Below are 72,089 nucleotides of genomic sequence, written 5' to 3'. Positions count from 1 at the left end.
TGCCTTTGTCCTACTATAAGAAGATATGCATATTGACCAAGAACAATGTGAGAGCTGTAAATGTTCCTAGAGAGGTTAAATAGTTGGCAACTTAATACAGTAAGAATAAATTGTTGAATGAGATTGATATCGATAACATCATCCACAACTTCGCATCTATGAATGTTAGACAGAAACTTGGAGGTACATGTATATCGATTATGTGAGCTTGATACACTTTACATTTCACATATACACATATGGAGCACTATTTTTTATTTTTATAGTAAAGGGCCCCATGTTCTATTTTCGCCCCGGACCCCCGAAATGTCAGGACCGGCCCTGCGTGAACGGGAACGGTTACATGGGCAGCTCCGCGTCACCCGCGGTTCCCATCGGGCCACAACGACCACGAGTCTGGCCCGTCCATGTCCATCTTGGACCTCACATCGACCGACGACGTCCAAGCAATGGAATTCGACAAGGAAGACTAGGACATGGGAGACGAAGGCGTCCGTATCCCATGTGGGCATGCACGTTTCCCATTTCTTACTCTTCATCGTCGGGGAGCCACAACTTCAGTTCGCGGAGCTCAGGCCCGGCAAAGATGCCGGACATGGGGAAGACAGGACATGGAACAACGACGCCTCCACGGCTGGCGAAGATTTAGACTAGATTAACATTTTATGTAAAAAAAAGTCATGTACACTTTTTAAAATGAAATGTGCAAAAAATGTCATGAATTTAGTCCGGTTTGTTCAAATACCGTTTAAAATGTGTCTGGACGTTTGATGGATAGGGTTGGATGGCCAGATCCTGTATATCCCTGTCCGTGCACAGATACTATGTCTGTTTTAGGGGATAGTGTTGAAGATACCCTAATGCCTTTTTTACTTGAAAAACTCTAGAATGCTATAAGACTTTTTGGAGATACGTTTACGGAAATGATAAAAATAGAAATACCGGATATTAATCTGATAATCTGACTTGAGATGTTTTTTATCAGAAAAGATAATTTGATTTATTTTGAAAATTCCTTAAACCGTTAAATTCCCAACTTAGCAATGATGCTTAACCACGTTGGAAAGAAATGCATGGGAAGAAAAGACAACGTTCGTTTAAGAGAAGACAAACTTCACACAATATATGTATAAGCAGCAGAAAAGTGTGGTTCCCATCAGTTAAGCACACGTAATCTAGGTCTCATCCCATCTGGGGTATCAGATGATAAGCTAGACTGACGTGTAATGTGCCTGTATCAGATAGGTCTCATCCCATCTGGGGTACAAGAGCGCGCGCTCAGCCGAGGAGACGCGTGCAGTCGCGCTAGAACAGAAACGGCAAAGCGATGAAAGCAGTAAAATCAGCAATGCAAGCTGTACTAGTATACTTAATCCCTTTACGTACACGCCATGGTATATATCTTTTGTCGTGTTAATCAGCGTTCCGTTAGAAGCGAGGACGCGCGAGAAAGCAGTCGCCTGACCAGCAACGTGTATACGAGTATAAGCTAAGGAGATATACAACCAAAACAAAAGTAAAAAGTAACATTGCAAGCTATAAGGCGTGGTTATTTACGTGCACGCCATCATATATATTTTTTGTGAGTGTTCATAACCACTCTCCGTTCCTGGTAAGGCTGCGTGGTTCCAGTGAAGCTGAAACGTACGTACGCGACGCACGGCATGATGCCGGCCGGGTAAGCTGCGCAAGACCCGCTATTAAACCCCCATTGTCTTGCACACATCCGGCATCCACCTCAAAGGGCATCCACCTCCGTTCGACTGTCGTAGAGGCCATGGAAGCCGCAGCGGCGTGTTAGAACAGCAAGTTAACTGGAGTGAGAAAGAAGGGGGAGGGCAAGTACGCCGCAACGATCAAGCACCTGGTGACGAAGACACTCTTGTGGCTGGGGAGTACTCGTCCCCCGAGATCGCCGCGTGCACCTACGACCTCGCGGCTAGGGAGCTGAAGGGCACAAAGGCAAAGCTCAACTTCCCCTACCCTCCGCCGGCCAGACTGGTTAAGGAGGTGATTGCTGCACCGAGGCACCGCAGCCATGGTCACGACACACCGCTCTTTGAGGTTGTTACGTTGCCACTGGATCCCACAGCACTGCCTCCACCGCCGCCGAAGCTGGTAGTTTACTTTCCCTTCCCTTTTGAAGCGCCCGCCGGCGACACCCCATCGGTGCCAGCATATCCGTTCCTGCGCATGGCGCTTCCGGCACGAGCACGTCTCAGCCTGCAGCCGGCGCACGTGCACGCACCTGCTCCGCAGCCACAGCAGCCGATCCGACGGATGCAGATCGTGGCACAGGCGGAAAGCTGCTTACGCTCCTCAACTGAACCCCTAGGGGCTCCGTCTCGCAAACTGGTGTTCAAGAAACCCAAGTTGTTCATCGTTCCCGTCACTCCTAGTGCTCCAACAGAATGGACTGATGATAATTTCACCAAGCCGTGGTATTTCCCTGATTCTCCTACTGTTTAGCCTCGGCCGCGCACAATATGCACCGAGATCCCATAGTCGTGTGCCATCATAATCCAGAGGCAATCTGAATCTATCTATCATATAAGTTACAAATGTATTTTCATTGTTGTTCTCATGTGTCGCTGCCATGTATTGGGTTTACTGTGGTGTTGTTTATCATCATGTTGTTTCCTTTTACCAATCAAGTAATCTGTTCACTCTTGTCTTGTGTTTTGTTTTGGTGTGGGTGCACTCTTGTCTTATGTTACCATAATGTATTTTGAATGCAAATCATATAATCAGTTTACTCCATTAGTTAATCAATATCTTGTTTGGTGTGGTGTTTGAGATAATTGATTTGAGGTGAAGAGAGAAAATATTTCTCAAACACCGATGTTGTTTCAATTTTTAATGCAAAGCGAAGAAGTATGAAATATGCAAATTCCAAATTCAGGAAATCGTACTCAAGTCCATACTCATGTCATCCAAGCGCGAGGTTGTTGTAGTATATCATGAACAAAGTTTGTTGTAACCTTTATAACTGAACTATAAATGGCCACTAACATTCAATTCCCCGACGGCTTCATTTGTTGATGTCATGAAGGCAGCATGGACGTTGATCTATATCCATATTTCTCGGGGGATCACGGCCCTGAATTTCGGTACATCGATCAGTCTTAACAGTATTAGATGTATCCAAATGTATAGAAAACTACAGTAACTCATGTGTGGTGTCTAAAGTAGTGGAAGGTCTTCGGTATATTAATTTTATTTAATTATAATAATCTTTAAAAATGTGCAGTAGCAATCATTGTACGACCATATTTGAAGTACAAAGTTATTAGTTGTCTTAACATGAAATATTTTTATAATAATATTTGCGGCATTCTGTTGTAGTACTTATCTCTTGGGTTGGCAGTATAGCATATCTTATTTTCTTCCATGTACATGATCTTGTTGCATCATGAAATTACTAGTGATTTTAGGTATTTTCCGATTGGGTTATTCCAGGGATTAGGATTGCGAACGTAGTTGATCTAGTACGACCCACATCTAGATGTATTACACTTGCCTTGTGTAACGTTAGTCTAAGATAAGTTTAGAGGAGAACCCATGATGTTCTTGAAAGGTTCAGGCCTACTGGGTATGGAGAATCAACAAGATGATTTTTCTCTTATTCTGTATAGTTCTTTTTTCCAGTTGAACCTCTCTGCTTCAATGCACTTTTGTAAAAAAGAATTGAAAATCAATAAAAATACGCAGCAGAGTCCTCCCGTTTCCCTAAAAAAAAAAGCAACAAGATGATTGAATTTCGCACCAGGTTACCAGATAACATAGCTACTAGGTCAAAATCGTTGCTAACCTTCCCCGCAAAAAAAAAGCTTTGCTAACTTTACACTCAATCATAAAATTGCATCTTTCTTGTATCTCATGCTTTCTTTGTCATAAATCACATATGCCACTTTTGGCCACTTTTGGCAATAGATTTTGTTGTTGCCACCCAAACCAATTGCGTAGAACCCTAAAACTCAATTGCAGAAAGCTTCACATGTGTGCATAGCGGTGCCAAACAAAGTCGTTTAGATAGAAACCCTAGAACTGAAAACTCATTGTTATGTGAAAAGCTTAGCAGACATTAAAAACATGTGCATTGGTGAGCATTCTATCCACATCTGGTTTGTCTCTTGTTCTTTATATCAGTACCAGCCTTGCATCCAACTAATTTATGACACGTGTAATTTTTGAATGGTTCTGTTTTCATTCACACACACACACGCGCGCCCGCGCCCGCGGATTTATATTTTGATGGTTAAATACATTGTATTATACTATTGCCATCAAATGTTCGTACCGAAGCATAGTCTACTCTATTTTGGTTCTTCAAATTTAGCAGGATAATGTATTAATATCTTAAGTATTCCTTGCCTGGAGAAATCAAATTACTCAAATACTGAGGTATTACAATTTGTAAAGTAAAGGAAGACGTATGAAATATTGCAAATTGAATTTCAGGAAAGACAAAACAGTCCTAAATTATCTACCATATCGCGCAGACTCGTAAGGAAGTAAGTAAATGTTTTTTAGGGAAATAGCAGGACTCTGCTGCATATTATTAGCATTATGTTTTGTAAAAAAAAACTAAGTAAATGTCTCACTTAATTTTGTCCTACACTACTAAGCGGGAAGTTGCATTGTACACAACTTTGGCATAATTGATCCACAAACTCTATAATAGTATACACTACTACAAAACAAGCTAGCAGTGGTGGGTGACAAGTATAGCCTGCCACCGAAACATTTAGCCCACGACTAACATGGTAAGAATTTACTAGTGGAGGGTGGCATTTTTTGCCCGCCAGTGCAGATCCAATACCTGTTGTCAGCCCTCGTTTGTACCCACCACTGTTGTCTAGACGAAATAGCGGTGGCATGTACCTATCGATGCCCGCCAATAATGTGACCCCACCTATAAGCCTTTTCCTAGTAGTGATAGCATTTTAATCTGTTTGGAGCATTCACCACTATAATAGAATAAGAGCCAAGGATCAAGCACCTAAATATCATCCAAGTCCATACTCTCATACTTACAAATAGGTTGTTTTAATATACATGAACAAGGTTCAACCTTTAGATGTGAACTAAAATGACCACTAACTAGCAATCAATGATGGCTTCACTAGTTTCAGTTTGTACGGCGGTATGAAAGTTGATCTATATACATATTTCTCGGGGTGGTCGCATCCTTGAATTCTGGTACATCGGTCATTCATAACATCACCAGAGATATGAAAATGATTGAAAAAATTATAGTATCTCCTGTAAGGTAATATCTACAGTACTGTACGGTCTTGAAGATACTAATTTTATTCAACAAGAACAGTGAGAAGCATTGCAGAGTAGCAATAGTTTTATGATCATGTTTAAAGTGGCAATTTATAAAATCCCAACAAACACACCACCGATCGATTATATCAAATTGTTCTGATCATGTCAGGTAGCTCACCGGAACATGGTATTGAAGATCCAAAAGAGGGAGAATCATCTAGCTACTACTATGGACCCTAAGGTCCTAATGGAACTACTCACACATAGTCATGGAGGCAGCCAAGTTGAGGAAGAAGCCTCTGGCAGAACGCCCGAACGGGCCTCCAGATTAGATCTTCGCTAAAAAGGAACTTGTGGCGGTAAAAAATTCTTCTAAAAATAAGAGGTTTTGATATTTATAGGATTTTATGGCGGTTGAATCAATGTAAGTTGGTGCAGGTGGGCCCCGCAGGCCCTGGTGGCATGCCACCTGGCTGTGTGGGCCCCCTATGGCTCTCTCTTTCCTTCTCGAAGCTTGATGGGTCCTTTGTTGCCCAAAAAATTATGTTAAATTTCCACTGGTTTTTGAGATTCCAAGATATTGATAAAACATGCAGAAAACAAAAACTCACATTGGCCACTAGATTAATAGGTTAGTCCATAAAAATAATAGAAAATGCTATAAAATATATAAAATTGAAAATATAATAGCACGAAACAATAAAAAAATATAGATACGTTTGAGACATATCTAAGACGCAGTGAGAGAAGTAAGAGGATATATGAGTGGAGGAAGCCAAATGTAACTGGCCTAAGGAAAAGACCCAAACGCCCATTGATCCTACCTGGGGTGGCCAATGAAGAAGGACCAAAACAACCCGACATGGAGCGAACGATACTGACAGCCGGCACCGACTTGAGAGCCGATACTACAGACGCAACCGAGCACCTGGTTGGCGTAAGCAAACCAGCCACGAAGCCACCGGCGCGAGGTCTAACCGGGCAGGCAGCCGCGCGCGATCGGATGGTGCGACAGACTTGGCCTAGCTGGTCAAACCCAACCGTCCAAGTAGCATGCGTAAGCAGCGCGCAAGCTGGCGCAAACGGCGCATCACACGCCCCAACTATAGCGACCAAACTAGCCCGGTGGAGGCGAAGACGACGACATGCGCATGCGGTTATCCTCTTGCGTTTGGGCGCAACACATGCCACCACACATCGTGGCCCCGACATGAGCTGGCACAGGCGAGCACACTGCACGTCTCAGCTGTAGCGACTAAACCATCAAGCAAGGGCAAACAGGCCGACAAGAGGGTCCGGCATGACCATCCCGCACGGGCGCGGGAGCGACGCGAGACGCCGCATGACTGTGGCCCCGGGCATGCGCTCGTGCTCCACTTGTCTTGGATCGTCCAGGTGGGCCGCCCGTGTCCAAGCCGTTTGCGCCAAAGTCTACTAGATGACGGTCTTGGTCCACCCATCATGTACACGTGCCGACTGCAGCGATCACCCGCCCTCAGTCCATCCGTCATGGACATGCGCTTACTATAGTGATTGTGTGCCCTCGGTCCACCCGTCGTCGACCTTCCAGCTGGGTCGCCTGGGTGCGAGCCGTGCGATCAGATCGAACAGCTCGCCTCCTAATCTCTGAGAGCCTGCTGTCACAATCTACCCGGCAACAGACGACTAGGAGGCTTTCTTCGCCAGACTATAGCGATCCCGCGCCCTCGGGCCACCCGTCATCGAGCTTCCAGCTAGGTCGCCTGGTTGCAAGCCGCCCGGGCAGATCGGATGGCCCGGAGCCGCCCCACGAGGCTCCTGCCGCAAGCCAACTGGCAATGGACGGACAGGAGCCTCTCCTCCCCCTCGAAAAGCCCGGGAAGGCGCGCACTCTAGCATTCTTTATAGGAATAATGGGTTAATTGATTCGAAAGGATTTACCGGAATCTTTATGATTTAAAAAATTGATAACAAACATTTTTGGACTATCCTCCAATTATAGTTCATAACGTTTTTGCAGGCTCGTCATAGTTTTTTTTATGTTTGATGTATACAATGTAATAATGTGTCAATTCTCCATCATTATTTACGGGAATATTACGGAAGATGTTGTTTTTTCCTCTTTAACTTGACGAAGTAGTAAGAAAATAGTATTTATACCCATATTAGTTGTTATATTTTATCTTATTTTCAATATAATTTAATATGTATTGCCTATGAAGTGTTCTCGTTCTTTTTGACAAGTACTATTGTATGTTTTGGATTCTTGATGTGGCAAACAAACTGTATTCCTTTAGTGGTGCTGCTTAAATGAGTACAATGTGATTAAGCCTTTTAAAATTGTACTCTATTGGACAATGTTCTTTGTTCGTCTTTTAGGAAGTGTTTACCATTATGGCTCATACAAATAAAATTATGAAATGTTGATCCTAAAAAAGGCATAATAATTAAATTCTTTTCTACAATTTTGATATTTTATTTGACACAAAAATTGTATTATTTACTAGCCATAATGAGAACATCCAGGAAATCATAAAAAAGTTAACCATTTCAAAGTTTGAGCACAATAACTAAAGATGGTGCCCTCGCATATGTGAGGAACACTTTGCAAGTGTCATCTAAAAGAAAACTTGGTAATAATCTATTACCTTTGAGAAAAATTCAATTTTTTTTGGCTTCCTAAATCCTATATTCCTAAAAAGTTCATCCCCACTATAAGAAAAATATTCTTAAAAAGATAATCCTCACTACAAGCAATTCTCTCAACATGCAGCCCTCCACCTCAAGAAGTGTTCAATGTCAGCATTCACTATTTTTTAGCCATGAATCACATCAACTATCTTTAAGTCTTACAACATGCACTCACCAACCTCACCAAGACATGCATGTTTGCCACATCACAACTAGTCATGTGCTTATCGAAGTCATGCATCTTAGAAAAACTCATGTCATTAGCATGCCATCTTATTGATGTGGTACAGAATACTAACTCAAGCTGACAGTGTATATTGATCGTTATGGTGTGGATAAAAGAGTGAAAATATGAATTGAAGAATGCAATACGTGCATACAAGTATTGGCTGGTGTGTCGTCTATCTGTAAATACTAAGGGCATCGAGGTGTCTTGGAGCTGCAAGCCATCCAACGATGTATCCATTGATGTGCGGACGCATCGGCTTGTCCGAAATCCCGCCAACTGGATGCAAAGCAGGGGGAGGTTAGGAGGCTTACGAACCCCCACAACGTACAAGTTCGACACCCCGGTCCGCTCAAAATATTCTCTCCAGCAAGCGCCATCTCCGGCGCAACTGCATCTCCACTCTCAATGCTGCATTCAGGCCGGCCTAGAGGGGATGCGACCGGTCACTAGAGCCAGCATTGAATGGGAGTGTTAGCCGAGTGCGCCACCCCCGTCACGTCATGGTCTCCGCGCCTGTTCAATGCCGGAGAGACGTGACCGGATGGGGCGACGAGACGACTATCTACCGCATTGAAGTCGGCTGCTCATCTATCTGTGTGTTGACATTACACAGACGTGATAGCCGAGAAACCTACTCCGGTGTCTGCACTGAAACAACTTGATGTTTGGTTTGGTCGATGCCCTTTATTTATACGTGGCCGCGCACAACATGATCCGCACCACACCACGTCCATTTTTCGTTCCTCTCTGTGCACCACCTTTGCCACGACAAGCTCTAGAGCGAAGTGGGAGACCCTCTCGGCGGAGAAGAAGCACGAGTTGGCCAGCCTTGGGGCCGACTAGCAGCACCGTCATGCGTGACGAATAGAGGCTGGTTTGCCGGAGGTGAGAGACGACGACGTGACGATGAGCCGGCGCCCCCGCCTGCACAGGTCCATGGCGAAACCACACTTCAACATTGTCATGACGGAGGAGCAGCCGACACCACCAGTGTTGATGTTTTGTCTGGCGTCGGAGGAGCAAGGCTACAACCTCTCCAACCTCCCGCATCACTGGCTGGCTGAGGGCCAAAATCTATGGCGACTTCTGAAGCGAGGAGACCACGGCGGCCATGGCCTCGGAGGAGCCGAACTTCGTCGAACAGCAGGTAGCGCTCTAAGAGAACACGTGCAGCGCTCGTGCCGGCTGCAACGTGGTCATGGTGGAGGCGGGCATGGCGACTTAGGCGATCGCGAACGGGAATGGTTACATCGACAGCTCCGCGTCACCCGCGGTTCCCATCGGGCCACAACGACAACGGGTCCGGCCCGTTCCACGTCCATCTTGAACCCCACATTGACCGACGACATCCAAGCAACGGAATTCGACAAGGAAGAGTAGGACATGGGAGACGAAGGCGTCCGTATCCCATGTGGGCATGCATGTGCCCCATTTCTTACTCTTCATCGCCGGTGAGCCACAGCTTCACTTTGCGGAGCTCAGGCCCGGCAAAGATGCCGGACATCGGGAAGATGGGACATGGAACAAGGATGCCTCCACGGCTGGCGAAGATTTATACTAGATTAACATTTTATGTTAAAAAATGTCATGTACACTTTTTAAAATGAAATATGCAAAAAATGTCATGAATTTAGACCGGTTTAAATGATCATCCATTTCGTTCAAACACCGTTTAAAGTGTGTCCGGACGTTTGATGGATAGGGTTGAATGGCCGAGCCCTGTATCACTGTTCGTGGACAGATACTATGTCCATTTTAGGGTTGAAGATACCCTAAAGCCTTTTTTCTTGAAAAACTCTATGATTCTACAAGACTTTTTGGAGATACGTTTACGGAAATGATAAAAATAGAAATACCGAATATTAATCTGACAATTTGACTTGAGATTTTTTTATCAGAAAAAATAATTTAATTTGAAAATTACTTAAACCGTTAATTTCCTAACTTAGCAGTGATGCTTAACCACGTTGGAAAGAAATGCAATGGAAGAAAAGACAACATTCGTTTAAGAAAAGACAAACTTCACACAATATATGTATAAGCGGCAGAAAAGTGTGGTTCCCATCAGCTAAGCATTCGTAATCTAGGTCTGATCATCCCATCTGGGGCATCAGACGATAAGCTCCCGTATCCGGCGCCTTTTAGTACGAGAGCGCGCGCTCGGCCGAGGAGATGCATGCATCCGCGCGAGAACAGAAACGGCAAAGCGGTGAAAGCAGTAAAATCAGCAATGCAAGCTGTCTTAGTGTACTTGATACCTTTACGAAACCACATGCAGTGCTCGCGCCGACTGCAACGCAATTGCGGACGGAAACAGCGGCAGCTCCGCATCACCCACGGTTCCCATTGAGGACCACGAGTCCGGCCCGTCCACATCTATCGTAGACCTTACATCGACCAGTGACGTCCAAGCGGTGGAATTCGATAAAGAAAAGTAGCACATGAAAGACGGACATGCCCGTGTCCTTGCGGGCATGTCCGTGGCTCATGTCTTACTCTTCCTTGCCGGCAGTGGCGTAGCCAGTTCTCGGCCACGCCCCGGTCCAACCTTCTAAGCTACAGGCTAAGTGCTACAGGCTGATGTGCCATACATTAATTGGAAACAGCAGACCCACAATTAAAAATCAGGGAGGAAGGGATTGGCGAAGGTCGTGGACAAGTCTGTCCGTATGGAGTTTTCCATGGGTTGCAGCCCGTAGATGTAGAATTTTTGCAGTAATTATGGTTGCTACAGTGCCGAATTTATCTACAGTATACAAAGGACTTTCTAGCCGCCCCAGGCCATGGACCCTGTAGCCTGGGGCCTGGCTACGCCACTGCTCGCCGGCGACTAGCAGCTTCACTCCCCGGAGCTCAGGACCGGCAAAGATGCCGGACATGGGGAAGACCGGACATGGAACATGGACGCCTCCACGGTTGGCGAAGATTTCGACTAAGTTAACATTTTATATTAAAAATAATGTCATGTACACTTTTGTTAAATGAAATATGTTAAAAATGTGATGAAATTGGTCCGGTTTAAATGATCGACCGGTTTGTTCAAATACCATCTAATATGTGACCAGATGTTTGATGGATAGGGTTGGATGGCCAGCTCCTGTATCACTATCGTGGTTGGGTACTAGGTCCGTTTTAGGGGATAGCGTTGACGATACCCGAAAGCCTTTTTTCTAGAAAAACTCTACAATGCTACAAGACTTTTTGAAGATATGTTTATGGAAATGTTAAGAATAGAAATACCTAATATTAATCTAACAACCTGACTTGTGATGTGTTTTTAACACAAAAAATAATTTAATCTATTTTGAATATTCCGTAAACCGTTAAATTTCTAACTTAACATTGATGCTTAACCACGTTGGAAAGAAATGCATTAGAAGAATAGACAACGTCCGTTTAAGAAAAGACAAACTTCACACAATACATGTATAAGCAGCAGAAAAGTGTGGTTCACATCAGCTAAGCGCACGTAATCTAGGTCTCTGTCCCATCTGGTGCATCAGATGATAAGCTTGGCTGACGTGTAACGTGCCCGTATGCGGCGCTTTTCTACCGAGGACGCGCCATCGAAAGTAGTAAAATCAGCAATGAAAGCTGTACTAGTGTGCTTGACCCCTTTACGTACAGGCCATCGCATATATCTTTTGTCGTGTTAATCAGCAAGAAAGCGGTGCGTGTATAACCGTATAAGCTAGGAGAAATACAACCAAACAAAAGTGAAAAGGAACAATGCAAGCTGCAAGGCGGTTCTATACGTGCACGCCATGATATATAGTATTTTTTTGTCAGTGTTAGTAACCACACTCCGTTCATGTTGAGCCGGTGTGGTTCCAGTGAGGCTGAAACGTACGTACGCGACGCACGGCTTGATGCCGGTGGCTGGGCTGCGCAAGACCCGCTATTAAACCCCCATCGTCTTGCACACATCATGCGTCCACCTCAAAGCGCATTCACCAACGTTCGACTGTGGTAGAGGCCATGGCAGCCGCAGCGGCGGGTGAGAACAAGAGGTTAAATGGGGTGAGAAAGAAGGGGGGTGACAAGTTCGCCGCAGCTATCAAGCACCCGGTGACGAAGACGTTGTTGTGGCTGGGGACGTACCACTCCCCTGAGGTCGCCGCGTGCGCCTATGACCTCGCGGCTAGGGAGCTGAAGGGCACAAAGGCAAAGCTCAACTTGCCCTACCCTCCGCCTGTCAAACTGGTAATGGAGGTGATTGCTGCACCGAGGCACCGCAGCCACGAACACGACGCACCGCTCTTTCAGGTCGTTACGTTGCCACCGGACCCCATAGCACCGCCTCCACCGCCGCCCAAGGGAAAAAAATCTTATACGACATGGGTCGTATGCCCTCTGTCGTGAGACCCGCATCAGCTGTTGACAACTGGCAAACGAATCTGAAAGCACCCTCCCCTTCTTCCACCTCTGGCTTCGCTCTCTACTCTTTCTTATTCACCGGTGGCCGTTATTCTCCTGACTTCTACACAGGCTCGCTGTCGGTCCGAGGGCGTAGATGACGTGCAGTTTCATTAAAAAGGTCGTCCACCTCCCTGTGGCGGTTCCTCGTGGACTCCATATCTTGTGGCGTCGGGATCTTGCGGATCCCGCTCGACCTCTGCACGGGCTCGCCCTCGACGGCGATGACGGAGCAGCTCGTGCTGATGGTGGCCATTGGACCCGAGCATGGCAGGGACTCTAGCATGGACGGTTGGTGCTGGAAGGGGGCGACATGGGAGGAGATGTCAGGGCGTAGGACTGCAGCGAGGGAGTGCTCTCATGTGTTATGGCTCCTGTTGGTGCTACTTGGTGGTTCTAGCTGCTCGAGGGGAGGGGAGAGAGAGAAATCAAACGAGAGATTGAAGTCAGAGGTGGAAGAAAGGGGGAGGGTGCTTTGGGATTCGTTTTGCCAACTGTCAGCAGGGGGAGCGGGTCTCACGACGGGGACGTACGACTCGTACAAGATTTTTTCCCACCCAAGCTGTTAGTTTACTTTCCCTTCCCCTTTGAAGCGCCCGCCGGTGACACCCCACCGGTGCCTTCATACCCGTTCCTGCACATCCCGCTTCCAGCACGAGCACGTCTCAGTCTGCAGCCGATGCATGTGCACGCACCTGCTCCACAGCCACAGCAGCCGATCCGACGGACGCATATCGTGGCGCAGGCGGAAAGCTGTGGAACCCCTAGGGGCTTCCTCTCACCACCTGGTGTTCAAGAAGCCCAAACTGTTCATCGTTCCCGTCACTCCTAGTGCTCCAACAGAAGGAACTGGTGACAATTTCACCAAGCCGTGGTATTTCCCTGGTGCTCCTGCTGTTTAGCCGCAGCCGTGCGAAATATGCACCGAGATCCCATAGTCATGTGCCATGATAATCCAGAGGCAATCTGAATCTATCTATCATATAAGTTTTAATACAAATGTTTTCAATGTTGTTCTCATGTGTCGCTACCATGTAATAGGTGTATTGTGGTGTTGTTTATCATCATGTTGTTTGTTTTTACCAATCACGTACTGTTAACTCTTGTCTTCTGTTTTATTTTGGTGTGGGTGCACTCTTATCTTATGTTACCATAATATATTTTGGGTACAGAACATTTCATCAGTCTACTCCATTAGTTAATCAATATGTTGTTTGGTGTGGTGTTTGAGATAATTGATTTGAGCTGAAGAGAGAAAATATAGCGCAAACACCGATGTTGTTACAATTTTTAGTGCAAAGCGAAGAATTATGAAATATGCAAGTTCCAAATTCAGGAAATCGGACTCAAGGATCAAAGGATCCTAAAAAATCATAAAAGTCCATAATCTCTTGTCGTCCAAGCGCCCGGTTGTTGTAGTATATCATGAAAAAGGTTTGTTGTAACCTTTATAAGTGAACTATAAATGGTCACTAACAATCAAATCCCCGCCGCTTCACTTGTTTATGTCTGGAAGGCGGCATGAACATTTATCTCTATCCAGATTTCTCGGGGGATCACGGCCCTGAATTTCGATACATCGATCAACAGTATTAGAAGTATCCAAATCTATAGAAAACTATAGTAACTCATGTGTGGTGATATCTAACGTAGTGGACTGTCTTCGGTATATTAATTTTATTCATTAAGAATGATCATAATAAATGTGGAGTAGCAATCATTGTACGAATATATTTGAAGTACAAAGTTATTAGTAGTCTTAACATGAAACATTTTTATAGTAATATTTTGGGCACTATGTTGTAGTACTTATCTCTTGGATTTGCAGTATAGCATATCCTTATTTTCTTCCGCATGTACATGATCTTGTTGCATCATGAAATTACTAGTGATTGTAGGTATTTTCCAATTGGGTTATATCCTTGTTGCATCATGAAATTACATGAAGAAGTATGATTCCAAACATAGTCCATTCTAGTATGATCCACATCTATAGGTATTACACTTGCCTTGTGTAAGGTGAGTCTAAGATAAGTTCTGAGGACAACCGATGATGTTCTTGAAAGGTTCAGTCCTACTAGGTATGGAGAAGCAACAAGATGATTGAATTTGGTAGCAGGTTACCAGATAACATAGCTACTAGGTCAAAATCTTTGCTAACCTCCCCCCCCCCCCCCCCCCCCCAAAAAAGTAGCTTTGCTAACTTTACACTAAATAATAAAATTGCATATTTCTTGTATCTCATGCTTTCTTTGTCATAAATCACATGTGCCACTTTTGTCCACTTTTGGCAATAGATTTGGTTGTTGCCACCCAAACCAATTGTGTAGAACCCTGAAACTCAATTGCAGAAAGCTTCACACATGTGGATAGCGGTGCCAAACAAAGTCATTTAGATAGAAACCCTAGAACTGAAAACTCATTGTTATGTGAAAAGCTTAGCAGAAATTAAAAGCATGTGCATTGGTGAGCATTCTATCCACATCTGGTTTGTTGCTTGTTCTTTATATCAGTACCGGCCATGCATCCAACTAATTTATGACACATGTAAGTTTTGAATGGTTCTGTTTCCACACACACACACACACACACACACACACACACACACACACACACACACACACACACACACACATAGATTTACACTTTGATGGTTAAAAATCAAATTACTCAAGTACCGAGGTGTTACAATTCGTAAAGTAAACGAAGATGTATGAAATATTGCAAATTAAAATTTTAGGAAAGACAAAATAGTCCTGCCTTATATACCATATCAAGGAGACTCGTGAGCAACTAAGTAAATGACTCTCTTAATTTTGTCCGACACCACTAACCGTGAAGTTGCATTGTACACAACTTTGGCATAATTGATCCAGAAACTCCATAATAGTATACACTACTGCGAAACGACCTAGCGGTGGTGGTTGACAAAAATATTCCCTCCACTGAAACATTTAGCCCACGGCTAACACGGTAAGAATTTACCAGTGGAGGGTGGCATTTTTTGCCCGCCACTACAGACCCAATACCTATTGTGAGCCCTCTTTTGTACCCACGACAGGTGTCTGGCCGAAATAGTGGTGGCGTGTACCTAACGGTGCCTGCCACTAACGTGACCTACAAGCCTTTTCCCAGTAGTGAAAGCATTTAATCCATTCGGAGCATTTCCACTATAATAGAATAAGAGCCAAGGCTCAAGCACCAAAAAATCTTCAAATTCCATACTCTCATAGTTATAATCAGGTTGTTTTAGTATATCATGAACAAGGTTCAACCTTTAGATCTGAACTAAAATGACCACTAACAAGCAATCGATTATGGCTTCACTAGTTTCAGTCTTGAACGCGGTATGAACGTTGATCTCTATCCATATTTCTCAGGGGTGGTCGCATCCTTGAATTCGGGTACATCGGCCACTCTTAACATCACCAGAAGTATGAAAATGATTAAAAAACTTATAGTATCTCATGTAAGGTAATATCTACAGTACTGTACGGCCTTGAAGATACTTATTTTATTCAACAAGAACAATGAGAAACATTATAGAGTGGCAATCGCTTTATGACCATGTTTAAACTGACAATTTATCATATCTCAACAAACACACCAACGATTATATCGAATTGATCCAATCATGTCAGGCAGCTCACGGGAACATGGTATCGAAGATCCAAAAGAGAGAGAACCATCTAGCTACTAATATGGACCCAAAAGGTCCTAATGGAACTACTCACACATATTCATGGATGCAGCAAGGTTGATGAAGAAGCCTCCGGCAGAACTCCGAAACAGGCCTCCGGATTGGATCTTTGCTAAAAAGGAACTTGCAGCGGCGGAAAAATTCTTCTAACAATAAGATGTTGTCATATTTATAGGATTGTATGGCGGTTGAATCAACGTAAGGCAGTGTAGGTGGGCTCCACACGCCCTGGTGGTGTGCCACCTGGCCGTGTGGACCCCTGTGGCTCCTCTTGTTCCTTCCCGGAGCTTGGTGGGTCTTGTTTCCCGAAAGAAAATTCAGGTTAAATTGGCATTGTGTTTTGACATTCCAAGATATTAATAAAACATGCAGAAAACAGGAACTGACACCGGGCACTAGATTAATAGGTTAGTGCAGAAAAAATAATAGAAAATGCTATAAAAATGATAATATAATAGCACAAAACGATCAAAAAATTTAGATACGTTTGGGACATATCAAAGATGCGGTGAGAGAAATAAGTGGATATATTAGTGGAGGGAGCCAAATGTAACTGGCCTAAGGAAAAGACCCAAACGCCCATTAATCCTACCCGGGGTTGTCGGTGCTAAATCCAGCTAATCTCTGGTAGGGGGTCCCAAGCAAGATGGTCTGACCTAGATGGTAACAAAGGAAAGTATGGACATGATATTTTACCCAGGTCCGGGCCCTCTTGCGGAGTTAAAACCCTACGTCCTGCTTGTCATTATTGATAATGATGGGGTACAGAGTATAGATTGATCTACCTCGAGACCGTATGAGTATTACCTAAGCTCTAAACCTTGCAAAGGTGAATGTGTGTCTCTACAGACTAAACCACACAATTATATAGACATTGGGGGTACCTAGGGTTAACAAATGGATGGTTACAATCTCTAGAGATAAGCATGCCGAAGGAAACATGCTTAAAGTAAACGCCAAGTCTTCAGAAGATATGTGTCTTGATCGCGCCGAGGGCCAGGGTTAGTATGGCCACATCAACAGTCTTCAATGGGTCCTCAGCCTAGCCCATTACTGGTGGGCCGACCTGCTAAGTATCCCCTAATCCAGGACATCAACAGGGATGGCCAACTAAAGAGACCAAAACAATCCGACATGGAGCGAACGATGCTGACAGCCGGCATCTTCTTGAGAGCCGACACTGCGGACGCAACCGAGCACCTGGTTGGCCCAAGCGAACCAGCAACAAAGCCACTGGCGCGAGGGGTGACTGGGCATACACCCGCATGAGACCGCCTGGTGCGACCTACCTGGCCCGGCTAGTCCAACCCAACCGTTGGAGCAGCGAGCGTAAGCATCAAGTGAGCTGGCGCAAATGGCACGTCGCACGCCCCAGCTGTAGCGACCGGACGAGCCTGGTGGAGGCGAAGATGACGACATGCGGGTGCAGTTACCTTGTTACGTGTGAGCGTGACGCAAGCCGACACACGACGTGGCCCCGACAGAGCCCGTGGTCCACCGAGCGGGACACGTCGATAGACGCGGAGGACTTGGGCGTCACACGACCTGGCACAAGCGAGCACACTGCACGTCTCGGCTGTAGCAACTAAACTAGCAAGCAGGGGCAAAGCACCGACAAGAGGATCTGGCAAGGCCGTCACGCGCGCGCGTGGGCGCGACACGAGATGTCGCATGACAGTGGCCTTAGGCATGCGCTTGTGGTCCACTTGCCACGGACCGTCCAGGCGGGGCGTATGTGTCCAAGCCGTCCACGCCAAAGTCCGTCGAATAACGGTCTCAGTACACCCGTCATGTACACGAACCGACTGTAGCGATCATGCGCCCGCAGTCCACCCATCATGGACATGCGCTGACGGTAGCGATCGCGCGCCCTGGGTCCGCCCGTCATCAACCTTCCAGCTGGGTCACCTAGGTGCGATCTGTGCAGTCAGATCGGACAGCTCGCCTCGCCCGTGAGAGCCTCCTGCCGCAGTCCACCAGGCAACAGACGGCTGGGAGGCTTTCTTCGCCCGACTGTAGAGATCACGCACACTCGTTCCACACTCACGGATACGCGCTGACTATAGTGATCGCGCACCCTCCAGCCACCCATCATCGACCTTCCAGCTAGGTCGCCCGAGTGCGAGCCGTCCGGGCAGATCGGGCAAACCGGGTGCAAGCCAATTGGCAACGGACGGTCAAGAGCCTCTCTTCGCCCTCGAATATCCCAGGAAGGGGGGCATTCCAGCATCCTTTATAGGAGTAATGAGTTAATTGATTCGAAAGGATTGACCAAAAACTTTGTGATTTAAAGAATTGATCAAGATCCTTTTTGAACCATCCTCCATTTATAGTTCATAACCTTTTTGCAGGTTCATGGCAGTTGTTTATGTTTGATCTACACAGTGGAATAATGCTTCAATTCTCCATCATTATTTACGGGGATGTTATGGAAGATGTTGTTTTTTCTCTATAACTTGACGAAGCAGTAAGAAAATATTATTTATACCCATATTAATTGTAATATTTTATTTTATTTTTGATATGTATTGTCTAGGAAGTGTTGTGGTTTTTTTTTCACAAGTACTATTGTATGTTATGGCTTCTTGATGTGGCAAACAAACTGAATACCTTAGAGTGGTGCTTCTTAAATTAATGAGTACAATGTGATTTAGCCTTTTAATATTGTACTATTGCACAATGTTATTTGTTCATCTTCTAGGAAGTGTTTACCAATATGGCTCATACAAATAAAATTACCAAATCTTGATCCTAAAAATGGCATAATTAAATTCTTTTCAATAATTGTTATATTTAATTCAACACAAAAATGGTATTGTTTCCTAGCCCATGATGAGAACATCGAGGAAATCATAAAAAAAAGTTAATCATTTCAAAGTTTGAGCACAGTAAAGATGGTGCCCTCGCATGTGCGAGCGACTCTTTGTGAGTGTCATCGAAAAGAAAACATGGTAATAATCTATTACCTTTGAGAAAAAAATCACAATTTTTTTATCTTCCTAAATCTTATACTCTTAAAAAGTTCATCCCCACTACAAGCAAAATATTCTTAAAAAGTCTTCTACCTCAGCAAGTGTGTCATGTCAGCGTTCACTAGCACTATTTTTCAGTCATGCATCACATCCACAACCCTTAACTCTTACAACGTGCACTCAGCCACCTCACCAAGTCATGCATGTTTGCCACATCATAATTAGACATGTGCTTATTGAAGTCATGCATCTTAGACAAACTCATGTCATTAGCAAGCCATCTTATTCATGTGGTATGGAATATTAACTCGAACTGACGGCAGATATCTATCGTTGGGATGGATTAAAGAGTGAAAATGTGAATACAAGTATTGGCTGGTGTATCGACTATCTGTAAATACTAAGGGCACCGAGGTCTCTGGGCGCTGTAAGCCATCCAACGATGTACCCATGGATGTGAGGACACGTCCACTTGTGTGAAATCCCGCAAACCAGATGCATAGCAGGGGAGGGATGGCAGGCTTTCCAACCGCTACCACGTACCCGTTCGACACCCCGGTCCCACCCAAATAATCTCTCGAGCACGTGCATCTCCGGCGCAACTCAACCTCCACTCTCCACATTGCATTCATGCCAACCTAGAGGGGACGCGACCGGTCACTGGAGCCGGTATTGAATGGGAGCGCTGGCTGAGAGCACCGCCCCCGTCATGTCCCGGTCTCCACACCTGTTCAAAGCCGGAGATATTTGACCGGATGGGGCGAGGAGACGACTATCTACCGCATTGAAGCCGACTCCCCGTCTATCTGCCTGTTTACATATTAAACAGGCGGGAGAGCCGAGAAAACTACTCCGGTGCCCGCACTAAAGCAACTCGACGTTTGGTTTGGTCAGTGCCCTATATTTAACTATGGCCGCGCACAGCATGATCCACACCACACCACATCCATTTTTGTTCCTCCTCCGTGCACCACCTCTACAACGGTGACCTCTAGAATGAAGTGGGAGAGCCTCTCGCTGAAGCAGAAGCACGAGTTGGCAAAGCCTTGCGGCCGGCTAGCAGCAATGTCATGTGTGACGGATAGAGTCCGGTATGCCAGAGGTGAGATACGACGACGTAACGATCAGCCGACGCCCACACCCGCGTCGGTCAATGCGCGCAACCGCACTTCAACTTTGTCATGACGGAGGAGCAGTCGGCCGCTAGGTTCGGCGTTTTGGCTGGTGCGGGAAGAGCAAGACGACAATCTTGCCCTCCTCGCGCATCACCGGTTGGCTGAGAGCCAAATCTACGGTGAGTTCGCGAGCGAGGAGGCCACGGCAGCCATGGCCTCGAAGGACCCAAACTTCGTTGTAGAGCAGGGAGCGCTCTAGGAGACCACACACAGCGCTCGCGCCGGCTGCAATGCAATCATGGTGGAGGCGGGTGCGGTGGCTTAGGCGATCGCGAACAGGAACATCGACAGCTCCGCATCACCCGCGGTTCACATCGGGCCACAACAACCACGAGTCTGGCTCGTCCACGTCTATCATGGACCTCACATCGACCTTATGTTTGTGTCCCATGTCTTACTCTTCCTCGCCGGCGACTCATGGCTTCACTTCACGGAACTTAGGCCCGGCAAAGATGCCAGATATGGAGAAGACAGGACATGGAACACAGACGTCTCCACGGCTAGCGAAGATTTCGACTAGGTTAACATTTTATGTTTAAAAAATGTCATGCACACTTTTGTTAACTGAAATATGTTAAAAATGTCATGAAATTGGTCAGGTTTAAATGATCGTCTGGTTTGTTCAAATAATGTTTAAGTTGTGTCCGGACGTTTGATGGATAGGGTTGGATGGCCAGCTCCTATATCACTGTTGTGGACCGATATTATGTTCGTTTTAGGGGATAGCGTTGAAGATACCATAAAGACTCTTTTCTTGAAAAACTCTACAATGATACAATATTTTTTGGAGATACCTTTACGGACATGATAAAAATAGAAATACCAAATATTAATCTAACAATCTGACTTCAGATGTGTTCTTGTCAGAAAAATTAATTTATTTTATTTTGCAAATTCCTTAAACCCTTAAATTCCTAACTTAACGATGATGCTTAACCACGTTCGAAAGAAATGCATGGAAGAAAAGAAAACCTTCGTTTAAGAAAAGACAAACTTCACAATATATGTATAAGCAGCAGAAAAGTGTGGTTGACATCAGCTTTTTTTTAGTGGATTCACATCAGCTAAGCGCACGTAATCTAGAAACGGCCGAGTGAGAGAGCTGTGAGCAACAAAGTGAGGTTCACATCAGGAAAGCAGTCGCCTCACAATAGAAACGGCCGAGCAAGAGAGCTGTGAGCAACAACGTGTATAACAGTGTAAGCTAGGAGAAATACAACTAAACAAAAGTGAAAAGGAACAATGCAAGCTGTAAGGCGTGGTTCTTTACGTGCACGCCATCATATATATATTTTGTCAGTGTTAATAACCACTCCCCGTTCCTGGTGAGGCGGCGTGGTTCCAGTGAAGGTGAAACGTACGTTACGCGACACACGGGTGTGGGCTGCGCAAGACCCGCTATTAAACCCCCCATCGTCTTGCACACATCAGGTATCCACCTCAAAGCGCATCCACCCCCGTTCGACTGTGGTAGAGGCCATGGCAGCCGCAGCGGCGGGTGAGAACAGCAGGTTAACTGGAGTGAGAAAGAAGGGGGTGGGCGGGGTGGGCAACAGTTCGCCGCAGCTATCAAGCACCCGGTGACGAAGAAGTTGTTGTGGCTGGGGACGTACCAGTCCCCTGAAGTCGCCGCTTGCGCCTATGACCTCCCGGCTAGGGAGCTGAAGGGCACAATGGCAAAGCTCAACTTCCCCTACCCTCCGCCGGCCATATTGGTTAAGGAGGTGATTACTGCACCGAGGCATCGCAGGCATGGTCACGACGCACTGCTCTTTCAGGTCGTTACATTGCCACCGGACCCCACAGGACCGCCTCCACCGCCGCCCAAGCTGGTAGTTTACTTTCCCTTCCCCTTTGAAGCGCCCGCCAGCGACACCCCACCGGTGCCTGCATACCCGTTCCTGCACATCCCGCTTCCGACACGAGCACGTCTCAGCCTGCAGCCGGCACACGTTCACGCACCTGCTCCACAGCCACAGCAGCCAATCCGATGGATGCAGATCGTGGCGCAGGCGGAAAGCTGCTTAAGCTCCTCAAGAGAACCCCTAGGGGCTCCGTCTCGCCACCTGGTGTTCAAGATACCCAAGCTGTTCGTCGTTCCAGTCACTCCTAGTGCTCCAAAAGAAGGGACTGATGACAATTTCACCAAGCCGTGGTATTTCCCTGATTCTCCTGCTGTTTAGCCTCGGCCGTGCGCAATATGCACCGAGATCACATAGTCGTGTGCCATCATAATCCTAGGCAATCTGAATCAATCTATCATATTAGTTTTAGTTACAAATGTATTTTCATTGTTGTACTTGTGTGTCACTACCATGTAATGGGTTTACTGTGGTGTTGTTTATCATCATGTTGTTTCTTTTTACCAATCATGTAATCTTTTCACTCTTGTCGTGTGTTTTGTTTTGGTGTGGGTGCACTCTTGTCTTATGTTACGATATTGTATTTTGAGTAGAAATCATGTGATCAGTTTACACCATTAGTTAATCAATATGTTGTTTAGTGTGGCGTTTGAGATAATTATTTTGAGGTGAAGAGAGAAAATATTGCTCAATCACCAGTGTTGTTACAATTTTTAGTGCAAAGTGAAGAAGTATGAAATATGCAAATTACAAATTCAGGAAATCAGGATAAAGGATCGAAGGACGCTGAAAAATAATCAAAGTCCATACTCTGATGTCATCCAAGCGCGCGGTTGTTGTAGTATATCATGAACAAAGTTTGTTGTAACCTTTAGAACTGAACTTAAATGGCCACCAACAATAAAATCCCCGACGGCTTTAATAGTTTCTGTCTTGAAGGCGGCACGAACATTAATCTCTATCAAGATTTCTCAGGTGATCGCGGCCATGAATTCTGGTACATATCACTCTTAACAGTGTTAGAAGTATCCAAATGTATAGAAAACTATAGTAACTCATGTCTGGTGATATCTAAAGTAGTGACGGTCTTCTGTATATTAATTTTATTCAATAAGAATAATCTGAAAAAATGTAGAGCGCAACCATTGCACGACCATATTTGAAGTACAAACTTATTAGTTGTCTTAACATGAAACGTTTTTATAATAATATTTGGGGCATTCTGTTGTAGTACTTATATCTTGGATTAGCAGTATGCATGTCGTATAGCATATCCTTATTTTTGTTCCATGTACATAATATTGTTGCATCATGAAATTACTAGTGAATGTAGGTATTGTCCAATTGGGTTATTCCAGGTAATGATTGCAAATGTAGTCCATTCTAGTACTGACTCACATCTAAAGGTCTTTTACTTGCCTTGTGTAACGTGAGTCTCAGATAAGTTTAGAGGACAGCTGATGATGTTCTTGAAAGGTTCAGCCCTATTGGGTATGTAGAAGCAACAAGATGTTTGAATTTGGCGCTAGGTTACTAGATAACATAGTTACTAGGTCAAAAGCTTTGCTAACCTTACACTAAAAACCTAAAATTGCATCTTTCTTGTATCTTTTGCTTTCTTTGTCATAAATCACATATGCCACTTTTGGCAATAGATTTAGTTGTTGCCACACAAACCAATTGTGTAAAACCCTAAAAGCTCAATTGCAGAAAGCTTCATACGTGTGGATAGCGTTGCCAAACAAAGTCATTTAGATGGAAACCCTAGAAACCGAAAACTCATTTTTATGTGAAAAACTTAGCACGCATTAAAAGCATGTGCATTCTTGAGCATTATCTCCGCATCTGATTTGTTGCTTTGTCTTTATATCAGTACCAACCATGCATCCAACTAATATATGACATATGTAATTTTTTTAATATCGTGCTTTCACACACACACACACATGCACACACGCGCACGGGGGCGGATATATACTTTGATGATTCAATACATTGTATAATACTATTGGCATCATATTTTTGTACTGGCACATATTTTACACTATTGTGGTTCTTCAAATTTAGCATAATAGCGTACTAATAACAAAATTATTTATTTCCGGGAGAAAACATATTACTCAAACACAAAGGTGTTACAATTTTTTAAGTAAACCAAAGAATTATGAAATATTGCAAATTGAAATTGAAAGAAAGACAACACGGTCCTAACTTGTCTACCATATCGCACAGACTAGTGAGCAACTAAGTAAATGTCTCTCATAAACTTTTGTCCTACACCACTGCGTAGGAAGTTGCATTGTACACAAGTTTGGCATAATTGATCCAGAACTCCATAATAGTATACACTACTACAGAACGGCCTAGCAGTGGCGGGTCACAAATAGATGCCAGCCACTGAAACATTTTTCCGACGGCTACGACGGGAAGAATTTACTAGTGGCGGGTGGCATTTTCTGCCCGCCACGGTAGATAGTATAGTAGCAGATAGTATTTGCGACAGTTAAGAACCAAGGTTTTGTTGGGGAATGTAGTAATTTCAAAAAAATTCCTACGCACACACAGGATCATGGTGATGCATAGCAACGAGAGGGGAGAGTGTTGTCCACGTACCCTCGTAGACCGAAAGCAGAAGCGTTAGCACAACGCGGTTGATGTAGTCGTACGTCTTCACGATCCGACCGATCCAAGTACCGAACGTACGGCACCTCCAAGTTCAGCACACGTTCAGCTCGATGACGTCCCGCGAACTCCGGTCCAGCAGAGCTTAACGGGAGAGTTCCGTCAGCACGACGGCGTGGTGACGGTGATGATGATGCTACCGACGCAGGGCTTCGCCTAAGGACCGCTACGATATGATCGAAGTGGAATTTGGTGGAGGGGGCACCGCACACGGCTAAGAGATCAAGAGATCAATTGTTGTGTCTAGAGGTGCCCCCTGCCCCCGTATATAAAGGACCAGGGGGGAGGAGGCGGTCGGCCAGGGGAGGGCGCGCCAGGGAGGAGTCCTACTCCCACCGGGAGTAGGACTCCCTCTTTTCCTAGTTGGAGTAGGAGGGGAAAGGAAGGGAAGGAGAGAGGGGGAAGGAATAGGGGGCGCCCCCTCCTTGTCCAATTCGGACTAGAGGGGGAGGGGGCGCGCGGCCAGCCCTAGCCGCCCCTCCTCTTCTCCACTAAGGCCCATCTTGGCCCATTAAACTCCCGGGGGGGTTCCGGTAACCCCCCGGTACTCCGGTATATGTCCGAAACTCCCCGAAACCATTCCGGTGTCCGAACATAGTCATCCAATATATCGATCTTTACGTATCGACCATTTCGAGACTCCTCGTCATGTCCATGATCACATCCGGGACTCCGAACAACCTTCGGTACATCAAAACACAAAAACTCATAATACAATCGTCACCGGAACATTAAGCGTGCGGACCCTACGGGTTCGAAAACAATGTAGACATGACCGAGACACGTCTCCGGTCAATAACCAATAGCGGAACCTGGATGCTCATATTGGCTCCTACATATTCTACGAAGATCTTTATCGGTCAAACCGCATAACAACATACGTTGTTCCCTTTGTCATCGGTATGTTACTTGCCCGAGATTCGATCGTCGGTATCTCAATACCTAGTTCAATCTCATTACCGGCAAGTCTCTTTACTCGTTCCGTAATACATCATCTCGCAACTAACTCATTAGTTACAATGCTTGCAAGGCTTATAGTGATGTGCATTACCGAGTGGGCCCAGAGATACCTCTCCGACAATCGGAGTGATAAATCCTAATATCGAAATACGCCAACCCAACAAGTACCTTCGGAGACACCTGTAGAGCACCTTTATAATCACCCAGTTACGTTGTGACGTTTGGTAGCACACAAAGTGTTCCTCCGGTAAACGGGAGTTGCATAATCTCATAGTCATAGGAACATGTATAAGTCATGAAGAAAGCAATAGCAACATACTAAACGATCAAGTGCTAAGCTAACGAAATGGGTCAAGTCAGTCACATCATTCTCCTAATGATGTGATTCCGTTAATCAAATGACAACTCATGTCTATGGCCAGGAAACATAACCATCTTTGATTAACGAGCTAGTCAAGTAGAGGCATACTAGTGACACTTTGTTTGTCTATGTATTCACACATGTATCATGTTTCCGGTTAATACAATTCTAGCATGAATAATAAACATTTATCATGATATAAGGAAATAAATAATAACTTTATTATTGCCTCTAGGGCATATTTCCTTCAGTCTCCCACTTGCACTAGAGTCAATAGTCTAGATTACACAGTAATGATTCTAACACCCATGGAGCCTTGGTGCTGATCATGTTTTGCTCGTGGCAGAGGCTTAGTCAACGGGTCTGTAACATTCAGATCTGTATGTATCTTGCAAATCTCTATGTCTCCCACCTGGACTTGGTCCCGGATGGAATTGAAGCGTCTTTTGATGTGCTTGGTCCTCTTGTGAAATCTGGATTCCTTTGCCAAGGCAATTGCACCAGTATTGTCACAGAAGATTTTCATTGGACCCGATGCATTAGGTATGACACCTAGATCGGATATGAACTCCTTCATCCAGACTCCTTCATTTGCTGCTTCCGAAGCAGCTATGTACTCTGCTTCACACGTAGATCCCGCCACGACGCTTTGTTTAGAACTGCACCAACTGATAGCTCCACCGTTCAATATAAACACGTATCCGGTTTGCGATTTAGAATCGTCCGGATCAGTGTCAAAGCTTGCATCAACATAACCATTTACGATGAGCTCTTTGTCACCTCCATAAACGAGAAACATATCCTTAGTCCTTTTTAGGTATTTCAGGATGTTCTTGACCGCTGTCCAGTGATCCACTCCTGGATTACTATGGTACCTCCCTGCTAAACTTATAGCAAGGCACACATCAGGTCTGCTACACAGCATTGCATACATGATAGAGCCTATGGCTGAAGCATAGGGAACATCTTTCATTTTCTCTCTATCTTCTGCCGTGGTCGGGCATTGAGTCTTACTCAACTTCACACCTTGTAACACAGGCAAGAACCCTTTCTTTGCTTGATCCATTTTGAACTTCTTCAAAACTTTGCCAAGGTATGTGCTTTGTGAAAGTCCAATTAAGCGTCTTGATCTATCTCTATAGATCTTGATGCCCAATATGTAAGCAGCTTCACCGAGGTCTTTCATTGAAAAACTCTTATTCAAGTATCCTTTTATGCTATCCAGAAATTCTATATTATTTCCAATCAACAATATATCATCCACATATAAGATTAGAAATGCTACAGAGCTCCCACTCACTTTCTTGTAAATACAAGCTTCTCCAAAAGTCTGTATAAAACCATATGCTTTGATCACACTATCAAAGCGTTTATTCCAACTCCGAGAGGCTTGCACCAGTCCATAAATGGATCGCTGAAGCTTGCACACTTTGTTAGCTCCCTTTGGATCGATAAAACCTTCAGGTTGCATCATATACAACTCTTCTTCCAGAAATCCATTCAGGAATGCAGTCTTTACATCCATTTGCCAAATTTCATAATCATAAAATGCGGCAATTGCTAACATGATTCGGACGGACTTAAGCATCACTGCGGGTGAGAAGGTCTCATCGTAGTCAATCCCTTGAACTTGTCGAAAACCTTTTGCAACAAGTCGAGCTTTATAGACAGTAACATTACCGTCGGCGTCTGTCTTCCTCTTGAAGATCCATTTATTCTCAATTGCTTGCCGATCATTGGGCAAGTTAACCAAAGTCCACACTTTGTTCTCATATATGGATCCCATCTCAGATTTCATGGCCTCAAGCCATTTTGCGGAATCTGGGCTCACCATCGCTTCTTCATAGTTCGTAGGTTCGTCATGGTCTAGTAACATGACCTCCAGGACTGGATTACCGTACCACTCTGGTGCGGATCTTACTCTGGTTGACCTACGAGGTTCGGTAGTAACTTGATCTGAAGCTTCATGATCATCATCATTAGCTTCCTCACTAATTGGTGTAGGTGTCACAGGAACCGATTTCTTGATGAACTACTTTCCAATAAGGGAGCAGGTACAGTTACCTCATCAAGTTCTACTCTCCTCCCACTCACTTCTTTCGAGAGAAACTCCTTCTCTAGAAAGGATCCATTTTTAGCAACGAATGTTTTGCCTTTGGATCTGTGATAGAAGGTGTACCCAACAGTTTCCTTTGGGTATCCTATGAAGACACATTTCTCCGATTTGGGTTCGAGCTTATCAGGTTGAAGCTTTTTCACATAAGCATCGCAGCCCCAAATTTTAAGAAACGACAACTTTGGTTTCTTGCTAAAGCACAGTTCATAAGGTGTCGTCTCAACGGATTTTGATGGTGCCCTATTTAACGTGAATGCAACTGTCTCTAGAGCATAACCCCAAAACGATAGCGGTAAATCAGTAAAAGACATCATAGATCGCACCATATCTAGTAAAGTACGATTACGACGTTCGGACACACCATTACGCTGTGGTGTTCCGGGTGGCGTGCGTTGCGAAACTATTCCGCATTGTTTCAAATGTAGACCAAACTCGTAACTCAAATATTCTCCTCCACGATCAGATCGTAGAAACTTTATTTTCTTGTTACGATGATTTTCAACTTCACTCTGAAATTCTTTGAACTATTCAAATGTTTCAGACTTATGTTTCATTAAGTAGATATACCCATATCTGCTTAAATCATCTGTGAAGGTGAGAAAATAATGATACCCGCTGCGAGCCTCAACATTCATTGGACCACATACATCAGTATGTATGATCTCCAACAAATCAGTTGCTCGCTCCATAGTTCCGGAGAACGGCGTTTTAGTCATCTTGCCCATGAGGCACGGTTCGCAAGAACCAAGTGATTCATAATCAAGTGATTCCAAAAGTCCATCAGTATGGAGTTTCTTCATGCGCTTTACACCAATATGACTCAAACGGCAGTGCCACAAATAAGTTGCACTACCATTATCAACTCTGCATCTTTTGGCTTCAACATTATGAATATGTGTATCACTACTTTCAAGATTCAACAAAAATAGACCACTCTTCAAGGGTGCATGACCATAAAAGATATTACTCATATAAATAGAACAACCATTATTCTCAGATTTAAATGAATAACCATCTCGCATCAAACAAGATCCAGATATAATGTTCATGCTCAACGCTGGCACCAAATAACAATTATTCAGGTCTAAAACTAATCCCGAAGGTAGATGTAGAGGTAGCATGCCGACGGCGATCACATCGACTTTGGAACCATTTCCCACGCGCATCGTCACCTCGTCCTTAGCCAGTCTTCGCTTAACCTGTAGTCCCTGTTTCGAGTTGCAAATATTAGCAACAGAACCAGTATCAAATACCCAGGTGCTACTGCGAGCTCTGGTAAGGTACACATCAATAACATGTATATCACATATAACTTTGTTCACCTTGCCATCCTTCTTTACGTGCACGCCATCATATATATATTTTGTTAGTGTTAATAACCACTCCCCGTTCCTGGTGAGGCGGCGTGTTTCCAGTGAAGGTGAAACGTACGTTACGCGACACACGAGTGTGGGCTGCGCAAGACCCGCTATTAAACCCCCATCGTCTTGCACACATCAGGTATCCACCTCAAAGCGCATCCACCCCCGTTCGACTGTGGTAGAGGCCATGGCAGCCGCAGCGGTGGGTGAGAACAGCAGGTTAACTGGAGTGAGAAAGAAGGGGGTGGGCGGGGTGGGCAACAGTTCGCCGCAGCTATCAAGCACCCGGTGACGAAGAAGTTGTTGTGGCTGGGGACGTACCAGTCCCCTGAGGTCGCCACTTGCGTCTATGACCTCCCGGCTAGGGAGCTGAAGGGCACAATGGCAAAGCTCAACTTCCCCTACCCTCCGTCGGCCATATTGGTTAAGGAGGTGATTACTGCACCGAGGCATCGCAGGCATGGTCACGACGCACTGCTCTTTCAGGTCGTTACATTGCCACCGGACCCCACAGGACCGCCTCCACCGCCGCCCAAGCTGGTAGTTTACTTTCCCTTCCCCTTTGAAGCGCCCGCCGGCGACACCCCACCGGTGCCTGCATACCCGTTCCTGCACATCCCGCTTCCGGCACGAGCACGTCTCAGCCTGCAGCCGGCACACGTGCACGCACCTGCTCCACAGCCACAGCAGCCAATCCGATGGATGCAGATCGTGGCGCAGGCGGAAAGCTGCTTAAGCTCCTCAAGAGAACCCCTAGGGGCTCCGTCTCGCCACCTGGTGTTCAAGATACCCAAGCTGTTCGTCGTTCCAGTCACTCCTAGTGCTCCAAAAGAAGGGACTGATGACAATTTCACCAAGCCGTGGTATTTCCCTGATTCTCCTGCTGTTTAGCCTCGGTCGTGCGCAATATGCACCGAGATCACATAGTCGTGTGCCATCATAATCCTAGGCAATCTGAATCAATCTATCATATTAGTTTTAGTTACAAATGTATTTTCATTGTTGTTCTTGTGTGTCACTACCATGCAATGGGTTTACTGTGGTGTTGTTTATCATCATGTTGTTTCTTTTTACCAATCATGTAATCTTTTCACTCTTGTCGTGTGTTTTGTTTTGGTGTGGGTGCAGTCTTGTCTTATGTTACGATATTGTATTTTGAGTAGAAATCATGTGATCAGTTTACACCATTAGTTAATCAATATATTGTTTAGTGTGGCATTTGAGATAATTATTTTGAGGTGAAGAGAGAAAATATTGCTCAATCACCAGTGTTGTTACAATTTTTAGTGCAAAGTGAAGAAGTATGAAATATGCAAATTACAAATTCAGGAAATCAGGATAAAGGATCGAAGGACGCTGAAAAATAATCAAAGTCCATACTCTGATGTCATCCAAGCGCGCGGTTGTTGTAGTATATCATGAACAAAGTTTGTTGTAACCTTTAGAACTGAACTTAAATGGCCACCAACAATAAAATCCCCGACGGCTTTAATAGTTTCTGTCTTGAAGGCGGCACGAACATTAATCTCTATCAAGATTTCTCAGGTGATCGCGGCCATGAATTCTGGTACATATCACTCTTAACAGTGTTAGAAGTATCCAAATGTATAGAAAACTATAGTAACTCATGTCTGGTGATATCTAAAGTAGTGACGGTCTTCTGTATATTAATTTTATTCAATAAGAATAATCTGAAAAAATGTAGAGCGCAACCATTGCACGACCATATTTGAAGTACAAACTTATTAGTTGTCTTAACATGAAACGTTTTTATAATAATATTTGGGGCATTCTGTTGTAGTACTTATATCTTGGATTAGCAGTATGCATGTCGTATAGCATATCCTTATTTTTGTTCCATGTACATAATATTGTTGCATCATGAAATTACTAGTGAATGTAGGTATTGTCCAATTGGGTTATTCCAGGTAATGATTGCAAATGTAGTCCATTCTAGTACTGACTCACATCTAAAGGTCTTTTACTTGCCTTGTGTAACGTGAGTCTCAGATAAGTTTAGAGGACAGCTGATGATGTTCTTGAAAGGTTCAGCCCTATTGGGTATGTAGAAGCAACAAGATGTTTGAATTTGGCGCTAGGTTACTAGATAACATAGTTACTAGGTCAAAAGCTTTGCTAACCTTACACTAAAAACCTAAAATTGCATCTTTCTTGTATCTTTTGCTTTCTTTGTCATAAATCACATATGCCACTTTTGGCAATAGATTTAGTTGTTGCCACACAAACCAATTGTGTAAAACCCTAAAAGCTCAATTGCAGAAAGCTTCATACGTGTGGATAGCGTTGCCAAACAAAGTCATTTAGATGGAAACCCTAGAAACCGAAAACTCATTTTTATGTGAAAAACTTAGCACGCATTAAAAGCATGTGCATTCTTGAGCATTATCTCCGCATCTGATTTGTTGCTTTGTCTTTATATCAGTACCAACCATGCATCCAACTAATATATGACATATGTAATTTTTTTAATATCGTGCTTTCACACACACACACACATGCACACACGCGCACGGGGGCAGATATATACTTTGATGATTCAATACATTGTATAATACTATTGGCATCATATTTTTGTACTGGCACATATTTTACACTATTGTGGTTCTTCAAATTTAGCATAATAGCGTACTAATAACAAAATTATTTATTTCCGGGAGAAAACATATTACTCAAACACAAAGGTGTTACAATTTTTTAAGTAAACCAAAGAATTATGAAATATTGCAAATTAAAATTGAAAGAAAGACAACACAGTCCTAACTTGTCTACCATATCGCACAGACTAGTGAGCAACTAAGTAAATGTCTCTCATAAACTTTTGTCCTACACCACTGCGTAGGAAGTTGCATTGTACACAAGTTTGGCATAATTGATCCAGAAACTCCATAATAGTATACACTACTACAGAACGGCCTAGCGGTGGCGGGTCACAAATAGATGCCCGCCACTAAAAGATTTTTCCGACGGCTAAGACGGTAAGAATTTACTAGTGGCGGGTGGCATTTTCTGCCCGCCACGGTAGATAGTATAGTAGCAGATAGTATTTGCGACAGTTAAGAACCAAGGTTTTGTTGGGGAATGTAGTAATTTCAAAAAAATTCCTACGCACACACAGGATCATGGTGATGCATAGCAACGAGAGGGGAGAGTGTTTTCCACGTACCCTCATAGACCGAAAGCGGAAGCGTTAGCACAACGCGGTTGATGTAGTCGTACGTCTTCACGATCCGACCGATCAAAGTACCGAACGTACGGCACCTCCGAGTTCAGCACACGTTCAGCTCGATGACGTCCCGCGAACTCCGATCCAGCAGAGCTTCACGGGAGAGTTCCGTCAGCACGACGGCGTGGTGACGGTGATGATGATGCTACCGACGCAGGGCTTCGCCTAAGCACCGCTACGATATGATCGAGGTGTAATATGGTGGAGGGGGGCACCGCACACAGCTAAGAGATCAAGAGATCAATTGTTGTGTCTAGAGGTGCCCCCCTGCCCCCGTATATAAAGGACCAGGGGGGAGGAGGCGGCCGGCTAGGGGAGGGCGCGCCAGGGAGGAGTCCTACTCCCACCGGGAGTAGGACTCCCTCTTTTCCTAGTTGGAGTAGGAGGGGAAAGGAAGGGAAGGAGCGAGGGGGAAGGAAAAGGGGGTGCCCCCCCTCCTTGTCCAATTCGGACTAGAGGGGGAGGGGGCGCGCGGCCAGCCCTAGCCGCCCCTCCTCTGCTCCACTAAGGCCAATCTTGGCCCATTAAACTCCCCGGGGGGTTCCGGTAACCCCCCGGTACTCCGGTATATGTCCGGAACTTCCTGAAACCATTCCGGTGTCCGAATATAGTCGTCCAATATATCGATCTTTACGTATCGCCCATTTCGAGACTCCTCGTCATGTCCATGATCACATCCGGGACTCCGAACAACCTTCGGTACATCAAAACACAAAAACTCATAAAACAATCGTCACCGGAACTTTAAGCATGCGGACCCTACGGGTTCGAAAACAATGTAGACATGACCGAGACACGTCTCCGGTCAATAACCAATAGCGGAACCTGGATGCTCATATTGGCTCCTACATATTCTACGAAGATCTTTATCGGTCAAACCGCATAACAACATACATTGTTCCCTTTGTCATCGGTTTGTTACTTGCCCGAGATTCGATCGTCGGTATCTCAATACCTAGTTCAATCTCATTACCGGCAAGTCTCTTTACTCGTTCCGTAATACATCATCTCGCAACTAACTCATTAGTTACAATGCTTGCAAGGCTTATAGTGATGTGCATTACCGAGTGGGCCCAGAGATACCTCTCCGACAATCGGAGTGATAAATCCTAATATCGAAATACGCCAACCCAACAAGTACCTTCGGAGACACCTGTAGAGCACCTTTATAATCACCCAGTTACGTTGTGACGTTTGGTAGCACACGAAGTGTTCCTCCGGTAAACGAGAGTTGCATAATCTCATAGTCATAGGAACATGTATAAGTCATGAAGAAAGCAATAGCAACATACTAAACGATCAAGTGCTAAGCTAACGAAATGGGTCAAGTCAATCACATCATTCTCCTAATGATGTGATTCCGTTAATCAAATGACAACTCATGTCTATGGCCAGGAAACATAACCATCTTTGATTAACGAGCTAGTCAAGTAGAGGCATACTAGTGACACTTTGTTTGTCTATGTATTCACACATGTATCATGTTTCCGGTTAATACAATTCTAGCATGAATAATAAACATTTATCATGATATAAGGAAATAAATAATAACTTTATTATTGCCTCTAGGGCATATTTCCTTCAGTCTCCCACTTGCACTAGAGTCAATAGTCTATATTACACAGTAATGATTCTAACACCCATGGAGCCTTGGTGCTGATCATGTTTTGCTCGTGGCAGAGGCTTAGGCAACGGGTCTGTAACATTCAGATCTGTATGTATCTTGCAAATCTCTATGTCTCCCACCTGGACTTGGTCCCGGATGGAATTGAAGCGTCTTTTGATGTGCTTGGTCCTCTTGTGAAATCTGGATTCCTTTGCCAAGGCAATTGCACCAGTATTGTCACAGAAGATTTTCATTGGACCTGATGCATTAGGTATGACACCTAGATCGGATATGAACTCCTTCATCCAGACTCCTTCATTTGCTGCTTCCGAAGCAGCTATGTACTCTGCTTCACACGTAGATCCCGCCACGACGCTTTGTTTAGAATTGCACCAACTGACAGCTCCACCGTTCAATATAAACACGTATCCGGTTTGCGATTTAGAATCGTCCGGATCAGTGTCAAAGCTTGCATCAACGTAACCATTTACGATGAGCTCTTTGTCACCTCCATAAACGAGAAACATATCCTTAGTCCTTTTTAGGTATTTCAGGATGTTCTTGACCGCTGTCCAGTGATCCACTCCTGGATTACTTTGGTACCTCCCTGCTAAACTTATAGCAAGGCACACATCAGGTCTGGTACACAGCATTGCATACATGATAGAGCCTATGGCTGAAGCATAGGGAACATCTTTCATTTTCTCTCTATCTTCTGCAGTGGTCGGGCATTGAGTCTTACTCAACTTCACACCTTGTAACACAGGAAAGAACCATTTCTTTGCTTGATCCATTTTGAACTTCTTCAAAACTTTGTCAAGGTATGTGCTTTGTGAAAGTCCAATTAAGCGTCTTGATCTATCTCTATAGATCTTGATGCCCAATATGTAAGCAGCTTCATCGAGGTCTTTCATTGAAAAACTCTTATTCAAGTATCCTTTTATGCTATCCGGAAATTCTATATTATTTCCAATCAACAATATATCATCCACATATAAGATTAGAAATGCTACAGAGCTCCCACTCACTTTCTTGTAAATAGAAGCTTCTCCAAAAGTCTGTATAAAACCATATGCTTTGATCACCCTATCAAAGCGTTTATTCCAACTCCGAGAGGCTTGTACCAGTCCATAAATGGAACGCTGGAGCTTGCACACTTTATTAGCTCCCTTTAGATCGATAAAACCTTCAGGTTGCATCATATACAACTCTTCTTCCAGAAATCCATTCAGGAATGCAGTCTTTACATCCATTTGCCAAATTTCATAATCATAAAATGCGGCAATTGCTAACATGATTCGGACGGACTTAAGCAGCGCTACTTGTGAGAAGGTCTCATCGTAGTCAATCCCTTGAACTTGTCGAAAACCTTTTGCAACAAGTCGAGCTTTATAGACAGTAACATTACCGTCAGCGTCTGTCTTCCTCTTGAAGATCCATTTATTCTCAATTGCTTGCCGATCATTGGGCAAGTTAACCAAAGTCCACACTTTGTTCTCATACATGGATCCCATCTCAGATTTCATGGCCTCAAGCCATTTTGCGGAATCTGGGCTCACCATCGCTTCTTCATAGTTCGTAGGTTCGTCATGGTCTAGTAACATGACCTCCAGAACTGGATTACCGTACCACTCTGGTGGGGATCTTACTCTGGTTGACCTACGAGGTTCGGTAGTAACTTGATCTGAAGCTTCATGATCATCATCATTAGCTTCCTCACTAATTGGTGTAGGTGTCACAGGAACCGATTTCTGTGATGAACTACTTTCCAATAAGGTAGCAGGTACAGTTACCTCATCAAGTTCTACTTTCCTCCCACTCACTTCTTTCGAGAGAAACTCCTTATCTAGAAAGGATCCATTTTTAGCAACGAATGTTTTGCCTTCGGATCTGTGATAGAAGGTGTACCCAACAGTTTCCTTTGGGTATCCTATGAAGACACATTTCTCTGATTTGGGTTTGAGCTTATCAGGTTGAAGCTTTTTCACATAAGCATCGCAGCCCCAAATTTTAAGAAACGACAACTTTGGTTTCTTGCTAAACCACAGTTCATAAGGTGTCGTCTCAACGGATTTTGATGGTGCCCTATTTAACGTGAATGCAGCTGTCTCTAGAGCATAACCCCAAAACAATAGCGGTAAATCAGTAAGAGACATCATAGATCGCACCATATCTAGTAAAGTACGATTACGACGTTCGGACACACCATTACGCTGTGGTATTCCGGGTGGCGTGAGTTGCGAAACTATTCCGCATTGTTTCAAATGTAGACCAACTCGTAACTCAAATATTCTCCTCCACGATCAGATCGTAGAAACTTTATTTTCTTGTTACGATGATTTTCAACTTCACTCTGAAATTCTTTGAACTTTTCAAATGTTTCGGACTTATGTTTCATTAAGTAGATATACCCATATCTGCTTAAATCATCTGTGAAGGTGAGAAAATAATGATACCCGCCGCGAGCCTCAACATTCATTGGACCACATACATCAGTATGTATGATCTCCAACAAATCAGGTGCTCGCTCCATAGTTCCGGAGAACGGCGTTTTAGTCATCTTGCCCATGAGGCATGGTTCGCAAGTACCAAGTGATTCATAATCAAGTGATTCCAAAAGCCCACCAGTATGGAGTTTCTTCATGCGCTTTACACCAATATGACCCAAACGGCAGTGCCACAAATAAGTTGCACTATCATTATCAACTCTGCATCTTTTGGCTTCAACATTATGAATATGTGTATCACTACTTTCAAGATTCAACAAAAATAGACCACTCTTCAAGGGTGCATGACCATAAAAGATATTACTCATATAAATAGAACAACCATTATTCTTAGATTTAAATGAATAACCGTCTCGCATCAAACAAGATCCAGATATAATGTTCATGCTCAACGCTGGCACCAAATAACAATTATTCAGGTCTAAAACTAATCCCGAATGTAGATGTAGAGGTAGCGTGCCGACGGCGATCACATCGACTTTGGAACCATTTCCCACGTGCATTGTCACCTCGTCCTTAGCCAGTCTTCGCTTAATCTGTAGCCCTGTTTCGAGTTGCAAACATTAGCAACAGAACCAGTATCAAATACCCAGGTGCTACTGCGAGCTCTGGTAAGGTACACATCAATAACATGTATATCACATATACCTTTGTTCACCTTGCCATCCTTCTTATCCGCCAAATACTTGGGGCAGTTCCGCTTCCAGTGACCAGTCTGCTTGCAGTAGAAGCACTCAGTCTCAGGCTTAGGTCCAGACTTGGGTTTCTTCCCTTGAGAAACAACTTGTTTGCTGTTCTTCTTGAAGTTCCCCTTCTTCTTCCCTTTACCCTTTTTCTTGAAACTGGTGGTCTTATTGACCATCAACACTTGATGCTCCTTCTTGATTTCTACCTCCACAGCCTTTAGCATTACGAAGAGCTCGGGAATTGTCTTATCCATCCCTTGCATATTATAGTTCATCACGAAGCTCTCGTAGCTTGGTGGCAGTGATTGAAGAATTCTGTCAATGACACTATCATCCGGAAGATTAACTCCCAGTTGAATCAAGTGATTGTTATACCTAGACATTTTGAATATATGTTCACTGACAGAACTATTCTCCTCCATCTTGCAGATGTAGAACTTATTGGAGACTTCATATCTCTCAATCCGGGCATTTGCCTGAAATATTAACTTCAACTCCTGGAACATCTCATATGCTCCATGACGTTCAAAACGTCGCTGAAGCCCCTGTTCTAAGCCGTAAAGCATGGCACACTGAACTATCGAGTAGTCATCAGCTTTGCTCTGCCAGACGTTCTTAACGTCGTCAGTTGCATCTGCAGCAGGCCTGGCACCCAGCGGTGCTTCTAGGACGTAATTCTTCTGTGCAGCAATGAGGATAATCCTCAAGTTACGGACCCAGTCCGTCTAATTGCTACCATCATCTTTCAACTTTGCTTTCTCAAGGAACGCATTAAAAATTAACGGAACAACAGCACGGGCCATCTATCTACAAACAACATAGACAAGCAAAATACAATCAGGTACTAAGTTCATGATAAATTTAAGTTCAATTAATCATATTATTTAAGAACTCCCACTTAGATAGATATCCCTCTGATCATCTAAGTGATCACGTGATCCAAATCAACTAAACCATGTCCGATCATCACGTGAGATGGAGTAGTTTTCAATGGTGAACATCACTATGTTGATCATATCTACTATATGATTCACGCTCGACCTTTCGGTCTCAGTGTTCCGAGGCCATATCTGCATATGCTAGGCTTGTCAAGTTTAACCCGAGTATTCTGCGTGTGCAAAACTGGCTTGCACCCGTTGTAGATGAACGTAGAGCTTATCACACCCGATCATCACGTGGTGTCTCGGCACGACGAACTTTGGCAACGGTGCATACTCAGGGAGAACACTTTTGTCTTGATATTTAGTGAGAGATCATCTTATAATGCTACCGTCAATCAAAGCAGAATAAGATGCATAAAGGATAAACATCACATGCAATCAATATAAGTGATATGATATGGCCATCATCATCTTGTGCTTGTGATCTCCATCTCCGAAGCACCGTCATGATTACCATCGTCACCGGCGTGACACCTTGATCTCCATCGTAGCATCGTTGTCGTCTCGCCAACTATTGCTTCTACGACTATCGCTATTGCTTAGTGATAAAGTAAAGCATTACAGGGCGATTGCATTGCATACAATAAAGCGACAACCATATGGCTCCTGCCAGTTGCAGATAACTCGGTTACAAAACATGATCATCTCATACAATAAAATATAGCATCATGTCTTGACCATATCACATCACAACATGCCCTGCAAAAACAAGTTAGACGTCCTCTACTTTGTTGTTGCAAGTTTTACGTGGCTGCTACGGGCTGAGCAAGAACAGTTCTTACCTACGCATCAAAACCACAACGATAGTTTGTCAAGTTAGTGCTGTTTTAACCTTCTCAAGGACCGGGCGTAGCCACACTTGGTTCAACTAAAGTTGGAGAAACTGACACCCGCCAGCCACCTGTGTGCAAAGCACGTCGGTAGAACCAGTCTCGCGTAAGCGTACGCGTAATGTCGGTCCGGGCCGCTTCATCCAACAATACCGCCGAACCAAAGTATGACATGCTGGTAAGCAGTATGACTTGTATCACCCACAACTCACTTGTGTTCTACTCGTGCATATAACATCTATGCATAAAACCAGGCTCGGATGCCACTGTTGGGGAACGTAGTAATTTCAAAAAAATTCCTACGCACACACAGGATCATGGTGATGCATAGCAACGAGAGGGGAGAGTGTTGTCCACGTACCCTCGTAGACTGAAAGCCGAAGCGTTAGCACAACGCGGTTGATGTAGTCGTACGTCTTCACGATCCGACCGATCCAAGTACCGAACGTACGGCACCTCCGAGTTCAGCACACGTTCAGCTCGATGACGTCCCGCGAACTCCGATCCAGCAGAGCTTCACGAGAGAGTTCCGTCAGCACGACGGTGTGGTGACGGTGATGATGATGCTACCGACGCAGGGCTTCGCCTAAGCACCGCTACGATATGATCGAGGTGGAATATGGTGGAGGGGGGCACCGCACATGGCTAAGAGATCAAGAGATCAATTGTTGTGTCTAGAGGTGCCCCCTGCCCCCGTATATAAAGGACCAGGGGGGAGGAGGCGGCCGGCCAGGGAAGGGTGCGCCAGGGAGGAGTCCTACTCCCACCGGGACTAGGACTCCCTCTTTTCCTAGTTGGAGTAGGAGGGGGGAAGGAAGGGAAGGAGAGAGGGGGAAGGAAAAGGGGGCGCCCCCCCTCCTTGTCCAATTCGGACTAGAGGGGGAGGGGGGGCGCGGCCAGCCCTAGCCGCCCCTCCTCTTCTCCACTAAGGCCCATCTTGGCCCATTAAACTCCCCGGGGGGTTCCGGTAGCCCCCCGGTACTCCAGTATATGTCTGAAACTCCCTGAAACCATTCCGGTGTCCGAACATAGTCATCCAATATATCGATCTTTATGTCTCGACCATTTCGAGACTCCTCGGCATGTCCATGATCACATCCGGGACTCCAAACAACCTTCGGTACATCAAAACACAAAAACTCATAATACAATCGTCACCGAAACTTTAAGCGTGCGGATCCTACGGGTTCGAGAACAATGTAGACATGACCGAGACACGTCTCCGGTCAATAACCAATAGCGGAACCTGGATGCTCATATTGGCTCCTACATATTCTACGAAGATCTTTATCGGTCAAACCGCATAACACCATACGTTGTTCCCTTTGTCATCGGTATGTTACTTGCCCGAGATTCGATCGTCGGTATCTCAATACCTAGTTCAATCTCGTTACCGGCAAGTCTCTTTACTCGTTCCGTAATACATCATCTCGCAACTAACTCATTAGTTACAATGCTTGCAAGGCTTATAGTGATGTGCATTACCGAGTGGGCCCAGAGATACCTCTCCGACAATCGGAGTGACAAATCCTAATCTCGAAATACGCCAACCCAACAAGTACCTTCGGAGACACCTGTAGAGCACCTTTATAATCACCCAGTTATGTTGTGACGTTTGGTAGCACACAAAGTGTTCCTCCGGTAAACGGGAGTTGCATAATCTCATAGTCATAGGAACATGTATAAGTCATGAAGAAAGCAGTAGCAACATACTAAACGATCAAGTGCTAAGCTAACGGAATGGGTCAAGTCAATCACATCATTCTCGTAATGATGTGATCCCGTTAATCAAATGACAACTCATGTCTATGGCCAGGAAACATAACCATCTTTGATTAACGAGCTAGTCAAGTAGAGGCATACTAGTGACACTTTGTTTGTCTATGTATTCACACATGTATCATGTTTCCGGTTAATACAATTCTAGCATGAATAATAAACATTTATCATGATATAAGGAAATAAATAATAACTTTATTATTGCCTCTAGGGCATATTTCCTTCAGGTTTATCGAACCAGTAGGAGACACCACAAAAACAAATGTAAGCAGTGTCTGCACACACACGAAGCAAATACTTGCACCCAAAGCGGGCAAGAGGGTTGCCAATCCCTTGTACTCATTAATTGCACCGATTAAATCTAATAGTGGTGGATAGATAAAATAAAAAGGAAAATAAAAGTAAATAAATTGCAGCGAGTATTTTTAGGGTTGTAGTATATATAAAGTGTATGGACCCAGGGGGCCATAGCATTCACTAGAGGCATCTCTCTCATGAGCATAGTACGGTTAGTAAACAAATTATTGTTGGGCAATTGATAAAATACGCATAGTTATGATGATTCTTCATGGCATGATCAATATATATGCATTATGTCCGAGACAAGTAGACCCACATCCATCTGCATCAACTACTATTACTCCACCCCTTGATTGCTATCCAGCATGCATCTTAAGGTATTAAGTTCATAACAAACAGAGTAATGCTTGAAGCATGATGACATAATGTAGACAAAGAAAGACCAAATAATATGTTTGAGCCCGAGCATTTTACCCTTAGTAGCAAAAATACAAATACATGCCTTGCAACTCCTCCTATCACTAGTAGGGACACCGCAAGCTTGAACCTACTACCAAGCACCTCCCCACTTAAGATAAAAAAATCTAATTGGCCAAATGATATAGATAGATCGGAAAGAAATACAAGGCTATAAAATCACACATAATAAATCTCAGAAATGATTAAATTATTTCCACTGAATAATCTGATCATAAATCCACAATTCATCGGATCCCAACAAACACAACGCAAGAATTACATTGAATAGATCTCCTAAGAGATTATTGTATTGAAGATGAGAGAGAGAGAGAGAGAGAGAGCCATTTAGCTACTGCTATGGACTCGTAGGTCCTGTCACTACTAGGGAAAAGCCTAGCAGTAGCGCTGGTTTTGGGCCTAGCGGTAGCGCGGGTGACCGCGCTACTGATACGGTGCTACAGCTAAAGGTTACCGGTAGTGTTGGTTGGCCCACGCTACTGCAATACGCGGTTAGCAGCAGCGAGTATCGGAGAAACGCGCTACTGCTAATATATGTAGCGCCTTTAAATAAGCCGCGCTACTCCTAATATAACCAGTGGTAGCTTTCTTCCTATCCAGCCCTACTAGTATTCTGTTTTTCGTTTTTTCTATTTTTAGTGTATTTATGCGCCGTTATACAAATTTTGATACAGTATCAATTAAGAGGTTATGTCCATGATGAATTAATATATCATTGAGAGGAAGAAACATGGATTAGATTCATTTGGATGAATCAAAAGTTGGATTAGGACAATGATCCTACTAATTCAACTTTTGGTCACTTTTGAGCCATCCACATGAATCTAATCCGCGTTCCTTCCACCAATGATATAATAACTAATCATGATCATAATAACAAATCATGATGATAATCATGATCAACATCATCATCATATTAATATAAAAACTCTTGCATCATATCATCACCAACAACACTAGCTAATAATCATCATGGTCATTACCACCAACACTATTTAATCATCATAGTCATAGTGTAGCTATCTAATCACCACCAACGCTAGCTAATAATAATCATCATAGTCATTACCACCAACACTAGCTGTTTAATCATCATAGTCATAGTGTAGCACATCATCATTTTCAAACTCATTCAAGCTAGCTAATCACTCCTGCTGCTCTCTCTCGGGTAAAATAGCATAAAACATGTGTAGCACTCCTGCTTCATCATATTGAAGCATGCAGATGAACCTATCTCCTATTTGTGGGCTGCGCTTCTGATTGCTGTCCCCTAGTACTTCTCTGCTGCGATACTTCACAATTTTTCTCCAGTCTTTGACTATTAAGACTTGCTCGCTTTGAGAACACCACGGGAAACAGGAGATTTGGCGTCAGTACTATTCTTTGTCGTCGGCTTTTCGTCGGTCCAGACGGCAAAGACAAATTTTGCTGACAACGGCTTGCCGTCTGTAAAAAAACACATACGGCAAAGACTTTTTGCCGTCTGAGATATTTTTTTTACAGACGGCAAAGAGCTATTTTTGCCGTCTGTAAAAGAAATCACGGACAGCAAAGACTTGCCGTCTGCGATTTTCTTTTACAGATGGCAAAGAGCTCTCTTTGCCGTCTGTAAAAAAATCGCAGACAGCAAAGAGAAAGCACAGCATGTGGATTGATCCCACGGATCAATGAGGTGGCACGATCTGGGGCGCCCGCACCCGCCTCCGTCTCTCACCACGCACGCCCCACCCACCCATCCCACCAGTCCCTCTCTCTCTCTTATCCCCAAGGCCCCACCACAATCTCTCTCCCACGCCCGACCCCATCTCTCCCTCGATCCCTTCTTCTCTGCCGCACACACCCCGCCCGATCCAGAGCTCCTCCTCGTCCCCTGCTCGTCAACCGCCGTCGGTCGATCCCGCCTCACCACCGCCTGAGCCGAGGCCAGCGCGGATCTTCCTCCTCCTCCCCTGCTCGTCAACAGCTGCCGCTCAACCCCGCCTCTCCGTCGCCTGAGCAGGAGGCCAACGCGGGATCCTCCTCGTCCTCCCCGCCCGCGACCCGGCGCCTTCTCCTCCTCCCTTGTTCCTCAACCGCCGTTGGTCGACCCCGCCTCGCCAGCGCGGGATCCTCCTCGCTGCCCACGACCCCGCGCCTCCTCCCCCGCTCGTCAACTGCGGCCGCCCTTCAACATGGCGGTGCCATTGCTTTGTCAAGAGCTCGCCGGAGCTCCTCTACAGCACAACCTCCCGCCTGGTCGACCCCGCCTCGCCGCTGCCTGAGCTGAAGGCCGCAGAGGGATCCTTCTCCTCTCCGTCCGTGACCCACACTTCCTCTCGATCCAAGGGCTCCATGGCGCCATGGTCAACTCCGCCGGAATGCCACCGTTCACCTCCTCGAGCTCGATGCCCGTGCTTGGATCTGGACGCTGGCAAGGGCCAGTTCGTCCGTTTTGTAATCGTTTTTTTGTGATGTTTCGTTTGTTCGTTCTTCCTATAAATGGAGAACATTATATTGTGTAAATACCGTGATGATGGATATGGTATGTAAATAGAATAATTCTGTCTTGTAAAAATCTGTTCATTCGTCATTGCTGTGAAAGATTTTCCATACACCTTCGGCCATCTACGGCCTCTACACTCGTAGTGTTGTTTCATTTTTTTAAAAGAAAAATATTTGGTTTGCCGTCTGGGCATACGAGGAAGACAGCAAAGACATAGCCAAGCTGACGGCAAAGTACTTGACGCCGTCCGTCAACGCGACCGTCCGTCTGTTGGCATATTTTGCCGTCTGGCTAGTCTGCTGACAGCAAACCCTATTGACAGACGGCAAACTCTTTGCCGTCATCCCGACAAACAGCAGACGGCAAAGTATTCTTTACCGATTTATCTTTGCCGTCTGCTTCCTGACGGCAAAGTCTTTGCCGTCTGGAATTAGGTCTTTGCCGTCTGTGATCCACAGACGGCAAATTACCTGTTTGCTGTAGTGGAAATGATGAATGCACTCATGTGCAGTGCAGGATATCTTGGCCGTAAGCTAACCATTGTCATGCGACCTTTAGGCTCGATCCAACAAGGCACAACACTCATCGGGAGTCCCTGTTGAAGAACATCATAGTAACATACTTAGAAATGAAGTTTAGCTTAAAAATAATGTATGCAAAAGATGCACTGAGGACAAATAGTAAAAATCTTACCATCTTCTAAATAGATGTGACCGTAGTTCAATACGCACACTAGTGGTCGCACGTTTTGAGTACTAATATTTTGAAGTCCAGGAAAATAACCTGTCTTCACAGTATCAAGATCCTCAAGCCATGAAACATAATGACTTATCTCCTCGCAGTTTAGTTCAGCCCCGGGACAGTAGTAGGTGCTGTCTACCAAGCGTCGGACATGTTTGCTTGAATTGAAATAAGCTGTCAATAGAAATTAGTTGTCAACTATTTTTAAAGAAACAATATAAATTAGTTAATAAATATGATTGAGGAACTCACATAATGATAGAACTGGAGGCGTCTGCACATCGACCCAGATGTCGATATTACCTTCAATTTCATCTTCCGGACGAATAGCAAAGGTGATAAGCATATTAGGCTCAAATGCATAAGCCTTGCATAGTGCTCTCCAATTTTTGCATTCAAAATTGGAGTAGGTGTCTACACTGTATAATTTTACGTGAAAAGTATAACCATGCTCGGTCCTCAAGTGAACTCTCTTTACCTCCATACTTTCCATAGTACTGAAACCAATCTTATCCAAGACATACATTCTTGCATGGCAGGGGATACGCTAGTAGAATTGTAAAAAATTAAAATTATAAGCTGAAGCAAAAGAAGCAGAAGTCATGCTTAATTACGAAAAAAGAATTGTCGTTGTGACTTACTGTATCCACTTCGAAAGTCTCATCTAGCATGATGCTGAAGCGCCTACCACCAACTAGGCGAGGCATGTCACCTGTCACACAGGCCGCGCTCGTCTTCGTAGTATTCGCATATAACGAATTCCCTTTCGTCGTCAGACATTTCCTATGTTCATAGTTGAAACATTAATTAAAAATCAATGGAAGGCAACTACCAGGAAACTCAAAACACAGATCACTATTACTCGATATGCAATGGGTTGACTTTAGGTCTGTCGAGTCTTCCTTCCTAAAATCTCATCTCACGTATATGGTGGGAACTCCCTTTCTGATATTGCGGCCGTCGGTGATGGTCGCTACTCCTCCTTTCCCTAGTGCATTACAAATATCTAGCACAAGGAAAAGAAGGAGAAGCGACCCCCATGATAACAGTCGGCATTCTTCTTCTCTCATATATGGTGGACACTCCCTCGCCGATTTTTCGACCGTCGATGATGGTCGCTACTTCCTCTTCCCCCAGTGCATAACAAAGGTCTAGCACAAAGAGAAGAAGGAGAAGCAACCCCCACGACAACAGTCGGCATTCTTCTTCTCTCATATATGGTGGAGACTCTCCCTCACTGATTTTTTGATTATCCTGTATGGAGCCCCGACAGACTTAAAGTCAACTCGAAATGTTGTTTAATTCTCTTTCTAGCAAATCTGGGGCACTCAATATTTCCTACATATTCTAGCACAAGTCATGCTTAAATTCACGAAAAAATCCGGCATGACCTTTGCTAAAATAGGACATATCGAGCGCCTGAAATTTGCCGGAACGGAAATGAATCAACACTCCGGCAAAACATAGGCCACTCGGAAATGAATCAACACTTCGCACATGAGCATAAACTGGTGCTCATTGCATTTCAATGGTTCAATATTGACAAAACATTTCAATATATCTTATAACCCGAACATTTTATTTGGTTAAGAAGCATAACTAAATACCCTAGTTCTACTCTATTCAACACCGAGTAGTGGAGAAGGAGGAGGTCGACTTTTAGCTCACCGACTCGGGTGTAGAGGAAGTAGAGGTAGCTCGGATGACGATCACTCCAAGGAGACACGACTCTACAAAGCATGCATCCACCGAGTAAAATTTTAATTAGATCATCAAATCTCATATAGCATTCTTTGATGACAAAGTGATAATGACATAAATTCAACTAGTTTATTAATTCAACTAGTTCAACTACGCACTTACTAAAAATAAACTAGTTCTATTAATTTTCTTACTAAATATAAACTAGTTCTATAGTAAAATTTTAATTAGATCATCAAATCTCATATACCTAAATTTTCTTACTAAAAATAAACTAGTTCTATTAATTCAACTAGTTCAACTAAGCACTTACTATATATAGATAGATCAACTAGTTCCATCCATCTATCTATATATCCTCATAAACCCTAGTACTAAAAAATTTATTACTAAATTCTATTACTAAAAAACTTTCTATTACAGAAAGCAGGAGGAGGAGGTGGGAGGAGGGAGGAGGAGGGGGAGGAGGAGGGAGGAGGAGAGAGCAGGAGGAGGGAGGGGAGGAGAGAGCAAGAGGAGGGAGGAGGAGGAGGGGGCGGAGGAGGAGGAGGAGGGAGGAGGAGGGGGCCGCCTGAGGGAGGAGGAGGAGGAGGGGGAGGAGAAGGGCGGAGAGGGACGGAGAGGGAGCTACCTAGGGGGCGCTGGTGGGCGACGGCGGCGACGGCGTGCGGCGGAGTTGGGCGAGTGAGAGTGTGAGTGGAGAGTGAGGACGCGCGCGGGGGTGGATAAGGTACCCGTAGTAGCGCACTTTAGGATAAAGCGCTACTGCTAAACTCCATAGCAGTAGCGCTTTTAATACGGGAAGCGCTACTGCTATGACTGTAGCAGTAGCGCCTTCTGCAAAACGCGCTACCGCTAAGGCTAAACATGTAAAAAAATCAAAAATACATTGGTCATCAATGATCTTTTTGTGCAGAATCTAAACTGTCAATAGGAATCTTCCCCGGTTTAAGAACCGGTGAAGATTCCTATTGCGGCCACAGATCCTACACATAGAGTTCAATGAAGACCTAGTGGTTGTGATGGTTTGAGAAGTAACATATTTAAGGTGGTAAACACCCTGTTCGCGGAGCGAGGTGGGACTAAACTTAGTTGCAACGAGTGGACTAAACTTAGCAGCAGCGAGGGTTGGCGAAAAGCGATGCTGCTAAGTTCAATAGCAGTAGCGCTTTTAGAAAACATGGGCTACTACTATACCTAGTCCGGCGGCAATGTCGTGGCAATTGTAGTAGTAGCGTTGTTTTTCCCTAAGGCGCTACTGCTACGTTTTTAGTAGCAGCCCGGTTTGTTTCGCTACTACTAAGTAGCAGTAGCGCCCTATTTTAAACCGCGCTGCTGGTAAGATTCTGTGTATAAGTTTTTCCCTAGTAGTGTGTGGGAGCTACTCACACATCATCATGGAGGCAACAAGGTTGATGAAGATGGCCTCCGTGATCGACTCCCCCTCCTGTAGAGTATTGACGGAGGCCTCCAGATGGGATCACAGAAGAAAAGAGGCTTGCGGCGGCGATAAAAATGTATCGGGTCTCGCCCTGGGGGTTTCTGGATTTAAAAAATTTATAGCGTTGGAATTAGGTCAAACGAAGCCATGTGGGTGCCACAAGCACATGTGGTGCCCCCCCCCCGGGGCGCGCCCCTTGAGCTCGTGGCCCACCTACAAGTCTTCTGGCCCTCCCCTGAAGCTTCTAGGGTCTCTTCTAGTCCATAAAAAATCACCATAAAGTTTCATCGTGTTTGGACTTTGTTTGGTATGGTTTTTCTGCAAAACAAATAAATAGGCAAAAAAATAGGAATTGGCACTGGGCTCCGAGTTAACAGGTTAGTTCCTAAAAATGATATAAAATGGCATAGAAAGCATACAAGATTGACTATATAATAGCATGAGACAATCAGAAATCATAGATACATTAGAGTCTATCATCCACTGCTACTTGTGATAGGTGATGGTATTTCCCCGAAGAGGAAGGGTGATGTAGTATAGTAGCAGAAAGTATTTCCCTCAGTAGAGAACCAAGGTTTATTGAACCAGTAGGAGATTCACGCAAGCAAAGATAAATGGTACCTGCACATACACACACACAAAGCAAATAGTTACACCCAACACGGGCAAGAGGGTCGTCAGTCCCCTTGCACTCGTTAATTGCAAGGACTAATTCTGGTAGTGGTAGATAGATAAATTGCAAAACAAAATAAAATAAAATACATTGCATCAAGATAATTAGAGTTTTAGTAATATGAAGTGAATGGACCCGGGAGCCATGGCTTTCACTAGAGGCATCTCTTTCATGAGCATAGTAATGGTGGGTACACAAATTACAATTGGGAAACTAATATAAAAGCGCATAGTTATGATGTTATTGATGACATGATCAGTACATAGGCATTATGTCCGTGACAAGTAGACCGAAACGATTCTGCATCTACTACTATTACTCCACTCTAGGTATTAATTTCATAACCAACAGAGTAATGCTTGAAGAATGGTGGCATAATGCAGACAAAATGAGACCATTCAATATGATTGAACCCCCACCGTTTTACCCTTAGTTGCAACAATACAAATATGTGCCTCACTACCCCTTCTGTCACGACGTGAGGACACCGCAAGATTGAACCTATACTATGCACCACTTCCACTGAAGATAAATCAGCCAAACTAAATGGATAGATCGGAAAGCATTACATAGCTATAACAATCACACATAATAAAGTTCAAAAAGACTCAATTAATTTCAATGAATAATTTTATCATAAACACATAATTTATCGGATCCCAACAAAAATGCACCACAAAAGTATTACATCGGATCGATCTGCGAAGAGAACATTGTATTGAAGATCATAGAGAGAGAGAGAGAGAGAGACAGAGAGAGAGAGACATCTAGCTACTGCTATGGACCTGTATGTCCAGTGAAGAACTACACACGCATCATCGGGGAGGCAACAAGGTTGATGCAGACGTCGTTCATGATCGATTTCCCATCTAGCAGAGTATCGGAAAAGGCCTCCAGATGGGATCGCAGAAGAACAGAGACTTGCGGTGGTGGAATAATTATTTCGGGTCTCGGTCTGTGTGTTTCTGAATATATGTGAATTTATAGGCCAAGAATTAGGTCAATCGGAACAGCAGGGGGCCACAAGGGGGTAGGGCGCGCCCCCCTACCTTGTCGTCGTCTCGTATGGCTTCTGGACTTATGTTGAAGATTCCTGGGTTGCTTTTGGTCCAGTAAAAATAGTCAAAACGTTTCATCGTGTTTGGACTGCGTTTGGTATTGATTTTCTGTAAAACCAAAAACAAACAGAAAACATCAATTGGCATTAGGCACTGAGTTAATAGGTTAGTTCCAAAAATGATATAGAATGGTGTACAAAGCATACAAGATTGATAACATAATAGTATGAAACAATCAAAAATTATAGATACGTTAGAGACGTATCACCCACCTATAAGCCTTTTCCTGGTACTGATAGTATTTTAGTTTGTTAGAAGCATTCACCACTATAATAGAATAAGAGCCAAGGATCAAGGATACCTAAAAATCATCGGAGTCCATACTTTCATAGTCATACCTTACAATCAGGTTGTTTTACTATATAATAAACAAAGTTTCCTTATAACCTTTAGATCTGAACTATAATGACCACTAACAAGCAATCAATGATGGCCTCACTAGTTTCAGTCTTGAAGGACGTATGAATGTTGATCTCTATCCAGGTTTCTCGGGGTGGTCGCATTCGTGAACTCCGGTACATAGGTGACTCTTAACATTACAATAAATATGAAATGATCAAAAAGCCGTATAGTAACTCTTGTATGGCGATCTCTACTGTATTGTACGGTCTTCAAGTTATTAATTTGATTCAACAAGAACGATGACATACATTGTAGAGTAGCAATCGTTTTATTACCATATTTAAAGTACAAAGTAATTTGTCGTGTTTACGTGAATTTTTTTTGTTGCGGTACTTATCTCTTGGACTTTCATCTACCTGATTTGGTTGTATCATAAAATTATTAGTTTGTAGGTATTGCCCACTTGGGTTATTAAATAGATTTATGATTGCAAACTAAGTCATTTTTTGTATGAGTCACATCTAGAGGACTTTCATTTAGCTGGTGTGGTGAGAGTCTAAGATAAGTCTAGAGGACAACCAAGGATGTTCCTGGAAGGTGGGGCCTCTTGGGAATGGAGAAGCATTTTAGATTTTTGCGCCATGATAACAGATAATATGGTAACTAGGTCAAAGTATATGCTAACCTTAGAGTACAAACATGAAATTGCATCATTCTTGCATCTTATGCTTTGTTTATCGTAAATCATATATGCCAGTTTTGCCAACAGATTTGGTTTTTAGTGCCAAAATCAATTGGATAGAAGCCCTAAGTTGTTGACATGAAGAGGTACCTGTAACAGCCACCAGACCCTAATTGTTTATTAAGTCAATTAACTTGTGATATCATCATGATTAATAAAGCCTAATGGCAATTAAGGAATAATCCAACTTCAAATTCAAATTTAAAATGCAAGTCAGAAAATTATTTCTTCAGACAGTCAACCAAAAATGTTAGTAATATTACAAATAATCCCTAGGTAATTATGTTAAGGAAACAACATCACCTGTTTTCGCAAAATGCCCCTAGCAGCATTTAGAGTGGATCAGCATCATTTAAATTTGCCATTTTAAAATAAACAATTATTTATGTTTTAAAATAAACAAATATTTATGTTTTCCCAAATATTCCCAAAATTTGTCTGTGGTGTCAGAATAATGTGTTTGATTTGTTTTCCAGGTTTCATGCCTTAACTAAATACAAAACAGTGCTAAAATTAAAAGAAAAAAAAAAGAAAAACAGAAAAGACCCACTGTGCACTTGGGCCTTGCGTGCACAGTGCATGGCCCAGCCCATCTCGGGTCGTCTTCCACCTCGTGTCACGCAGTCGACCGCGCACGCACCCACGCCCGATGTTGCCGCTCGATGGACGCCACGACATCGTCCCTGTAGCCCTGGAGAGGATAAGGAGGCCCCCAAGGCCGCTGCCAAACCCTAGCTCCCACGGGAACAAAATGCTATTTTGGGAGGACAGATGGTTAGCTGGTATGCGTATACAGGAGTTTGTGCCCTCGCTGTATGACAGACTTACAAACAGGGTTAGATCGGCCAGGAAGAGTTAACTATAGCCTTTTCGTTGCTCCGGTGGCCTTGATCCCGAAGAAGGATGGTGCAACCAAAATCAGTGAGTTTAGATCAATTATCCTAATCCACTCGATAGCGAAGATGATGGACAAGGTTCTTTCCATGCGGCTCTCCGGCGTCATTGACACCATCATCTTGCCAGCCCAATCGGCATTCCTTGCGAAGAAGTGCATGCAGAACAGCTTCCTCTACGTCCAAAATGGGGTTCGATCCCTATATAGAACGAAAACGCCAGTGCTGCTATTAAAACTTATTAAAACTAGATATCGCAAAGGCTTTCAACAACGTATCCTGGGAATATCTCCTTGAGCTCCTCCGTGCACGAGGCCTTTGGCTACTCAATTTATTTTCTTTTGCTGCTTCTCTATTCTACATAGACCCGGCAATCTCCCTCCGACAAAAGCATACTTTTTGAGTACTCTAAAGAAATATAGCCCATTGGGCCGGCTTTAGGATTATGCTTACTCCTACTGTGGAGAAAACCAGAGGAGTCCGACTACCATTTCTTCGTATGAAGTACGTACTTGTTCTTCACCGTGCAAGCTCTACAGGTTTCGGAATCCGAGGCCTTCAAGTTCAACCGTAGACGTAGAAGCAAACCGGTACTTAAGCATCGAGCGAATGAGAGACGAGTGAGACGCCTTTAGCTCCTAGAATGCCTTCTTCAACTTTGCTATACGCAATTCGTGCGCCAAATAGAACTGCTAGACTACGTCGAGTTGTGACCACTCATGCCTCTAAAGAGCGAGGCAAAGGGTAACACTAGGGCGGAGCTCCACCTTTTGTTCTTCCAGCTCGGACTCCTAAACTAGAAACTATATAAGAGGCACGAGATGATCAGGTGTGTGCACTAAAGCTCGACATGATGAAAGCTTATGAGAACTTCACTGCTATAGCTGATACGGGATCTAATGACTTATTTCTTAAAATAGGGTTTTGTGACTACCGAAAGTTTCTCTCCTTAACCATCTTTGATCAACGAGCTAGTCTAGTAGAGGCTCACTAGGAACACGGTATTTGTTTATATATCCACACATGTATTTAAGTTTTCGGTCAATACAATTCTAGCACTAGTAGAAAAACGACCTTACGTTCACCTCATTAGTCCCGGTTCAATTACGGCCCGGTACTAATGGTACCATTAGTCCTGGTTCCAATGGCTATGCATTAGTCCTGGTTCATTTGTGACCTATAGTCCCGGTTTGTGACACAAACCGGGACTATAGGTTAGACCTTTAGTCCGGGTTGGAGCCACCAACCAGGACTAAAGGGGTCTAACCTTTTAGTCCCGATTGGTGGCTCCAACCCGGACTGAAGGGGTTCTGCAATTTTCAAACTCTACCCCCCCCCCCCCCCCCCTCCTTATCGCCTTTTCAGTTAAAAAAGAAAAGAAAATGATAAAAACTTCAAAAATTAAAATCCTTCGAGACGTAGTTATGTTACTACAACTACTAGTTAGGGAAATTTAAAAACATAAATTTCGACATTTTGCAAAGAAGTGTTATGAAAAAGTAAAACGACTATATCTTTTGCATACAATGTCGAAAAAACGTATAATATATCAAAATGTTCAGCACGAAAATCCAGTTCCGATTTCGACCGCCGTAGGCCGTTTTACAAATTTTTAGAATTCTCAAATTCTCAATGAAAAAAGTTATGCTCAAATTTCAGTTTTTTTGAATTTTGGTTAAATCTAGTCAAACTATGGTCAAACTACTTATTCAAGAAATATTAGTGTTACTAAATAATTATTCAAGAATATTAGTATTACTAAATAATTATTTCAGTTTTTTTGAATTTTGGTCAAACTGTGGTGAAACTACTTATTCAAGAAATATTAGTGTTACTAAATAATTATTGTTGTTTAGAATAATAGTTTCAAACTCAAACGGTGAAACGTGTGATTTCATGCTCAAGCTAAACTCCTGAGGGTTAATAGGATTGACAGCTTACTATTGTCAGTAAAACAACAAGTGCAGACTTGGAAACTAGGGGAATAGAACTCGGAACTTAAGCGTGCTCAGGCTGGAGTAGTGAGAGGATGGGTGACCGTCCGGGAAGTTAGACGATTTGGAATGAGTGCCCCACACTTGAGCAGTGATGAGGGTGATTAGAGATTAAATCGTCAAATAATTCAGAAATTCACTAGTGTAGCATGAATAATAAACATTTATCATGAATAAGGAAATATGATAATAATCAATTTATTATTGCCTATAAGGCATATTACCAACACTTTTACCCTGACTGTGCTTACGGTTCGCAGAAAGTTCTCCCCTGAAGTGGAAGATCAGACGTCGTTTTCTTTGGGCTCAGGACGAAGAGCTCACCAGGGGAAAATGTAAGGTCAGTTGGCCGGTGGTATGCACTCCAATCGACAACCGCGGCCTCAGCATCCCAGACCTGCCATGGTTCAGCAGAGCGCTTAGGCTCAGATGGCTCTAGCACTCGTGGGCAAACCCTGAAAGGCCATGGGTGGGCACGCAATTGTCGTGCAACGAAGGCGACAGAGCCCTCTTCAGTGCATCCACCACAACGAGCTTGGGCGACGGCAAAACGGCCAGTTTCTGGAACTGCTCCTGGACTGGTTGTGGCACCTTGAAGATGGACTACCCAGAGCTTTTCAAGCACTCTAGAAGGAAGAACTGATAGTGAAGGAAGCTCTGACAGATGGCACTTGGATCGCGGATCTTGCCCATGGCAACACTCAATCTTTCTTGCCCGAGGTAATCGGACTGCACAGATGGCTTACCTCAACAAAATCTGCAGCTCAATGACCAGCTCGGAGGCACAATCAAGTGGAACCATGAAGCCTCAGGCATTTTCTCCACAAATTCGGCATACAAATTCCAATTTTAAGGGCTGATCAAGTCAAGTTTTAGAAAACTGTTCTGGCAGGCGTGGGCATCGGCTCGCCCCAAAAAAATTGTCTGGTTGGTGCACAAGAATAGACTATGGTGCAACGATCGTCTTCAGAGAAGAGGGTGTCCAAATGAGTATTTCTGTCAGCTGTGTTTAAGAAATCTAGAAAGCTCGGAACACCTATTCTGGAAGTGCCCCTCCTCATTTTCAGTTTGGTCAAAGGCGGCTGGTGGTTTTGGATGCAACTCACTTCATCCTGACAATTGGCAGAGCAACACAAAAGTGGATGACATCACAAAAGAAATTATCTATGGAGCAAGACTAGGACACAAAAAGGTTGTAAGATCGATGTTCATCATGATACTTGGGGAAATTTGGCATCAACGAAACAAGTGCACTTTCAGGAAAAAGGTGGCCGGTTCGGCGGATGTCACAACAAGCATCAGAAGAACCATTGAGCTTTGGCGTCAGGCAGGGGCAACCCTCTTAGAGCACCCATTTGGCGACCCGCCGTGAGTAGTGGTGGTTATGTATCGCCTGCGGGCTAAACCTATTTTCTTCTTCTTTTTACCTCCTTGATCACTCGATCAAAAACCACCTTCTGTATTTCCTGCTTGCTCTCTGCTATTGATCAATATATGTCAGCCATCAGCTGGATCTTTCAAAAAAAAACTAGTCTTTTGTGGCCTAAGTGTACAAGTAAAATGGCATATTTTGTGTACTCCAATGATTGTTCAGTAGGAAGACTTGTTGCAGAATTTGCACGCTGAGTATTGCGCAGCAGCCTGTAATTTGCTATAGTAATACTAGTGCTTGTCTTGAGCAATACTGTTGGGCTGCTGTTTCTTTCAATGTTAAGTGCTGAATGAATGGACATGGTCATGTACAACATATAGGATTGTTGTTTTTCGCTATTTTTAAGCTTAACTGGTTAGCGCTGTTTCATCTCTAATGCGATGAAAATTGGATGTTTTGTTTGTATTGTCGACTGCCTAAAGAATGTGCAAGTATGGATCTTCTTTTAACCTCTCTAATGGGTGGCTGATGGCCGGATGTGTTGATGAATCGATTGATGCATGCTTGATCTGTGCCAGTTCCCAGTTTCAATGAGAATGAGTACAGACTCAGCAAATAGGATGCAGATTCTACTGTGGCAAACCGTCCAATGTATTTTTGTTTTTTACAGTTAAATCTGCTTTATTCGTTGGACAGCAGGGCTACATCATTTACAAGAAAGGAGATTGTAGCCTCGTGGGCAAATTATATCTAGCTAATCTTGCTAATTCGTAGCAGCTGTTGTTTGCCGGTTGCTACTGTCATATGCCTGAAAAAAAAAGGGGTTAAGTCTGAATCGTTTTTGGGCAGTTTTGGCTTCAGTCGCTGGTGGCCTTTCCATCAGGAACGAAGTGGCTTGTTTTCACTTGGGCCAACCAGTGCCATTGGATCTTATTTGAACGGCAGATGGGCGGGCACATGTTACGCCGTGACTGCCAAGAGGCAAGTCACCTGATGCCGGTCCGCCTTTGTCATGCCCCTGCAGAGTGGCTTCAGGCACCAACGCGTTGTCTACCCTGGAAAATGTTTGTAGTACAGTTTTTCTACTCGGTTTGGACCTGAAACATTAAATTATATAAATACAAGTGTAAACAAAAAAGGCATAAAATACAAAGAGTTAAACCAACGATAAAACTATAGAATTAATGATTTTGGGTTCCTATTAAACACATAATACAAAAAAAACACCTAAAAGGTTTTGGATTGCCACTCAACAAGCTTGTTTGTTAAATTAATTAGCTTAACTTAAATACATTTGTGGAGAATAATACTGAACTTTAGGAATTATTTGAGCATCAACACAAGTTCCCAACATGTTCGCAACATTTCTAGATATTCTCCTTCCTTGGCAAGTGCATCACTAATTTCTTCGGAGGCAGATTTGACAGTACCATGCCCCTGGATATATCTATGGAGGACAGAAGAGGCCCAATAATAATAGGGCGGCTCAAGCCTACAACTCAATGTCCATCAAAAGAAAATCAGGAGAGAAGGGAGAGCAGGAGGCTTTGTGCTTCAGTTAGCCAAGAGCCAGCAGTGTTGTCGAATCCTTTTTTTTCCATAAGACAAGGCACTATCTTCATCACAATGCCAAAGGATGTCGCCGACAAAGAGAAATATGGCAGATTAGACCAGACATGCCAACGCAGGAAGATAAGAATGTTCCTCTGGGTATGTGGGTGAACAGCATGTGGGCTTTGACCAATTTGTAGGTCTGGAGCCCTGTTTTCAGAGAATGTTGCGAGTCGACAAAAGGGCAAGGGCAATCAACGAACAGATGGTCGGAGATCTCAGGAGTGGAGCATCTTCCACAGCCCAAGCGCTGGGAGCAATGTTTGAGGTGAAGTGAAGATGTCTGATGAGAGCAACAGCAAAAAGTATTGATATTACATTGAGCTCGATGCAAAGAAACCAGACAAGGAATTGCATGTATATATCATACTCCATAGTCACATTTTATAAGAAAACTACTGAAAACCGAAAACAGCCTAGCTAAACCGATTTTCTCACAGAAAGTAGACATGGAAGAAACAGAGGCAGGAAGAACAGTGATAAATAATTGGTCAGGCGTCACCACCAGGAGCACACAATCACAAATGGTTTCCCAGGCAGGAGAAACCGAGGAAGTACACCCCAAAGCAGCCACGCACCTCACTACTCTCCAAATTGAGCTGCAACCAGCAAACTTTATACCTAGTACAGAACAAAGAAAAGCATAAACATAAAAATGGCAGGGCAGACTATTGAGTTTTGTCAGCTAGCTATTACAGAACCTATTTCCTGAATTATTTAAATATTATAAAACTGATAGTAGAAGCATATGGCTATTTCATCACAACAGTCATGATATATAAGAGCAACTCCAATGGGGCGACCCATTTCGTCCGTCCGCGTCCGTTTGGGTCGGCGCGGACAAAAGTGGCGGCCCAACGCGCCGACCCAAATTCAAATCGTGTCCGCCCGGCGTCCGCGCCGACCCATTTCCGGCCCAAAATTGCGCCTGGAATGCGTCGGCCCTCGCCGTCCGCCGCGTCCCAACCTGGCGGCCGTCCAACTACGACGGTCAACATAATTTATGACGACTGCCCACCTTGGGCCCACGCGTCAGCGACGGCGGTCGTCCCTTTTTAAGCCGGGCGTGCGGCGGGGCCGTCCTCATCCACTACCACTCGCCCCCCGTCCCCATCTGGCCACCCCTGCCCCCACGCCGGCGACAACCCTAGCCACCGCCAGCATGGGCTTCTTCTCCGGCATCGGAAGCAGCCGCAAGGGCAAGGCCCCCGCCCGCCATTCCCCCTCCCTCCACGCCCTCCACGCCCTCCCCGCGCCGGCGCGCGCTCCCGGGCAGAGGCAGTGCATCAACGTGCCGTTGCACCAGGCCGAGTGGCACTGGCACCACCGCGTGCCTCTGCCGTACCCCGACGTGATGCTGCCACATGACTGGCATTTGGATCCGGAGAGAATCCCAGTGCCGGCGGCGCCGCAGACGGCGAGGGCCCATGCGGAGGAGGTGCGGCGCCGGCGGGCATTGCTGACGTTGGAGCAGCGCGCCGAACCGCACTTCGCCGTCGACTCGCCCAACTGGGCTCGATGGTTCGCCTTCGAGCACGAAGAGGCGAGGCGACGCGGCGTCCGCGGCGCCGACCACAACCTGCCGCCGCCCGCGCTCGTCGTCCGCGACGAGGACCAGGAGGCCGAGGCCGCCAACCAGGCGGCCATTAAGGAGAGCGAGGAAGAGGAGCGGTGGAGGGAGGCGGATGAGGCGGAGGCCATGGCCCTCTCCACGGCGAGCGACTGCGTCGTGCCGCCGGTGACCCCGCCGTCCCCGCCCAAAGCCGAGCCAGAGGAGCCGGCCTACCTCGAGCGCTACTCCTGGACCGGAGTAGTGCGCGAGTGGGTTAGCGCTCCGCCGATCTGGCTCGGGGCGACGGAGAAGCAGAGGCGGCCTACCTCGACCACTGGTGCCGCGTTCGGCTGGCCGAGGAGCGCCGGGAGGGCGAGCGCCTGCAGATGCTCGAGCGCGAGGCCGAAGAGGAGGCGCGCCAGGCCCAGGCAGCGGCGGCGCAGGCAGCGGCGGCAAAGCCTGACATCGCCGCCCTCTGGAACACGGCGTTCCCCTAGGCCGGCCCTGCGCCAATGTTGATCGACCTCACCGGTCCCGACACAGACGCCGCCGCCGACGAGGACGCCTAAGGCAGCGCGCGTCGTCTAGTTTTTAATGTTTAATTAATGTAATGTGGACTTTCGCCGGCCTTCATGCATGTATTTATTTTTAAAATGCTCGCAATACTTTTTTTTGACGCCCCGACGAAATGGGTCGGGCCAGCGTTGGGCGCTTGCGTCTACCCAAACACAGCGCCGGACGTTTGTGCCCGCCAGGCCGACCCAAACGGACAAAAAGCGGACAAAAGCGCCGTCCGTTTGGGTCGGCCCGTTGGAGTTGCTCTAATACCCCAGCCCTCCGCAGGACCCAAAACTACGTAAGCAAGAAAAGGCATGTTACTAATCATAATATAATTTACTCCTAGTTAACTTCACAATTCTGAATCCTTATGCACGCTACCACCAAATTCCGTAAATAAGTACACTATGAACATCTACGCGAAGTTCTACAACTTCTTTGTTCACACAGAAATAAGATTCAGCCATCTTCATGAGTTAAATCGCACTGCAAGGTTCCTGCATACGAATATTGCACAGGAAAAAACACAGACCGATGGATTGGAGAATAGCTCAATTTCAACTTGCCGAAACATTGATCTAGTCGACCAAATTTCATATTCTTAAAGCCTCCTGAAAGGCTAAGGGTAACAACATATATGTATCTGTGTGCACCTTCATGATGATGATGATGCATCCGGAATACAGCAAATCCAAAAGTTCATGTCAAAGCCTACCAAATATAGCACACAGATACCAATGGGCCAGCCACCAACTTGTCTAGAATATGTAACTGGCGATTCTAGTGAAATTCTTTGTGCAATTTGTGTGGTTCATTTGTTCCTGGGTCTATCCCTCCGATGGTGTTCAAAATCATAGCTGACACCTGGTATTCTTGCAAATGAAGGATACACACTAGAACATTTGACAAGAGAAGAGATCAACAAGCAACAATAAAGTTATGCTGTACCAGAGGAAGCTGGTATGTCAACTTTCTCACAGAACATACAATTCAAAGGGGGTCAATGGCCCGATCTAGATGCACCTGATCAACTTTGCTTACCGTCTGAAGCCCATGTGGAGTATTGAAAGGCAAAAGGAAGCACTTATGCATTCATAGATGGAAAAAGCAAATAAACATAAAATATTGCTCTGATTGAATATTGACATAACATTGATCTAATAGCAATAAGAACCTCTTGCTAAAGAACTACCTGTACACCATACTCAAGCTAATGGTATTCAGAATTTCAGAAATGAATCAAGCAGACAAACCCTGCAGTCAGCAGGCTGAAGCAATGATATTTAGATGACTGCAGAAGACATCCCTACAGTTACACCATGTAAGGAAACTATGCTACGTGTAAACCAGTCTACCAAAATCAATTTGTTGCAGAAAGTGGACACGCGGCAAGCAGAGGGCCTAAAACAGCCTACCTGAACCAATTTTGTTACAGAAAGTAGACATGCAAGAAGCGGAGGGTGTAGGCGGGAGGAACAGGGGGAAATAGCTGGTCAAATTACACAGTAAAGTTAGACAAAGTTTTTGAGCCATACCCTCAAAACAATAAAATGCAGAATCCTAAAAGTTTCAGACCAACTAATTAAGAGAACAATGAGTTTGCCAACTAATATAAAGTTATAAACACAGACAGGGGAAGCATATGGTGTACTTCATAATAACAGACATGATAACTAATAAATCTTTCTCAGGTGGCATATGTTGCACCTTATGGGTATGTTTTGTTGGTACCCAAAACCAGCCCTATAATTTTTTTTAGTCATAGCCAAACAAGTCATGCTTCTTTCAATGATTCCAATTTCATTTTGGCAGGCCCATACCAACTTGCCAACTCTATTTCATATTCTTGTCAACGTTTCCAAATCATAGGCAAACAACACCTTGGCCGAAATTTTAGCTAGTGCCAAATATTTTGTAGGGTCAACTTAGTCTCAAACCTAGACACACAAAAAAAAGTACAGTGGATTAAAAATAAGTAGTATCTGATTTTAACAGAGCTGTTGAAACAGAGAAATACCTGAGTAAAACTGATATGAAGTTAGTGTGCACATTCAATGGTAAAACTAGCATACCACATCATTCCTGAACAGAAAACAGATAACAGAATCAAAGATTCAGTTAATGATGTTGTAACATGTAGCACCTCCCGATCAGAACAGTCATAAATGAGGAACGCATACCTCTGTAAAAAAAACTAATCAGTATTTGCTCTACCCACTGACAGGATGGATATCCAGGATATGTACAGTGCCAAATGCAATCAGCACTAAATACACTTGGCAAGCACTGCAGTATTGCATCTTTATGTGAGCTTTGTGTTTCGAACGAGGTATCATGCAAGTTGTTTTTTCTTTTCACACCACATCAACAAACTGAGTACAATCAATATCTCGGAGAGTAATCTTGCCAAGAAGTAGATCGCTTGCATGTATGGAGCACAGTGGGAGGCATTTCTTGTTCAGACTCTCATGAATGGCACTTAGTCCTTGGACCCACTTCTTTTCATTCAAAGGATCGACATTTAGGCGATTCTGCAAAAGACGTATCCGGTAAAGGGCAGTGTCTGTTCCAGCACAAAAATGAGCCAGGCATGGGAGGGAGGTGTCATCGACCGCCAACCTGACCAAGATCATTGTCAAGGCTCCATCCACAGGCTTTGGATCAGAGAGATTCTTATCACCCATCATCTTGATCTCCTTCTCTGTTGGAAAGTACACTTCAGGCACTCCATTTTCATTTGTCACCTTCAAATCCTTTGTATAATGGCTAATTGCTTGCCTCTTGGTGCACTCATGCTTCTCCGCCAATGTCAAGAAGCAAGAGAACCTCAAGTGATAACTCACAACAATCTTGATCATCTTGAAGTTCCGACAGCAGCAAAAGAAATCTAGCCACCTCCTCCCCACACCAGCATACCATTTGATGATATCTGCATCATCCAGACAGATAAGTAGCTTTATTGGCCGTGGCCGTCCCATGGAATTTGTGAACCCCGCCAGCTTTACTGCCTTTCTTACAAGCTCTATTGGCGCATTGACCCTCATCTTCAACTCTGTCAAGTCCTCAACAATCCTCTTCTCGTATTGTCTCTCATCCTCCTCCTCTGCTAGCATCTCCTCATCCTCGGTGATGTCGTGGCCCCTCCTCGGCATCAAGAACTTGTCCAGTGTTTCCTGTAAGTGATCATACGAGTCAACCAATGCTGTTGGCAACTGATCCCTCACCCTATTCAGTGACAAGAAGTCGCCAGATGTGAACAATCGGTGCCAATGACGGCGATGCTCCTGCGACTTGAAGTATTCGACCACTGTCTCCTCTGCCCAGCCCTTGAACTCCTGCCGCACTTCATCCTCAATTCGGAAGGCAAACTCAAACTCATGCCCACGCCTCACCTTCTTGAACAAGTGGTTCAGTATCTTCAACCCAAGCTTCTTCCTCCGTGTCTCCCGAGCATTCTTCAGCTCCTGTGCCTCTGCTGCCTTCCTCTTCAGATACATCTTCCTTGCCCTCTTCGCCTTCTCAGACATGGGAGGGTGTAAGACTGACGGCGGCACGGCCTGAAACTCCATCCCCAGGAATTCCATCTTCTCTGACACTGCACTGTGAACTGAGCTACCAAACCTGTCAACCTTCACCTCCAAACCCCTCTCCAACACTGAGAGGATCCTATCTCTAACCTCAAGTGTGAGCATCTTCGACCCGGAGGTCACAACCATCGTCTCGTCGAGATACCGGACGGCATACACCCTCACAGGCGTATGCCGAACGCTGTCATCCTTAACTCTGGGATTCTTCTTGTGCACCTCCTCCCGGATGGCCATCACCTCTCTATCCACAGGATCAAAGAATATGTTCAGCAGCGTGCTGGTGAGCTCCGACTCCTGCGGGAGGCCGCGGCAGAGCTCTGAGCCACCGAGCTCGAAGGCTACCGCATCGGAGAGGAACAGCTCGCGCAGATAGTCCATGAACCCGGGGTCGTCGACCTTGCCCGAGATGGCGTCGAGAAGGCGACGGACGTGGCGGGGCGCGAAGGGCTGGCGCGGGATGGCGACGCGGAAGAACCAGGTGGCGTTGGCGATGCTGCGGAGGTAGCGGATGGCGGCGTGGCGGGCGCGGTAGGCGAAGGTGGCGGCGCGCGGGGCGAAGACGGCGTCGAGGGCGGAGGCCGCGGAGAGCATGGCGAGGCGGAGCGGGAGGGACGGGAGCGGGAGCGGGCGGCCCTTGAGGCGGGATGGGAGGATGAGGCGGAGGTGGAAGGAGGGGGAGGGCGGCGCGGCGGCGGTGGCGGTGGTGGTGGTGGGGAGAGGAGGGGGCTGGTCGGAGATGGGGTGGGAGGGGTGGGAGCGGTGGCGGAGGAGGAGGGCGGAGGCGAGGAGGAGGGAGGGGTGGGAGAGGAGCGGGAGGAGGGAGTGGAAGCGGCGGGTGGAGGCGGAGTAGTGGTCGCGGCGGAGCAGCGCCTCGAGCTCCGCGGCGGAGAGCGGCGCCGGCACGGCGACGGTGGTGGTGGTGGTGGTGGAGAGGGCGCGAGGTGTGGGTAGGAGCACGCGGCGGCGCGCGCGCGCGAGGCGGGGGAGCATGTGCGGCGCGGCGGAGGTGGAAAGGGGGCGGAGGCGGCGGCCGGCGGGCGGCGGGCGGGAGGAAAGGCGAGAGTTTGCGACCGCCGCGCGCGGGGTGGGCCGAGGAAAGGGCCGAGTCACGAAGCACACGGCACTTCAAGCACAAACAAATGGCCCAAAAAGGTTAAATAAAACCGAGAAAAACATTCTATTGTGCTAAAAAAAACTATCATTTCAGCAAACATCATGCCACTACAAAGAAGTAAACGGGATTACATCCATGTACATAGACTATCTAGCGAAGACTACAAGCATTGGATGATTGGAGCGAGCTGAAGACGTACCGTCGTCATCGTCCCTCCCTCGTCGGAGTCCGGCAAACCTTGTTGTACTGGGCATCTGAGAAGTCACTGTGCTAAGGCCCCAAAAAACCTGCATACCAGAACAGCAATAGTCGTCGCGAGGAAGGAGAAAGATGTTCCTAGAGGAAGAATGAATTGATCCCAGAAGACGGCTTGTGAAAAACAAGTTGTACGCTTAAAGGGGGATTTTTTTTTTGGATGGGGAGACAGAGAAAAAAAATCCGCAAAACGGGAGAGCCCTTAATTTAGGTCACGGAGCACCTCCCGACTGGGTATGTCGCTTGGTCTGTGCAATCGTCCAACAATTCACAATTGAGAGCGGTAAATATGGTTTGCTTCAAAAGAAACTGTAATGCAAAGGGCGAGTTCGCTCGATCGCTTCTGCCAGGAGCTCCTAAGTGTCGCTAACTATGAAAAGATGTGAATCTTTCGCATAGACGCCAGGACTGGGCCAACATATTTTGTTCCTGGGAGCTTTAGTTGTGGCCATAGCAACGAGTGATTCTGTTTTGTTAGTTTTCGGTTGGTTTTCTTTAATTTTTCCAAAACACATTATTTCTAAATTAAGGGGACTTTTTTTAAAAAAAATGAACGTATTTTTGAAATTTTGAGGGCATTTTTTGAAAAACATAAATATATTTTAATGCTTTTGTGAACATTCTTAAAAGGTCTAAACATCTTTTCAAACATTAGCATGTTTTAAAAAATGGAACTTTTATTAAAAAAACATGATTTTTTTATATTTTGGGAACATTTTTTAAAAGAAAAAACCAAAAAATTGGTACAGTCTGCGGCATATACCCCTTCGCTCCTATACCCATGCTAGGGTTTCCGCTGCCTCCCTCCACGTGCCATAGGCCTACCTCATCTCCTGTGACCTTAGGACCATAGAGCGGTGATGCAGTGGCGGAGCTGCAGCACATAGCTCCGCCAGTGGCCTTGTGGATCCCGGTCCTTGCTGGCGGGAGGCCTCTATTTTCCGACTGTCTACTACAATAAGGTTTGTCCAGCACCGATGATGGAGGGGCGATAATGGCGGCACGCCTTCGACTCGCTCCAGTGCTTGTAAGTGGTCTACGAACCTGAATGTAATTTTTTTTGTGTTCTTTGTAGTACCTTGACAGTTGATGAATAGATCGAGAAAAAATCCCGCAAAAAAAACAACAATAATAGGAAAAACCGGGCCAGAACCTTGCCAAAACCAAAAAAAAAAAAACAGACCTAGAACCTTCCCAATAACCGTTACTTGTCTAGCACGATTGTAGCTAATTGGGCCAGCCCATCTCATACTCGCTTGCTCCCCTGTGACATTGCACGACATTTGCTCGCAATGAGCGGCATTGCCACTCCTATCTACAATGCAGCGTCTTCTCCAAAAAAAATCTACAATTAAGCGATGGCCGAAGGAAAATGTCGTGGGATTTTAAGAACATAGAAACAAGTAAAATACATACTTCTATTAGCATATTATAAAGATTTGAAAACTGGAGTACAAGATTTCGGATCACAGAGTGTTTAACACCACAAGAGAAACAATGAAATTGTTTCAAGATGTTTGCATGGATAAACAATTTCCTCCACAATAGAGTGCAAAGCATATCTTAGGGAAAAAAACTTGAGTATGAAATTCCTTCAAAAATCCTATGAAGTTCCTTTGAATCAAAGGAGCCTTAACAAAATTGTGGCGCGTTGAAAACCTACAGGAGAATATAAGCATGACTGGCTTCCTCCCCCCTTGGCATCCGCCCCCCTGCCTTATAAGGGGGGCTAGGGCTGGCACACCCCTCCCTCACCCCTATATATAGTGGGGAGGTGCAGGGGGCAGCCAACTCTTCCGCCCTTGCCCCGTCTCTTGTTACTCCTCGTCCATGTTCGGTGAGCGCTTGGCGAAACCTTTCCGGAATTCCGCTGTCACTACCACCACCACCACCACGCCGTGTTGGCTCAAATCTCATCTACCTCCTCTCCCTCGCTTTCTAGATCTTTCTGGACCAAGAAGGAGAGGACGCCGCTGAGCCGTATGTGTGCTAAACTCGGAGGTGTCGTCCGTTCGGCACTAAATCGGATTGGATCACGATTGGATCATGAAGAGTTCGACTACATCAACCCCGTTACGATGCTAAAGCTTTCGGTCTACAAGGGTATGTAGACGCATCCCCCCCTCTCATATCTATGCATCTCCTAGATTGATCATGGGTGTATGTAGGAATTTTTTGATTTTTATGCTTCGTTCCCCATCAGCTATCCCTTTTAGTTTTAATCAAATTGTCTGTTCTCTAAGAGTTATACATGTCCTTGAAAAATACAATCTTGAGCTTCTCAGGTTTTTTCAGCAAAGATCCTCAACAAAAGTAGTAATAGTGTAGTAGAGATATGAATTCAGACATTATTCCCCGCAAACAAAGTAGTTCCGGCATTTTTTTTGCAGGTAGAATTCAGACACTGTTGTTTGCATATATATTCAAACATTGTCGTCTGCATATATAATTGTGGTACCATGGAACGTACTGACAGCTACAAGAGATGCCCCGTCGACCTTGGCTGCCCTTGCTATTGAAGAAGGGTAGGCAGCGCTCGCCGGTAAGAGCATCTCCAATAGATGGTCCAAATGTAAGAGTACTTAACTTTTGGACCGTTTGGGGCAAAAAACGCTGCTTCAACAGACGGTTCATATGTAAAAAAAAATGGACCGCGGCCTTCTCGTGATGTAAAATACAACACCTCGCGGTGCAAATTTACATCATGAGGTGCATCTAGTCCAAAACCAGCCGTCACCCGCGAACGCCCAACCGCCACTTCCTTTCCTTTCCCGCCTGCGCCCGTCCGCCCGCCCGAAGACCAGCCGGCTGGAATTCGCCGCCGCGACCGCCCAAAACCTCGCCGTCGGCGCCGCCACCACCCCACATCCCCGCCGCCGCCCTCCGCCGCCGTCGCCGCGTCGCCGGTAGCCGGCTCGCAGCCGCCCGGACGCCGCCGAATCGGGAGGCAGCCGGCGCGGGATTCGGTGCCTCTGGCGGTCCAGCTGCCGCAGTAGGCCTCCGCCGGGTCTTAGGCTGCCGTCGACCTCCTCCCCGTTGGCCGTGAGCCTGTCCACGGCCGTTGCGCTGGCCGCACGACCGCCGCACCAAGCCCTCCGCCCGGCTGCCGAACTATTCTTCGCCGCCCGCCGAGCTCCTCTTGGCGGGCCTCCAAGCTCATTTCTTATCACCGGCGCCGTCCGGAGCCGACTGCAGCCGTCCGCAGCAGCCAATCCAACCGGCGGCCATCTTCTTCCACCGCGCGCACAAGGTGTTCGACGGAATTCCCCAAGGTTTTGGACCATGAATTTGGACCATCTATTGGAGTTGCTCTTTTGGACCATGAATTTGGACCATCTGTTGGAGTTGGCCTTTTTTCGAAACTCCAAAACGCACTTTTTGGCGGTCCAAATTTTAGATCTCCGGTTTTGGACCGTTAAAATTTGAACCATCTATTGGAGATGCTCTAAGATAACCACATGCAAGATGACAGAGTTCGCCCAAAAGGAAACCTACCAAATTGAAGAAATCAAACAACAACCAGTTTCAACAGTAAGCAAAAAACTGCACAAGATTCTATGACCAAAGCGCGGCGTGCCGCCGGGCAAGCAAAGGCTAGCTAGTACTCTCTCTGTTCTAAATTATTTGTCGTAGGTATGGATGTATCTAGATGTATTTTAGTTCTCAATACATCCATTTCTGGGACGAGTAATTTGGAACGGAGGGAGTAGTATAAGACAAATACAAAACATGAAAACCAAAGCAGAAGCTAAGCACACAGGGAACAAAAAGGTTTGCTTGATCACGTACGATGATGAGCTACAAGATGCACCCTCGATCTAGACATGGTCAACCTTGGGCGCCCTTGCTATTGAAGAAGAGCAGGCAGCGCTCGCCGGTGTCTCGTCTGCCAACGTAGATGTCGACACGATCTCCGTGGGAGATACGGCAGTCCCTAACAAATTCCCTCCACCCACGACCAATGATCCGGTAGGTCATGTTGGCGTTCATGTACCGGACCGTGGCCAACTTCTCAACACCCCACTCGGCATCAATGAGGACGGCCTCCACCACCTCGTTCTGCATGCCGTTGTCGCCAACCTGCTCCAGCTCCGGGAACAACATCAGGATGGGGCCGCCCTGCCCCATCCAAGTGGTGAGCAGCAGCCGGTTCTGGTTCGGATCGACGTCTGAGTGTCGAAGCACCTTGCATAGTGCCCACTCGCCGTCGTATACACTGACGACGGCCATCAGCACCTGGTGACGCCGGCGGACCAAGGAGGTGTCAGCCACGAGGGCGCGCCCCATCAGCACCTGGTGACGCCGGCGGACGAAGGAGGGGTTAGCGGCGAGGGCACGCCACCGCTTGCACGCGGTGGCACAGCGGACGAGGGCAGCTGCATTAGCGACACGTGTGAGAACCTCGAGGACGAGGTCTTCCGGGAGTTCCGTCCGCTTTATCTTCGCCGACAGATCCATCGTGTCAATCAAAATGGCTAAACCCTTGCCTAAAAGATACGTCTCGCTCGCACTACACTCTAATTTTCTTTTATGTCTCTCCAATCCCAATCCCAATCTTATGATCTCGATTCTCTTACAAAAGCACTCGTTGGTGCGATGGTGCGAGTAAATATATAGAGGACCAAGACGCCGACTCGAACAACAACTCCTAGTGTCTCACGGACAAGGCTAAAGGCACAAGTGCACACGGCAACACTTGCCTCATTAATCTGATCCTGGTCCGTACTTAGACTACACGGTAACCCGCTGAACTAACACTCGATAATTTCCGAAGTTAGACAACTACTAGTATGGAATCTCCCAAGACTAGCTCGTGTAAGAGTACTCCAAAAACTACCTTTTTTTGAAAAGGAGGAGGACCCCCGGCCTCTGCATCTGGACGATGCATGCAGCCACTTTATTAATTATTCACACAAGACCTTACAAAGTCATACAACAGTAATACTAAAGCCACCTTTTAGGCAACATCTGTCGCTACTCCTATCCATTTGATGTAGGGATGCTGATAGTCTGGCCTAATACCAAACAGACCTCGCAGCCAAACCTAACATCTAAGACCTGAGGTCCCAAACAGGACGCCTGCCGGGTATGGGGCACCACCAGTCCGGCGCACTCCTCAACCAGGACGCCTGCCGGGTATGAGGCCGCCGCAGCCACCTGTCACCAATCCATCTTCAGTGATGTACTGCTGCATCTACCTTGCCCGGTTTAGCTGTCGTCGACGCCAGACAACGCCACCATCCTATAAAAAGACTTCAATACTGACTCAAGATTGTCCCTAATACCGATCCGGACTCTGGAAGGCGGGCCATGCAATCATGCGCAAGTGCATGTCAGGCTCTCATCTAAATGAGAATTACCAAATCCGGTTAGGGTGACGCTAGGCGCCGGCTAGGCCAGCTGGCCCAAAATTTTGGTTGGTCGCACGCTGGCCGTCAGATTGGACCCATCCGAGCCGTTCGATCCATATTCCTTCGGGGTCATCTCCCTCCCTGGCTTCACTCCTCTTTCTCATCCTCGTGCATGCACCATCATTGTCGTTGTCCCTTGGACAGCACACCACACACCTCCCGTCATCGCCGCATCCATCTCACACACTCTTTGCACCTCACTGCGCCGCGCCATCGCTGACATCTCATCCCCACCAGGTTGTGCCGTTTCTATCAAGAACATGGTTCCAGCAAAACATTGATACGGTTCCAGCCAAATGACATGTTCGCAGCAAAAAACATTGGTATGTTTCCAGCAAAAAAAACATGGTTTCATCAAAAGAATGATATGGTTCCAGCTCAAAAAAACGACATGGTTTCTGACAAAAAGAACATCTATAAAAAGCGGCATGACATCGTTCTGCAGAACCTCACCCTCATCACTGTCATACCAGCACCTCACCTTGCCCCGTGGTAACACCTCATCTTTCTATGGTGGCATCGCCGCCGTAGCCTGTAGCGGGACGTCGTTCACCATTTGCAGCTCTTAACACGACACTGCAAAGAAAACCTAAACCAATATAGTATATCCAAAATGGAAGGGAACGTTCGCGACGTAATGTTTCCTATAGAAAAGAAGTGGCTTTTTTGGGTCAAAGATCTCTACAAAAGTATGCATACACAAATTGTGGTACTATGGATCGCATGGCAGTTACAGGATCCTACTTATCTAGACATGATCAACCTTGGGCGCCCATGCTTTTGAAGAAGAGCATGCAGGCGCTCGACGGCACGACATCTGCATGCATACAGGTGGCGGGATCGTCTCCCTTGGAGATGCATAGCCGTCACGAATGCCCACCACCTTGCTATTGAAGAAGAGCAGGCAGCGCTCGCCCGTGCCACGTCTGCCGACGTAGAGGTCGATGTGGTCTCCTTCGAAGATACGACTGTTGCACACGAATTCCCTCCACCAAGGCCCACAGATCTGGTAGCCAAACATGACTTTGATGTATCAAACCGTGGCATCCTTCTAAACGCTGGCCCTTGCGCCAATCATGATGACCACTGCCTCATCTACAAAGCGGGGTGAAAGCCTGTTTCGATAAAACACCGCATGCGGCCGATGCTCATTTTGTGTGCCGTTGTTGCCGACCTACTCCAGCTCCAGGAATAGCCTCGGGATGGGTCCGCTCCGCACAATCTGGCGGTGAGCAGCAGCCGGTTTTGGTTCGAATCAACGTCTGACCGTGCCAGCACCTTGGAGAGCGCCTGCTCGGCCTCGTACACACCGAAAAGGCAAACAACCAACGAAGGCGGCTGCGTGCGGCGTCGACCGTTATCTAAGAAAAAAACCTAGACCGGCATTGAGGGGCTTGAATAGGCTGTGCCGGATTCACAAGGCCTCCTGGGCTGGGCCGGTTTGTACTATGTACATGGGCCGTACCATAGCGAATTGTCTACACCTGCCTTTCTTCTCAGTCTCCTCCCCTGAATCCATCGACACCGGCGACTGCGATCTCTCCGCCGCCGCAGTCCTCCCACGGCGACTTCCTTCTCCCGCGTCCGAGTCTCGCTGTTGATTCCATAAACACCACCCCAGACGCACCGCGAGCAGAGATTATGTACGCAAAAGACAACCTTCAATGGTTACCTTCTGATCATTTCAACATTTCGTGTCTACAATAATTCGCATTCACACAGCCCAGAAAAACAATCCAAATGTAGCTACCTATTCCTGCTAAAAAAACGTTTGGTGTATGCATGACTTTCCAAATTAATTATCTCCAACACTACAGCACATTCAGTATACAACCGTTAACTCGCATAAAACTTATGAAGAATACATGCTTTAAAGTGATGCAAAATCTGAAGTCGGGGAGTGGATCTGGTTCTTGCCACTCGGATGGAAGCAACCTCCATCGCGACGGAAGTAACCGCTGGCCATGGCCAAGCAAAGCGGAGACACTGTCCGGGACTGTACCCTGAGAACATAACCATCGCTTAACCACAAATTGACATATATATATATATATATATATATATATATATATATATATATATATATATATATATATATATATATATATATATATATATATATATATGATAGTTTAGTCTGCTGGAGAAAAAGGAACATAATAATGGAAATATGCCCCAGAGGCAATAATAAAGTTGTTATTATTATATTTCCTTATTTATGATAAAAGGTTTATTATTCATGCTAGAATTGTATTGACCGAAAACTTAAATACATGTGTGGATACATAAACAAATATCGTGTTCCTAGTGAGCCTCTACTAGACTAACTCGTTGATCAGAGATGGTTAAGGGTT

At 45.3% G+C, this 72,089-nt stretch overlaps 1 protein-coding gene and 4 pseudogenes across 2 annotated transcripts; 4 read left to right on the top strand and 1 right to left on the bottom strand.

Moving 5' to 3' along the window:
* Positions 1 to 1,777: 1,777 nt before the first annotated feature.
* On the top strand, positions 1,778 to 2,670 carry LOC109731993 (uncharacterized; annotated as a pseudogene).
* Positions 2,671 to 12,151: 9,481 nt separating this feature from the next.
* On the top strand, positions 12,152 to 13,754 carry LOC109731992 (uncharacterized; annotated as a pseudogene).
* An 8,123-nt stretch (positions 13,755 to 21,877) lies between these two features.
* LOC109731991 (uncharacterized) lies at positions 21,878 to 23,122 on the top strand (annotated as a pseudogene).
* Positions 23,123 to 29,965: 6,843 nt separating this feature from the next.
* Positions 29,966 to 31,172, top strand: LOC109731990 (uncharacterized; annotated as a pseudogene).
* Positions 31,173 to 59,923: 28,751 nt separating this feature from the next.
* Positions 59,924 to 64,076, bottom strand: LOC109732014 (nuclear intron maturase 3, mitochondrial-like). Of its 2 annotated transcripts, none has more exons than XM_040394958.3 (3): positions 61,549 to 63,960; positions 61,386 to 61,450; positions 59,924 to 60,857 (listed from the first exon to the last, which is right to left on the bottom strand). In XM_040394958.3, exon 1 carries the CDS (start codon positions 63,943 to 63,945, stop codon positions 61,723 to 61,725), a length of 2,223 nt encoding a protein of 740 aa, XP_040250892.2. In that variant the 5' UTR covers positions 63,946 to 63,960; the 3' UTR covers positions 59,924 to 60,857; positions 61,386 to 61,450; positions 61,549 to 61,722. The 2 variants fall into 2 exon arrangements, with proteins under 2 accessions (XP_040250892.2, XP_020146790.3); XM_020291201.4 differs by having other exon boundaries at positions 60,442 to 61,305; positions 61,549 to 64,076.
* Between the last annotated feature and the right edge of the window lie 8,013 nt (positions 64,077 to 72,089).

This window comes from Aegilops tauschii, chromosome 7 (genome assembly GCF_002575655.3).
Source record: "Aegilops tauschii subsp. strangulata cultivar AL8/78 chromosome 7, Aet v6.0, whole genome shotgun sequence".
NCBI classification, from domain to species: Eukaryota; Viridiplantae; Streptophyta; class Magnoliopsida; order Poales; family Poaceae; genus Aegilops; species Aegilops tauschii.
This window is presented reverse-complemented; position numbering and strand designations above follow the sequence as displayed.

Bases quoted from the DNA above. Each gene is read 5' to 3' on its own strand.
- LOC109732014 (XM_020291201.4), bottom strand. From the start codon at position 63,945: ATGCTCCCCCGCCTCGCGCGCGCGCGCCGCCGCGTGCTCCTACCCACA.